Source organism: Acanthopagrus latus, unplaced genomic scaffold (assembly GCF_904848185.1).
Source record: "Acanthopagrus latus isolate v.2019 unplaced genomic scaffold, fAcaLat1.1, whole genome shotgun sequence".
Classification (NCBI taxonomy): domain Eukaryota; kingdom Metazoa; phylum Chordata; class Actinopteri; order Spariformes; family Sparidae; genus Acanthopagrus; species Acanthopagrus latus.
Genome location: NW_023504088.1, coordinates 55928 through 128016, shown reverse-complemented (window position 1 = coordinate 128016; position 72089 = coordinate 55928). Strand labels below are relative to the sequence as shown.

At 40.7% G+C, this 72089-nt stretch overlaps 2 protein-coding genes, 3 long non-coding RNA genes and 1 pseudogene across 7 annotated transcripts in view; 4 read left to right on the top strand and 2 right to left on the bottom strand.

The window, feature by feature from the left end:
• The first annotated feature begins 215 nt into the window (after positions 1-215).
• On the top strand, positions 216-6454 carry LOC119016383 (annotated as a pseudogene).
• Positions 6455-21377: 14923 nt separating this feature from the next.
• On the top strand, positions 21378-24692 carry LOC119016386. Of its 3 annotated transcripts, none has more exons than XM_037092164.1 (7): positions 21378-21504; positions 22193-22293; positions 22631-22777; positions 23222-23382; positions 23492-23622; positions 23764-23857; positions 24053-24692. In XM_037092164.1, exons 1-7 carry the CDS (start codon positions 21398-21400, stop codon positions 24218-24220), a joined length of 909 nt encoding a protein of 302 aa, XP_036948059.1. In that variant the 5' UTR covers positions 21378-21397; the 3' UTR covers positions 24221-24692. The 3 variants fall into 3 exon arrangements, with proteins under 3 accessions (XP_036948059.1, XP_036948058.1, XP_036948060.1); XM_037092163.1 differs by having other exon boundaries at positions 23492-23628; XM_037092165.1 differs by lacking the exon at positions 23764-23857 and having other exon boundaries at positions 23492-23628; positions 24053-24185.
• A 3712-nt stretch (positions 24693-28404) lies between these two features.
• LOC119016389 lies at positions 28405-31656 on the bottom strand. The gene is made up of 6 exons (XR_005074082.1): positions 31532-31656; positions 31268-31402; positions 31009-31077; positions 30709-30772; positions 30387-30513; positions 28405-28958 (listed from the first exon to the last, which is right to left on the bottom strand). It is a non-coding gene; the product is annotated as an uncharacterized LOC119016389 (long non-coding RNA).
• A 391-nt stretch (positions 31657-32047) lies between these two features.
• LOC119016382 (protein mono-ADP-ribosyltransferase PARP9-like) lies at positions 32048-33682 on the bottom strand. The gene is made up of 3 exons (XM_037092161.1): positions 33539-33682; positions 32915-33025; positions 32048-32809 (listed from the first exon to the last, which is right to left on the bottom strand). Exons 1-3 carry the CDS (start codon positions 33680-33682, stop codon positions 32048-32050), a joined length of 1017 nt encoding a protein of 338 aa, XP_036948056.1.
• A 24855-nt stretch (positions 33683-58537) lies between these two features.
• On the top strand, positions 58538-62928 carry LOC119016397. Its single transcript, XR_005074089.1, has 5 exons — positions 58538-59477; positions 59716-59766; positions 59970-60013; positions 62447-62610; positions 62695-62928. It is a non-coding gene; the product is annotated as an uncharacterized LOC119016397 (long non-coding RNA).
• An 8567-nt stretch (positions 62929-71495) lies between these two features.
• LOC119016396 overlaps positions 71496-72089 on the top strand; it is a 4497-nt gene continuing 3903 nt past the window's right edge. The window contains exon 1 of the long non-coding RNA XR_005074087.1: positions 71496-72023. This is a non-coding gene — a long non-coding RNA (uncharacterized LOC119016396). The remainder of the gene's footprint in view (positions 72024-72089) is intronic.

Genomic DNA, 72089 nt, shown 5'->3' with positions numbered 1-72089 from the left:
ATTTATTGACAGTTGCATTTTTTTGGACAGGCATCGACACAGTCACCTACACTGTCACTGTGCTCCGTAGAGCTCGTCTAACAGTTGTTCGCAGGTTGCAGTCCTGGCATCTCTGTGTGGAATAGTAGTGTTCAAGCCACGTCAAAATGAACATACATATACATGACTTGGATTGATGAGCAGGGTGATCGCAATGTTTTTCCTGGTTAGCGGACATGTCCGAGGACCCCTCTCCAGACGGGATTGTCAAACCACACCTCCCAAGACGATTCTCACCCGACTGGCCAATAAGAACGTGGCCCCGCCCATGACATTATTTTCACAGGGAGAGCAAAATCTTGACAGGAGAGCAAGAATTGCATCGGGAGCAAAGACTTAGGTTTTGAGGGAGAGAGAGAAGAAAATCATTTGAGAGAAACACTTTTTTTTTTGGAAAGAGAGAGAAAAAACAAATGTTTTTCACCCTGATAGCAAAAAAATATATATTGATAGTAAAAAGATTTTTTTTTCTCAGAAATATTTTAAAAATTTCAACAACTTTAACAAAACACCTGTAATTTCCAGGGGCCAACCATCTTGGATGTCCTCTTTCTGGTGCCAGTGATCAGTTGTTTACACGCATTATGCATTATTACAATATTGTCTGTCAGGCTTGGTTATGTTCTTTGGAAGACTGGAGTCAAAGTGGATTCTAGTCTCTCACAGCCAAATAGGTGCTGTAGGTCACTGATGATCCGTGAACGGAGAATGAGCTTGGGTGCGGCATCAGCTAATATATTTGACTCTGTCCTCTAGACACGGGGACACTACAGAGGCTTAGTATAATCAGTGTTTTGGGGGGGGACAGGCAAAAAAACTCTTGATGTGCAATTAGAGCATCTGGGACAAGAAACTGTGGCAGCAGATGTGTTGGGTTAGCTCTGGAGTATTTTTACTCCAGCACAGACACTGGTCTTTGGACCTTTATTGGTTCATAGCTTCAGCTGTGTTACAATGGAAACATCCCTCTCCACAGTCAAAGCTGATATGAGTAACCTTGCAAGAACAAGAAGAACAGTTTAAGGGAGTGAGTGATTTGGTGGGGCATTTCCTTTTCTGTTTGCCCACCATTCTGATTTCTGTTTGTGATCAATTTGCAGATGCAGTGGTACGATTGGAGCCATCATGACCTGCCCCCTGAGGTGTTGAAGACACGGTTGCAGTCCTCCTGGCGTCACGCTAAGACCCGTCTTCCAGGCCCAGCTCGGCGCCTTAAGTCGCACCAGGGTTATCCGACCGGGGACTGTTACACCTGGGCCGCTGCAGGTCCTACGGTAAGATGTTTGTTTATGTGGGCTGTCTGTCAGGGTATTTTTCTTAAATAACAAAGTGTTCCTCACAGATGGTACACAGTTTAACAGGTAACCCTTTTGGGAGGAGCATGACTGTCAGTTTGTGACTTTTGTAATTACATAATTATAGCCTAAAGATTTTCGCTTTAACAAAATACAACAAAAACAAATTTGTAAAAAACACACACTTTGCTAGGAATGATTGTATAAAGCCCTGCGCAGTTCTTGTGCTTTGGTCCTTTTAAAGTACTTCAGAGAGCCTTTCATTTGCGTTTTGTCTTCATAGTCTTGAAAATAATGCCTCTAATCCTGTCTCTCATTAAGCGAGGATTAAGCTCACAGTATCCTGGTGGTATTTAGTGACTTTAACCAGCTGTTTGTGATGACATACAACGTGTTTTTCTTTCAGGCTTTAAGATACACATGAAATGTTTTGGTGTCTGTAAAAACAGAGCTTGTATGAGTTTGGTTAGGTTAGGGAAGACTACAGACAGGCTCAGTGTGCCAAGGAGAAAGTGTGATGTAACACTGACTGGGGACAAAGACTGGTCTGGACTAGTGTCTGTTGTATCTTTACAGAAAAACAGTTACACTGCCTGCGGAGATTCTGACATTGGAGAACAATATTTCCTTGTTAATTAAGGTCTTATGCCTGTATTGCAGCTGCCTTGTCGGATACAGATTGATTTTTCAGAGCTGCTTAGGAACTATCTTTTCATTTACAGGTTTTAAACTAAAATAAGTCTTTTCTGGAGGTTGATATTGGATGCTGCTTTGACATGAAAAGAGGTCATTCTTGTACTCATTGCCCTAAATGACTTGGGGAGAATCCTTCCAAAGACCTTTGCTGTAAAATATATGTAGACTGAGGTCAACATGTACAGTGGTGGTGTAAATTAATACATCTGTAAATGTGTTGGTGTTCTTTAAAACAAAAATTGATGGCTGTTTTTAAATTTTGTTTTAGATCAATCCTTGAAAAAGAGGGACCAAGATCACTTTTCCGTGGCCTTGGGCCGAACCTCGTTGGCGTCGCCCCCTCAAGGTACAGTGAAAACAGTGCGCACATGTTTTAGTGGCTCAGTTGTGTCTATGTTGTCATTACCCAGAGCAGCTTTGCTTAATAAAGAGCTGGATCTATGTTGCAATCTCTGTGTTAATGATACCTTCCTGTTGGTGTACAGGTTATTGACAAAACACAAAGAAGTCTTTTTGTAGCCACAAACAACAGATGAACCAGTGGTCAGGAAGTAGGGAATGATAAGGATTTTTTATTTTTTTTTTTTTAATGGCTGGTAAATGAGTCGGCATTATGAAATCAGTCAACCTTTATTTACACCTGAGTAATCCTACTATATAAATAAAATATTTGGAAGTAGGATAAAAACAGTCATGGTAAAGCCGAAATAATGTGAATGGTAACACAGTACAGATATTTAGATAATAACAGCAACCAGCATTTGAATGTAACTAAATACATTTTTCATGTACTTGTACTGGAGTATTTTAATTTTCTGCTGCTTATATTTCCACTCCACTACATTTATTGGATACCTTTGGTTACTAGCTACTTTGCCATTTCAGATTACTGACTGTCGATAAGCAGGTAGATGGTGTTGTGGGCTGCTCTAAGAGATCGAAGGCAAAATATTTTCAAATGTATATTATTTGCAATCAGACAAAAAAATAAACCCTTCTGATTACCTTAGAAGATGCTAGATATTGATGCCTGTAATTGATCAGTCCATACTGAGACGGTCACAAAGTAAGGCAGACTGATGATTTCTCAGGCTACTAACCAAAGAGAACACAGGAGGAAGTTCTGTTTATATTTTTCATTGTAATGGTAGAAGGCATTTACTCACTGTATATACAGGAAGCTGTTGTCATTGCAACAACTTCTGGGCAGACCTCCCTAGCTTTACAGAGTATTGTGTGTCTGCTTTTATGTTTGTGTAGACCACAACATCTGTCAGTGTTAGCAGGCCTCCATATTTGTATTTAATTGACTATTTTCATTACATGAGACAAATAAGGCACTGTGTTTTGGAGGAGGTTTGAGTTTCAACAGCTGGGAAATAATTGATCTGAACCTTAACACAAGTCATCATGAAAGGTCAGTTTTATTTGGATTTAATGTCGATGTCATCTTGTTCCATTCTTGGTGTCAATAAACGATCAGTACTTTGCCCTGTTCCCTCAGGCTTCATTGTGGTGGAAGTCAATGTAAGATGAACAATACTAATGGTTTTCCCACCAAATGTTGAGCAGATGTTGAGACTGAAAAAGGTCACCAATTGCGTATAATTCCCCATGGTTAATGAGTAGCTGCAGCATGATCCTCTGCTCAGTCATTCCATTGCCCCTCTGTTTCACTGGCCAACTTGGACCGGCTCACATTCAGAGCAGCTCTGTCGGCATCTGTGATGCTTATTCAGCCCATTCTGGTGCAGTGACAGTTTGTTCCAAAAGCCAAATGGAGAGAGCTGGCAGCGGGGAAACAGACCGCTGGATACACTGTCAAAGGGCAACACCAGTCCAGACGGAATGATTTACATAATTGCCCAGCTGCTATAAAACCGCAGCCAGATTTATGCACTTTGTGTCAAAATCTTTACACCTGCCTCTGTAGAGTCCTCACCAGTCTGTTCTATGTGTTTCAGAGCCATTTACTTCGCTGCATACTCGAAATCCAAAGAGACGTTCAATGAGATGTTTGTCCCCAACAGTGGTCTGGTGCACATGTCCTCTGCTGGTGTTGCAGGTGAGCAAAAACAATCGAGTGCCCTGAAAAAAGATGAATTCCTATAATGTTCTGTCTAACCTGTGGATGAAATAACACAATGCCAACATGATCCTCTGTATAGTCTAAAAAAATGAACATTAAATCCTTTGTGAATATTATAATCATTTCGTATGAAGTAGAAGTATTTTTCAGATGCTGATCCTGCTGTAATTTCTTTCAGTGAATCTGAGTGGACAAGCACTTGAATCCAAATTCAGTATGCATTACATTGAGGGCATGAAATGGATCTTATGTCACTATAAAGTGTAAAACTGAATGTGCCTCCTCAGCTTTCATTACCAACTCTCTGATGAACCCCATCTGGATGGTGAAGACCAGGATGCAGCTGGAGAAAAAGTATGTGCACTCGTAATTTCACCTGCCCTCTGTGTACTTAGAGTTCGGTTGTAAAGGCAGACTTAATCAAAGTCAAAACTGGCCCCTCCTCCTTCCCTCAGCACTGATCCTTGCACCCTGTTATTGGCTCAGAGCTCCACACCCACTGCCAAAAGGTTGATGCTCAGACATGTCCAAAAAAACAGCGAATTATAACAAAGTTGTTATTTTTATAACGAAAAGGATTAGAAAATCCTACTCCTTCTGCCTTTAAGATCTGTATAAAACAAACTGACTTATTTTAGGGACTTGGCAGGTGAGAATGTCCACCACATACTGTGACCTTTTAGCTGATGCCCCCTTCACAGCACTGACCTTGGGTTATGCTGTCCGTGAGACTGAGCATGTAACCATGTAACCATAAATACACAGTGCTGACGCAGTGTCCTGTGTGCGGAGGAAGAGTCTATATTTACCTTAGCGAGTACAGGGCAGGAGTATCATGTGAGGTCACAGAAACAAGACTTTCCACCCCTGTGTTGGAAGAACACATCCTGCAGCAGCACAAAATGGTGGCTTTACAAATGAGCGCAACAAAAAGACTAGTTATTCATTCAAACCAATCAGGAAACTGCAGGATTTCATGTGGTTCTTTACAGGAATGACCGTTCACTATCGCTAGGACAATAAACAGAAAACAAACAGGTTCCAATTTTGGTCATTTAAAGAGGAAGCAGTGCTAGAAAAGTGCGGCTTTTCTCAAAAAATGTATATCAGATCAGGTGGGATTTTGTCACTAATGAGCCCAATTTGTTCGACCTTTCAGAGCCCGAGGAGAGAAGAAGATGAATGCACTGCAGTGTGCTCGCTATGTTTACAGAATGGAAGGGGTTCGAGGCTTCTATAGAGGCCTGACTGCAGCTTATGCTGGGATCTCGGAGACCATGATCTGCTTCCTCATGTACGAGACACTGAAGAAAAACCTCGCCAAGAACCAGTTCATCTCCCTGAATGGTGAAAGTGAGAAAAGACCTTCGGACTTCCTCAGTCTGATGTTGGCAGCTGCTGTTTCAAAGGGCTGTGCGTCCTGCATAGCCTACCCACACGGTGAACACTTGCCCATTTGTTAGTTTCTTGCAACAAAACAACCTTCTGTCAGGGAGAAGTATTTATTTAAATGAGTAATCCTTTCTTTCTCCTTTTCTTTTCTCCACAGAGGTCATTCGGACAAGGCTGCGTGAGGAGGGCAGCAAGTACAAGTATTTCTTCCAGACAGGGAAGTTAATAGCAGTGGAGGAAGGCTATGCAGCTTTTTATAGAGGACTCATTCCACAGCTAATTAGACAGATCCCTAACACAGCCATCGTCCTCTCCACGTATGAACTCATTGTCCACCTGCTGGGAGACTCCAAGTAGAGAAACGCTTCAAAGTCAGGATTTTCCTGACTAACGATGGACACCACAGAAAACCCATGACACACTGGGCAACAGACTTTTGAAAATGTAGCACATACATTGACTTAATGTGGTGCAACAGAGACTGCAGCATGGAACTGAAGCAGGTTTTACTGTCATCCAAAGAGCTAAACACATTATTTTATTCAAATCTTGTCGTTAGGAGTTTATCTCATTAATTTCATCTCATCTAATTTCATTTATCTTGTTTTTGTTATTTTATGACAGTGTTTGTTCTCTTTTATCAGTGGTAAATGTACCAACACACACAGATGACTGTGCAGGTTGCCTCATTTAGATAATGATGGGTTAGTGCTGTTCCTTGCAATGTAATGACCACACAGATCATTTTGAGATTTCTGTTTCACAATGTGCTGGTATTGAACATTTGAATTACAGAGAGGTTTATCATATTTTCATTAATACATATGATTACAGGCTTATCTGTTTGTTTCCTTTGTGAAAAAGAATGTCACCTTTTGCAATATAATGAGAACTCAGATGCTTATTTGACCAGTGGCTCAATAAAATGCATCAAGAAAAGACATCAGTGGGTGGTGGACATGAACACTAAAAGACGACTCTACTAAAAGAAGAATTAACCTTTACTGGTGTATATACATATATATACAATTAACAACAATATATTAATACAATATGGTAGGAGTGAAATGTAAAAAAAAAACAGCATTAAATAGATCAAGAACAAAAACCCAAAACAAACAAACAAACAAGAAGCCCATATGGGCACTCTCTGTCTCAATTTCAATTTTCAATTTCAATTTTCAATTTCAATTTCAACGAGCTTCATTGGCATGACTGTGGTTCACAATATTGCCAAAGCAGACAGGATTACAGATTATTTTGACAATAATGATATCAATGATAACGATGATGATAATAATGATAATAACAATAAAAGCAATAATAACAACAATAATAAACAGTATATCAGGTCCTCTCTGGGCAGCCGGGTCTGTCTGTGTCTGCTGCTCTCTAAGGCCCGGCTGTGGTCGCTGAGTCTGTACAGAGTCAGTGTTTTCCTCAGTCTCGGGTCAGTTGCAGAGCTCAGATGATCTGCCATGGAGTATTGTCTGTTTAGGGTCAAATAGCATTGGAGTTTGCTTTGGGTTTTGGTTGTTGATGTCCAATAGTTGATGTAATTGTCTTTTTCTTTTGCTATAATTTGGTTGGGCTGGATGGTGTGAGGGCGGTCTTGGTGCCCGGTGCTGTTGGAGCTCAGCCTGTGGACCAGCTGGCTGGACTCCCTTCTCTGCTCTCCTCTTGGCACTGTAGGGCTTTGTAGTGCTACCATACAATACAGCTGGTTCAATTATTGATTGAAATATTTTTATCCAAATTTTGACAGGTATGTCTATGTTTGAAGATTTCTTTATAGTCCAGAAAGCTCTTCTGCCTTTTTCTCTGAGATCTTTAATGGCCAGATTGAAATTTCCCGTCGATGTGATATTTAGTCCTAAACATGTGTAGCTGTCTGTGTTTTCTAAGTCCGTAGAGTCCAGGTGGAACCTGTGGGGATTTTTCTGACTCTTTCGTCGTTTCTGGAAGACCACGACTTTTGTCTTTTCCAGGTTTACAGTCAGGGCCCAGGTCTGACAGAACTTTTACAGGTGATCTAGTTGCTTTTGTAGCGCCTCCTTTGTCGGAGCGAGCAGTATTAGATCATCTGCCAACAGTAAACATTTGACTTCTGTGTCAGAGAGGGTGAGACCAGGGATCTCTGACTCTTCCAGGGATTTGGCCAGTTCATCTATATAAATGTTGAACAGGGTGGAGCTCAGACTGCAGCCCTGCTTCACTCCTCTACTTTGGGGGAAGAAGTCTGTTTCCCTAGTTCCAATTTTGACAGCACATTGGTTATTTATATACATTGTCTTAATAATATCATAGATTTTTCCTCCAATACCTTTTTCTAGTAATTTCAGAAACAGACCATGATGCCAAATTGAGTCGAATGCTTTCTTGAAATCTACAAAACGAGAAGATTGTGTTGTTGTTCTGGTGTACGTGTTTCTGGATGAGGGTGTGGAGGGTGTAGATGTGGCTCTGTGTTGTGGTCTAAAACCGATCTGACTAATGTATAAGGTGATTTTGCTGTGATCAGATAAGGGTGTGAGGGGCTGACAGTGAATGCTCTTACACTGAAGGGCTCCAGGTCTGTAATGCTGTAGTCCACAGTGCTGTTGCCAAGAGGAGAGCTGTGAGTGTAGAGACCAAAGGAGTCTCCTCGAAGCCGACCGTTGGCGATGTACAGACCCAGTGTACAACACAACTGCAGCAGTTGCTGCCCGTTTCTGTTGACTGTTTTGTCAAAGTTGTTCCTGTTTTGGTGTGAAGGAGAGGATGCTGATCTGGCCAGGTATGTGTTTGTCTCCCTGTGCATTGATCAGATTTGATTCTGTGCCTGTTCTGGGCAAAGGTCACCACAGATCAGCACGTTTCCTTGTGTCTGGTAGAAGCTGATTTCATCTTCAAGGACGGAGAAGCTGTTTTCATTATAATAAGGGGACTCTGATGGGGGGATATGGGCTGTACACATGAATATGTCTCTTTCTGTGGAGACCACCTCTTTTTTTATTTTGATCCAAATTGAAAAATCTCCTTTTTTGATTAATTCGATTGAGTGTGTGAGGTTCATCTTGTACCAGATCAACAGCCCTCCTGAATCTCTGCCTTGGCTTAGACTTTTCAGTTTGGTAGATGGGAAAATGATTTCTCTATATTCTAAAGGACAACCAGTGGGCATGTCTACTCTATTCCAAGTCTCCTGCAAAAAAAATATCTGCATTTTCTAACTCTTTCTTAAAGTCTGGGGTCCTGCTCTTAAGGCCAAGAGCAAAAGACCTCAGACCCTGGATATTCCAACATGAGATTACAAGAGATTTAGCTGTCATTGGTTTAAAACTCAACATGTCGCATTCTGTGTTAAAATGAGACCAACTTCCAGTCCCATTGTCAACGAAGAGATCAGTTTTAGAACATTTTAGACATCAGGAGTTTGGATCTAATAATATTATAAGCCTTTAACATGGATGAATAAATAAATAAGTAAATATGTACAATAATATATAATAATAATTTAAAAAAAATAAAATGATTGAATAATAATAATAAAATAAAATGGATAAGTAAATACTCTAGGGTTGTCTGCTGTGTTTGGCCTATCAGGTGGGAGCAGAGCAGGCTGAGCATGTGCTGGATGTCTCTCAGCTGGTTGTCTGGAGGTGTAGGGGTGGGGTTGGAGGTTGGAAGGGTAGGTGGGGGGTCTGCTGCTCTTCTCACCACCTGAGCATAGCTCAGTGGGCCGGGGCGTGGCTCCTGGGGATGGTGGCGGGTTGGGGCTCCTGGGGGCAGGAGGGGCTCTGGTCGGGTGTGAGGGCGTTCATAGCTGCCCTGGTGGGGTCATCGTGTAGGGGGATGAAGATGGTGAGGTCACTGTGGGGTTTGTCCAGGTGGTCTGGATTTGGGTATGATTTTGACTCCAGTCCAGTTTTGTTCCACACATCAAAAATATAACAAAGGTTTTTACCATCTTAAGAATATAGCCCAAGTCCGCCTGTTTCTCTCTCAGGCCAGCACGGAGGTGCTGATGCATGCTTTTATCTCTTGCTGTTTAGACTATTGTAATGCCCTGCTCTCTGGCCTTCCCAAAAAGAGCATTTCGAACTTACAATTATTACAAAACTCAGCTGCACGAGTGCTGACGAGGACCAGAGGGCGGGAGCACATTTCACTGGTTTTAAAGTCACTTCATTGGCTTCCCGTGCGTTTCAGGATAGATTTTAAGGTTCTTTTACTAGTTTTTAAATGTCTTAACGGTCTTGGGCCTTCTTATTTATCTGACCTGCTTTTAGTCTGTCAGCCCCCGCGGACCCTGAGGTCCTCCGGCACCGGCCCTTTAACCACCACAGGTTAGTTCAAAAAAGCACGGGGAGGCGGCTTTCAGTTGTTATGGGCCCCGACTGTGGAACAGCCTGCCGCAGAGCCTCAGGGTTGCAGAGACTGTAGAGGTTTTTAAAAAGAGGCTCAAGACCCACCTTTTTAACCAGGCTTTTAATTGAAATTTAAATTCTTTTTAATCCCTTTTATGCCGTGCTACTCAGAGCATGTTTTTGTCCTTCATGTTTTTACTCTCTGTGCTTTTTGCTTTATTCGACTGTTTTAGTCTGTCAGTTTTTAATCTCCAGTGTTTCCTCATGGGGGCCTGCCAGACTGGGAGTTGTCTCTGGTCTGGCCGTGGGGGGTGCTGTCCCATGGACAGCTCCGGCCTGGGTGACCAGAGGGCTCTGCACCTTGGTGTGGGGCCTCCTGTCTGCCCGGGTTGGGGTGGTCTCTGTATCTGTGCTCCCTGTGGCCCTGGACAGTGATCTCTCTCAGTGTGGTTGGCCCCCCAAAGGTAGCTTCCTCCACGTCTCAGGTCTCGCTGCCCAGCCATGTCTCTGTAGCGACAGCTAGTGTGTGTGTGGGTGTGAGTGTGTGTGTTTGTTTGTCTGCATGCATATGTGTGTGTGTGTATGTATTTGTGTATGTCTCTGTAGGGGTGGGAGTGTTTGGTTCTTTCAATTTTCTTCTTGTGATTTTATTTGCTGTTTCTCTTTTCCTGTTGTTTGTTTTTTTGTTTTTTGTTTTTTTTTTAATCTCTGTAAGGCACTTTGAACTGCATTCTTTGTATGAAAAGCACCATATAAATAAAGATTGATTTGATTTGATTGATTGATTGGTTTTATTACTGATCCCCGGTTGTTGTCTGAAAGCTCACTTCAGTATCTTGTCCGGAAAAAAATCGGAGACCGTGATTATCTCATTGCTACTCCGGAGTGGAGGCGTAGGAGTAGGCTGTGCCATGTCAATATGCTGAAACCTTGAGCGTGAAACCATGAGCGTGAAACGAGGCTTGGGCTGGTCTGTGTGTCAGCTAGTGCTGATCCTAACCCTAACCCTAACCCTGTCAAACCTATCACTCACTCTGCGGAGCTGTCCGGTGCTGATCCTGTCAAACCTATCACTCACTCTGCGGAGCTGTCCGGTGCTGATCCTGTCAAACCCATCACTCACTCTGCGGAGCTGTCCGGTGCTGATCCTGTCAAACCCATCACTCACTCTGCGGAGCTGTCCGGTGCTGATCCTGTCAAACCCATCACTCACTCTGCGGAGCTGTCCGGTGCTGATCCTGTCAAACCCATCACTCACTCTGCGGAGCTGTCCGGTGCTGATCCTGTCAAACCCATCACTCACTCTGCGGAGCTGTCCGGTGCTGATCCTGTCAAACCCATCACTCACTCTGCGGAGCTGTCCGGTGCTGATCCTGTCAAACCCATCACTCACTCTGCGGAGCTGTCCGGTGCTGATCCTGTCAAACCCATCACTCACTCTGCGGAGCTGTCCGGTGCTGATCCTGTCAAACCCATCACTCACTCTGCGGAGCTGTCCGGTGCTGATCCTGTCAAACCCATCACTCACTCTGCGGAGCTGTCCGGTGCTGATCCTGTCAAACCCATCACTCACTCTGCGGAGCTGTCCGGTGCTGATCCTGTCAAACCCATCACTCACTCTGCGGAGCTGTCCGGTGCTGATCCTGTCAAACCTATCACTCACTCTGCAGAGCTGTTCAGTGCTGACTGACTGAATCTAGTGTGGGTTCTGTAACCTCTGTGGGGAAGAGAAGGATGTTGTGTCTTTCTCTGCTGTGGTGATGCGGGGGAGGTTACAGAACTCAAAGATACTAAAGAAACTTGAGTCTCATTTGGCTCACCTGCCTGAAGCTCAGCGTGACGATATTGTCGAGGTGATTATGTCACATAAGCCACTGTTTTCTGATGTACCTTCACGCACATCAGTTTTACAACATGATATTGACGTAGGTGACTGTTTACCAACTAAGCAACACGCCTACTGTGTGAATCCTGATAAGTGGCACCGTCTCAGAAAAGAGGTTGAGTATTTGCTTGAGAACAGGATTGTGGAGCCCAGCTTGAGTTCGTGGAGTTCTCCCTGTTTACTGGTCGACAAGTCTGGTTCATAAAGTCAATAACGTGACAAAACCTGACTCTTATCCACTACCTAGGATGGATGACTGTATCGACAGAGTGGGTAACGCTTCTTACATGACAAAGCTTGATTTACCGAAGGGCTACTGGCAATTTCCGCTGACTGACCGTGCTAAGGAAATCTCAGCCTTTGTTATGCCTGATGATTTTTTGCAATACACAGTGATGGCCTTTGGGATGCCTAATGCTCCCACTACTTTTTAGAGGTTGGTTAACATCGTGCTGTCTGGTCTTTCTGGGTGTGAAGCTTATTTGGATGACCTGGTGATTTATTCACATTCCTGGCAGAGTCATGTGTGTGGCATGAAAGCAATATAGACCCCAATTGGAGAGCTGGGACTCTTACAATATAAAACAACTTTTTTTCTGTTTTGTTCTTTGGTTTGGTTGGAGCAACACAACAGATTTACCCAGACAACAGTTTGAGTATAAAAAATATATATATATTTATTACAATATCTTGTTTAATTTAAAAAAAGGTGTACACCCTTCACACACTTATTCACACATTCAACTTAAATAGTGGCCTCTTCAAGCACACACATTAAGGAGTCCAATAGATCGGCATACTCCACAGTCCACAAGGGGTTCCCCTAACACAAGTCCGTCTGGCGCCTGGCAGTGACTTCAATGCAGCCGGCGACCTGTCTATCACTCGCACACACCAACACAACACTCACACAAACAAAGAGAAAGCTGCCAGTATCTCCACAGTGGATAAAGAAACAAAACACAGCAACACAGCAATGAACACAGGAAAAAAACAAACAAACACAGCAATGCAGCGCTAAAAGATATGTTATGGTTAGTAGACAGTCTGGGGCAGCTTGTGAGTATCAATTGGCATCGCAACGATCCACACCTGTTATGCTCCAATCAGTTGGGCACGCAGCAGTGACAAAGAAGGGCCATTGCCCCGCGTTCCCAAATCATGACCATGACATCCCCCTACTCTTCTACATTGGCAGTCCCTGACAAAGAAATATCATAAAGGACTTAAATGTCTCTATATCTCCCTGGTCGCTGTCACCTATTGGCACTGTTTGACCTCCTGGGGGTCACATCATTACCTTGGTCATCTGGAGCGGGAGGGGCTACCCATGGCACATACATCACAGGTGGGGGTTCCCAAACAGGGGATACTGGCAGATCAGGATGTGCTGCAGGGGCACCTTGGGGTGGATTAATGCAAGGTTTAAGAGAATTTCTGTGCAGAACCCTCTTTTTCCTTGTGTGCTCGGATTTAACCCGATAGGTTAAACCCCCTTTATCCAACTGTTCCACCACCACATAGGGCTCTGGATCCCACTTGCCACAAAGCTTGCCCCTTCTCCCATCCCGCCTATTCCTACACCATACCCGTTCCCCAGGAACTGAAGGCAGTGCATTGGCCAACAGCGTCAGCTTATCTCTGTTGTCCAGGAGCAGCTTCTCTGTGTGCCTGTAAGCACGGGCTATCAGCAACTTAGCCTTGTGGTTGTTGTTCTGACACTCGCAGCACCCAAGCCTCCAATGACCTCTACAATCTCAGAGCCAGCCATAGCTAGAAAGGGCACCTGGGCCTCAGTGGCGACAGCCTTAGCCAGCAGGGTCTTCCCGCAGCCTGGAGGCCCGGGCAGCAATGCACCCTTGGGAAATTTGGCTCCCAGCTGGAGGTATCGTTCTGGATTTTTGAGGTAGTCAACAAATTCCTTTACTTCCATCTTCACCTCGTGCATGCCCGCTACATCTTTTAAACTCACACCTTTACTTTAGCTGATTAAAAGCACTGAAGCTGCCACCCATGCCTGCGAGTCGCAAAGACATACCAGAGAATGGCCATGCCAATAGCAGCCATTCCCAGAGCTTAGATTGCATTCCCGAAGAATTCAGTGTGTTTGTAAGACACCTGTATCCTGTCCTTGGCGTCAATATTCAGCTCTTCTTCAACAGCTCTCAGCTTCTCCTCAAATTTGTCAATGTTGGCGACCTGCATTCTGTATGTGAGTGCAAGCCAAGTGCAAGGTCCGCACATGCTTCCGGGACATCTGGTCATTCTGCTCTCGGCGCTTCTTCTCATCTTCATCTTCCTCTGGAGTTTTTCCCTTTGGTCCATTACCTTTATTTTTCTCTCGTTTAGACTGAGATGTACTGAAGAAGTTTGTTGCCCCTAATAGATTTGCAACACCGACAGGGTTCCTCAACAGGCTGTTCCTGATGAACTCTCTGCTGATTCCCACCATGACCGGATCCAAGTGTCTGTGGAGAAGACTCTGATTTAGTGAACGACCAATTATCGGCCACCGATATATCGGGGCCCGATAGACCGGCCCAATTTCTATCGGGGGTTCTATCGTATCGGTGAAATGTTGCGCCGATAGAAAAGAAAGTGTGACGATGACAAAAGCATGCGCTGGTGTACTGATTTATTTTGTCCAGTGAGGCGCGCTGAGCTCAGCCAGAGACTTTGGCTCAGCTCACATGTCAGTGAAGTCCCTCAGATGCTGACTGACAGCATGTTGTTTATTTATTTATTTATTGAAAGTTCTGCTACATTATTTATTATTTGTTTGTTATTTGTTATTATTATTTTTGTTTGTGTGCCAATCTGCTCTTTTTCTCAGCTTGACTGAAAAAGTTCAAATGTTAAATGTTAGGTTAGCAGGAGACAAGGCCACTATAGGGACTCAAATGGAGCCTGACTCATGTGTCCGATGGAGGAAGATATCTAAACACATACATCTCCAGAAAAGGATAGAGGGCTCATTTAGGTAAGTTTGGAGTATAAGATCCAAGTAGTGACAGTAAGGGAGATGAGCAGAGAGAAAGGCAAACTCCTTTTTTAGTTGATTGGACAGATGGACCCTCAACCCACTACAGTGACCAATTAGAAGTAGGCAGGTACCGCCCAAGGGACTTTAAGAAGGATCCCACGAGTAGAGAAGGGCGTGGCAATTTGGTAGATCTCATAAGATCGAGATAAGTTCGATAGGATTTCTGATAGAGCAGAGGGCGAAGCCGTTTAGCATTACCTTCGCTACAGATTTGAGAACTCCAGAGGGTAGCCACACACTGAATTTGGACGCTGGCTTGAAGAACTGTTTCAATAAAGATTGCGCTATCATTCCACCCAGCCTTGCCTCCGCAGAATTATTTTATCAACATACTATATGCCGACACCTTTGAGGAGGAGAGCCCAGAAACTACAGGTGGCGTTGTCAGCAAGATAGCTATTGAAAACTTGGAGACACGCCAGGGGTCTAGAGACTGACTTTCACCCCAATTGGCCAACAAGGTGAGCATTTTCACTCTAGGGGTCAAACTCAGGCCCTGGATGCTACTGTGTGTGTGTTTGTCAAGCTGAAAATTGCCAACATGGGGGAAAATGGGCAACAGGCGTTTAGTTAGTTGACACAGGTTCTGTCTAAATTATTAAATTAAAGAGAAAAAGGAGAAACTTTAGTGGTAGAGATTAGTGGACTACTCAGAAATACGGTGCTGATGGTGGCAGGCATTGTGCCAGTCTACATCCTCATAAGTCATGCGTGAGAGTAGTCACTGTTTCCTACGCGCTAAGTTGTCTCAAATAGAGAAGTGAAATAGAGACGAGATAAAAGAACAGAGAATAGTAGAATAGAGTATTAGAAAATAGAGAAGAATAGAGTATAAGAAGAAGATAAATAGAATAGAGAATATAGAATGAAGAAGATTATAAATAAGAGAAACAAAACTGCTGTGGCCGCAATGACTTAACTGATTGTAAATACAAAGCAAATAGTGATAGACACGGCACCAGCTTACACTGTCGTGAGACTTGCATGAGGTCGGCCTTCATTAGTGGCATGGTTCAGTTGTCTCAAATAATAGAAAAGAAGAGAAAAGACTGGCCAGGAAAAAAAGAAGACCACAAAGAAACATTTAAGAGAGAGCGAAATGTCAAATCAAACTTATGGTTGTGACAGTAAACAATTTGGCAAGTCCAGGGGTGCGTGTGACGCCCATGGACTCTACTATAAATGATGTGGTGTGGCACTTGGTGGGCTGTTAGAGGCGGTTTTCCGTATTCTGAGTCCAAAAACCGTGTCGCCGTATGTGTCATATATACGAGTTGTAATGAAATTCAGCTGAATAAGTGTCTGTGTTTGTGAGTAAGGAAAAAGAGGGGAACCAGCCTGGTGGTATGAAGCTTTTAGTGCTTACTGTGTCCTCTGAAGCTGAATGTGGGCAATGAGATGCAGCTAAAGTTGATGTGAAAGTGGATTTGTTCATAGAATTAATTCTACGTAATCTATATAAATGCACATTATTAGAATATATAATATATAATGCATATGTATTGTAATTGATAACGTGATAATAAAAGATATAATAATAGATAAATAAATTATAGGAATGTATGTGGGATTTTCCAACTAAATTGATGTGATGCAATTGAGGGGGTTGTACATTTACCCTACAACTGAGAAGGTGACAGTTTGAGTCTCACCACTATCACAATTTTTAAGTCAGGTCATTTAGTAAAACTTCTAAATTCAGTAGTATGCTTTATATATGTGTTTACCTTCAGCAAAGATGGTCACTGTAAATAGGTCTTAAAAGACCTGCCTGATGAAATATAGGTTAAATAGGAATGAAGTATGTAGACCTATACAGGGCTTCATATAGAGGGGATATTAATTGGTGTAAAGTGGCTGTATAATAAAAGGGAATGAGGGATTGGTGGTATGAAAAGGTACCTATCAATCAAGTTATTATCTATATGCATAACAAGCACTATTAATCACATGAGAGAAAAAGTAGAAAAATGATATCATGAACATAAGATTAAATACACATATACAATTTGTGTGTTACAATTAAGCATACCTTGCTGTTATCAAGCAGTGTATGGGTAGATGTCGTTTGATTGATTCTAATGTGGAGAAGTTCAATGCATACACTGAGTAGACCTTTGTGAATATATGGACAATTGTTTATTTGGTCGATTGATACAGCTGGTCAAAGTATAAAATAGTTCTTTTACTCACTGCAACTCCCAAAGGCTAGAGCGGGAAGCCCTGATGCGAAGGAAAGGAATTAATTTAATTAGAGATGATGTAATCTCATGGCCAAAATATTGGTAAAAAGGAATATGATGCAAAATCTGAAAACATAAACAATAACAGATCTTGTAGTGGGAGACTACCTTCCTTATCCGTCCAATTATTCCACTATCAGACCCTGTGACTCCGCTCAAAAGTTAAAGTCCAAATCTGAGGAGAAACGGCTCTGAGACTAAGTCCAAACCAGAGGCAAGACAGCTCAGAGACTAAGTCCAAATTAGAGACAAGACAGCTCAGAGACTAAGTCCAAATCAGAGGCGAGGCAGCAAGTCTTCAGTCCAAAAAGGTGTTTATTCCAAGAGAAAAGTTATAAATCCATGAGGTACCCGGGGCAACTGAGAAATCTCCCCAGATCACCCATTTTTATACCTGGGGTCAAGGTCACCAACGCCCACTTGGACCACCTCCATTCCTCATGATCACGCGAGACTGTCATCTTACTATTCTCATTTTTGTCTGTCTTCCTTAAAGCCTACAAAGTGTCTCACCCAGGCCCCTATCTGTGGCCTTGGGTGAGCTGTGGCTGCACCTGCTGCTCCCCCACTCCAGCCTTTTTATTATAAAGAGAGCATCAAACCTTGGTCTTTCATCAGGCTCAAATTCCCTGTTAACACAGAACTGCAAGGTGTATTCTCAAATCAATGTATATGCATGATCATGACCCTGTTTATATTTGCCACTACAATCTGAGAACAGGAGATAGCTAAAAATGCATGATTGGAGTTGTGTGATGAACATCAAAACACTGACATGACTGAGTATCTAAATATATTGGGGAATTTTGGGTTATCCAAAGGCCATTTAGTTATGACAGATATGTAGTAGAGTGCATATATTCTTTAACGGGGATGGAAACTAAATCATACATATTGATTTTGCACTAAAAACCACCTCCTCACAGCAAATGCTTGACTGGAAATTAATTAAGGGACAAAGTTACTCTGGGCCTGTCAATATTTTTCATTTAGGGCAAAGTGGTGGTTACCTGTTTGAATGTTGGCTGATAAAAAGTGTTAATTTATGTCTTCAGAATGTGTGTGTCCATAGAGTGGACAAGTGAGAAGAGTAAAGGAGGGCTGAGCAGCTGGTAGGTGAACATGCAGACACAGACCTGTGACCTGCAGCCTGTGTTGGTTTGTGTTGTTACTCCCTCTCCCACACTTACTTATAGAGTACCAACACAACTGTTTAAAGCCTCAATAATTTAAAAAATAAACGGGATCTGCATTAATGAAATAATGATGATATTAAGCTGTGTAATGTTTATATTACTTGGAGGATGATAAAGAAGTGACACTTTTGGCTTGCTCTATGGACGAAATAATAGTCTTCATTTGTGTTTTTCTTTTTCCTCTTTCTATACACCGGGGACACGAAAGGCCAAGAGGGAAGGCATAAACATTAAGGTTGAGGTCGACTGGGAGCCGGACAAGAGTCACCGGACACCTGTTACGTTTGTTGGTGTAATCCTCCTTTGTTACTCACACTAAATCTGTGAAGCTAGTGCGATTTTAGCCACAAACCCTTTAAGGATACACACAGATAGATCCCTTTGAGATAATCCCATGAAGAAGAAACACGCCACAAACACATTTCCATGCAAACACACACGCTCAAACAGTCATGTACGTTCAAAGCTACAACAATTGCATGCACACAAAGTTATTGCACATACATGGGTAGGGTAGGGTACAAGTAGAGCTTGGCAATTGACTGATCAGCTAGTAAATAATCGGTTGTTAATAGTGATTTTATTATCTGAGTATAGAGTTTCATTTAACCTAAAATGATTTAATATCTGATGTCTGAATTGGTTTATAATTGTAGAAGGACATAAACGGTGGAGAGATTGGCACAGACATCAGAGATAGTTTGTCGGTTCTAAGAGAGAACTGCACGACTTTCAGGTATTCCATTTTCCTTAATACTGTTTAAAAGTTTACGAGGGTCTATTGAGTGCAAGCTCTCTTTTTCAATAATGCCCTGAGTATAAATACATGAATACATATATAAAATATAATCATAAATCATGATTACATTCAGAATGCAGAACAGAACAATAGATATTTGGAAATATCCAAGGAGATAACATGATTGAGGTCAAGAGCAAACTACAAGTCATTTCACTTCTGACAGGCATTGACCTGGAAAGCAGTCTTTTTCAAGACGATTTTTATAGTGGGAATGTTTAAAATTTAGGACTCTCGTGAACGAATGTGCAAATTTCTAAATGAGATCAAATTGGGGAGATAGTTGTATACAATATGCAGCAAGGCATTTTAGATATAAAACATGCAATGCTGTTCCCTCCTTATGTGTAAAAATGGCCATCCAACTTTGTCGTGAAGGACCCAGTGATGTGTTCTAAACCCATCACCTGTAATAAAACAAAGCGCAGAATGATACCTGAACAAGGGGGGGGGGACCTGAACAAGTTGTTTTCTACATTTCAAAGCAAAGCAAGCTTGGTTATGATAAGTTAATAATCATTTATTCTTTAGTTCTTAGTTAGTTCAGTAACATAGCTATCTAGATGCTTGGATATCTGTAACTGGAAACTCTTTCATAAAAGGTCCCATTCAATATAGGGATACTACTGTTTATAAGAGTAGAAGCAGATGGAGCTAGCTATCTTGGAGTTGTTTGAAAACTAGGGATAGAAGGCTAATGTCATCTAAAGAAAATAGGGAGAAACTTCTGGAGGAATTGGGTACTTTAGGTGTGTGGCTCAATCTGGTTCAGATGAATGGGTGAATCACCAACCAGAACACACTCTGCTCAGCTCCAGTTGCATAATTATGGAACAACAAGAAGCAGCTATGAAAACAAACAAGGATTAATGTCTTGGCAAAGAATATGACATTGAAGGGGGCATCCCACACGTAACTCTGATGATAGACAAGGATTACAAACAGCACCATGTTGGAGAAATAATGGCAGAATAAGAAGATGCCACCTTTGTTCCAACAAAAGGAAACTCTGCCATTTGGGGAAGTAAAGACCAGAGATGCATAAACATGATAATCTCTGCCCAAGGAGTGGGACAATCACAGACAATACAACTGACACGTCAATCAATGTTCAGTGTCAAGTCAGATGCAGGTCACCTGAAAGAAGAAATGTCGCTACAGGTTCCAGGATGTTTGTGGTTACAACACACCACTGACATTGGCCTCATGAAATCAACCAAGCCCAGGGCCTGGCCTCCATGGAGGAACCAGTACTCACGGAAGGAGGAGGCAATTTAGTTGATGGAACCAAAAAGGGCTGCTACAAACATGTTGAGAAAAAGTCTTCTGAACAACACACTGTTGTTGCCTGTCAAGAAACCGGATGACCGAAATTCCTCCAAAAGCTATGTACTTGTGTGGAGCTTTCTGCAGCGTTCCCCTTAGTGTTGAATCCTAGAGATTGTTTGGTTTCACATATAGGAAAAAACATCACATATCATACATTATCTAATTTAGTAGAGTGAAAATTTAAAAAGAAAATCTGACTTAGAAGAGCATTTACAGGTCCAGATCATACTAAGAGACTGAAGAAAAGCTATATATATATATATATATATATATATATATATATATATATATATATATATATATATATATATATATATATATATATATATATATATACATATAGTAAAAATATACATGAGGGGTAAAACATAAGTAATTAAGTAAATGCAATAAATATAGCAATAGGCGAATGAATAACAGTAGCAAGCTGAGCTGCACTCGGGGGAGAATCTGAAGTCACTGTACAATGGACAATAACTGTCATTTGGACTTAAACCACATAGGCGCTGTAACTATTTTGTATAAAAGATCTCAAAGTTGAGCTGTGACTCACTAAGCAGCCTACTAGATCAATTTATTATTTGGGTGAATGAGCTTTTATTTTTCAAAAAGTGGAACAGGAGTTATCCTGCAATAATCCTTGAAAATTATGGTCGAAGAATTCCTTTGAATCATGGTACAAATGCCTTGAGCAGGTTGTGGCATAGAGACTATCACAGGTAATAGGAGTATGTCAATTTGGCAAGGGGCACCACAGTGCACAGCAAATGCCAAAGTGTTAAAATCCTGGAGTTTTGATGACCAGAGTAAAAAACCTTACACTTTGGTGTCAAATGAGCACAAAGTACACTCCTCAGGCTGAGCCAGAATCACTCTCAGGTGTTTTTTCCAAGTAGAGTGTCAGAGTAGAGTAATTGCAGTGTTTATTTTGCATTATTGGAGTCTATTTGTTGATTGAGTCTTTCCCGGCCGCATCACCATTTAGGTTTCGATTTTGTCATCAGTTCTCTGCGCCCTCTCATTGGTTGGCACGGTGGGTGTTATGTATCATGTCGGAGCAGTGCAGCAACGGACCTGCACCAGCCTGTCTCTCCCCCCATCCACAGCCTACGGATTATACATCTATGCAAAAGCTGCGTTGGACTGCAGGTGAGAAACTATAAAGTGAATAATGTCGAGAATATCAAATAATTCTTCACGTTTTGAGTCTCATAACTATCATTAATAATTGAAAACGCCAACATTACTTAAAGAGGCAATAAGGTGGCTTCAGTTTAGTTTAGCTAGCTTACTCTATTAGTTGTAAAGTCACTGTAAATGTTAAACTTTTTAGAATTTTAATTGCGGTCGTAACGCAAGCCATAGTGAAGCAGGTTATTCAACATGAGAAAAATACGATTTGCCTGTTAGCATTAGCTCTCTCCCGCTGAGCTAATATCACTGAAGCTACTTCAAAGCTTCCGACTCCCGCTCTAATGCATGTATGCTCCAGACCGAAAATATGTCGCTAGCACTGCACATATTTAACACCGGAGAAAAGTAGTGTCCGAATGAAGAGCGGGCTTGTCGGACTCATACACGACCGTCAGTGGGAGTAAGAGCGATAAGAGGACCGAAGACCGTGGCAGTGAGCAGGGTGACAGCATGTGCTCGGGTCGCAGTTAGCATAGCATAGCCCTTGAACCTCGTGTTGCCTGTACCTTTCTTCAGTGTTGGGTGTGTATTCTCCATCTCACCTGGCCTGACCGCGTCCAGTCATGAGGTAGAATTAAGTTGTGTACAAGGCCTGGTTTTGTACTTTTGTGTCCACTAATGCAATTCTATCTTTATGTTGTAGTCGTGGAAAACCTACAGCCATGCTGTTCAAGGTGCAGTATAAAGGAAAGAAGAAGTACATCAAACTACATGGAGCCTCTCACTCAGAATTTCTCAAGGAGGGTAAGCTAATGTCTATGCTGCAAGTAGCCTAAAGGTTGTACTGTATATTGTGTCACCAGGACATTCATAATTGAATAACCTGTCATTGGCTGTTGATGGAAGCAATGGACAGCCATTCTTAACTGAAAAAGATAAGCTCCCTACAGGTAAATAAACATCTAGTCAAACTAAGAGCTGTTAAGACATAGTATGTGTTCACTTTTATCCACTATACTACTGACACGTAATTTGTATTCTCAGGTCGTTGTGTTTTAGTTGCAAAAATCTCTTATTGTAACACTAAGTTACAATAAGAGATGTACCCAAGCTTAATTTATCCTTTTTTCTGTGTTCGAAGCTAAAAGGAAGTTCAGTATACCGGCTGAGAAGGACATATATTTGCTGGATGAGAGTGGAACAGAGGTTGATGAAGAGGTCTTTAGTGACATCCTGGAGGAAAAATCTGACATCCAGTGGACGATTGTTGACAATCTTTCTGTCTGTGGTAAGTGGTCGTTTGATCAAATTGTGCATTTCAGGCTTACACTATCAATATCTGATCATTGTAATTGGCTTTTAATCACACAATTAATAAGGTACTCACCAATTTTCCCTTTAAAATGTAATTTGATCATTTAGGCAGAATTTGTTTTTCATTACTTACAGAACCAATCCATTTACTTATGAAAATATCAACTGATAAGAATACAGACCTCGGCACTTAGTTGCCACCAAGAAGACTGTCTGTTGTAGCCTAAATTGCCTAAAATGTAGCGACATTAACCATCAAAACTGATTGTAGTCTGTTAATGGTATATGGCTGAAAGACACATGCACATTTTCACCATGTCTTTCCATGCCCTCACCTCTTCTTATTTGAAACTGTGAGTCAATTAATGAAATCAGATGTGAAATGTGTTTTTGAAAATGATGTGTTCCCTCTTTTCAGACTCTCCTGCATCATCATGCACAGACACCTTGTCACTATCATCACACTCGTCGGATAGTGATGCTTTTCTGATGTCTCCCAAAAGACAGCGCATCGATGATTGCATTCTGAGCCCCCCAAGAAGTCAGCATGTTGATGACAGTTCTTCACGAGCCAAAGAGGTGGTGTTTTTTGTATGTTCCTTCTCATTATGATGTATGTTTTTGACATCATATTTTTGTTGTGGGGTGTGATCTTATTTTTTCTTCTTATATTTTTCTTGTTTTCAAGCTTGTCGAGAGAGTTCTGGAACAAAAGCCTGGAGGGGACAAAATACTTGCAGAATATGCGACTAAAGGACAGATGAAGGACCGAACACGCCGTGAACTTGTCAACACCGTTGTTGCTGATATGTTGGAAAAGTATGGGTATGTAAAATGCTTCAAGGTGCATTATTTAGTTATAAAGGCACATTCATAGTATTTGATTGCAAACATGTTGTTCATGAAAAACATGTAATGGAGTTTCTTGCCATCAATGCAACCTATCCATTACACCCACAGAAGTGCTCCACCAAAGGACAAGAGGACACAATATGCATTGGGGATTGTAACACTGTTCCCTTCCCTAAGAGATCCCTACTCCAGAAAGGGCTATGTAAGTATTTTTTTACTGAGACGTTCCCCAACTCCTCAAATTATTAAGTTAAATTATTATGAGTAACAGGTGGTGTTGTACAGGCAGCAAGTGGGCAGTCAACATTCTTGAAATTGACAGCCAATGTTTTGATGCATTTTCCTTTTACTAGGTGTATAATCATGCTTAAATTTCTTTTATTTATTTTCAACTTAGGAGCATTTCTTTGATGCAGAGAGCAATGAGGGCTACATTGCATGGAAACTAAAAAACACACAGCGAGGACTCAGTTCTGGCAATAACAGTGGAGTCAAGAGAAGGACCTCTCAAACCACAGAGAGCAGCGGACTGGAGCTGGCGAAAGGTTTTAACTTTTATGTTTGATCTTTTACACATCTGTTTTTTTTTTTAAATCTCAGTGATGATATAAAAAAAATAATTTGTCAAGCTTATTTTGCACCATGGCTTCGTACCTTTGGCAGTGTTTGATGTTTGGTGTATGAACTAATTTATGGTTCAGTTTCAGATTACACCTGTTGACAGTACTGCAGCACCCGCTGAATGTCATGTTGTACATTAACAGGCTGAGTATATTGTTCTTTAAAGGACAGGTTCAGATTTTTGAAGGCTGTATCACCCAAAGTTACAGTATCTGTGTTTCAGCAGACAATGTTTCCTTGCTGAGCTGTAGTGGAGCACTAGTAATTCAAAGAGGGATTTTGTCAGGGAGTTTGTAGTGACAAAAAATAGTCAACAGTTTTTTGTTTACTGCCAAGGGATAATCTGACTGGTGTTTGTTTATTCTATGATGTAATGCATAGACTACTAAAATAAAACTGATGTCATTGTAATAAGAGCCGACTGTACACTTCCATAATGTTAAGACATTTGTTAATATGTTTATTATATTATAGTAAAGATAATGTTACGTTTTCAAGAAAAGAATGTGTGTATTATATATTCTCAAAGTGATCATAATTCACTTTAAAGGTGTTAAGTGTACACCAATTACAGAGTATATTCTCATTCCCAGAGTGTAAAATGATAAGCTCTGCAGAGTTCTATAAAACACTTACTCAGAGTATATCTTTTAGTCTCTTGGAGTTGTAGGTTTATACTGCAGGTGTTGAAAGCACTGGAATAGTGTCTAAAAGTACCAGTGAGGGAGTACTATTGCACACTGTAAGGGTTCAAATGTAACTCTTTATTTGGAGTATATAGTTTACACTTTTGACAGTGTTCACTGAACACCGAACTCTTGGACCTATATAGACACCGAAACTGGTGTTAAATGTACACTTAAGGAGTACAATATACACTGGGATTTTTGCTGTGTAGATTTTGTTGAGCATTTGACAACCCCAGAGGATGAAGAACCACAAGATGGTGTCAAGCAGCAAATGGGCAAGCACATGTTGCAAGGGGGGACATTAAGAGAAGGTTTTTGGGCACCATATTTGATTGAACAAATTGATCATGTCATAGACAGATGTACAATCTGTCTAAAAAACAATGTTAGGAGAGGGGTGATGGTCCCTCCTGGTTATATTCTGACTCCAAGAGTGAGCTAGTCAGGGACTTTGTTGATATGATAAAACCAATTGATGCTTAAACAGATACAGGCTAGTAGGTGTAGACAGAGTTTTGCAGTGGCCTGAGGTTTGTCCTACCAAGCGAGAGGATGCTCAGTCTGATGCCAAGTTCTTATGTTGGGAGGCCATAAGCCAATGGGGACTTCCAGATCACATGTTCTCAGATAATAGGAAGGAGTTGGTGGATGAAATGGTAAAATTGATTCTACAGAAAGTGGATGATTTAACATTGTTTAGGATTAGTTATCATTTCCTCCAAACCAAGACATTTGCAAAAAACAGTATTGTTAAAATTTGCCAACACACAGGTCTAAATTGGGCAGTGGCACTTCTGATTGCATTGATAATGTGCTGCTTAAGCATTACTTCTAACAATATTTGATAGTTTGATGCCCTTAAGCTAGAGTTTATTTCAGAAATATAAAAAATGCAATGTCCAGTCAAAATTAACATATAGATAATGTAAAGAAAAACATCCATTCAGCCTTGAAGCTGTGGAAGTCATTACTTCTGTTGTTCAGTCTTTCATAAACCAAGGTGCCATTGTTGAATTGCTAATCTTGCCATGTATCGACTTGTCTGAAAATAAATCAAAGGGGGGTGGAGTTCATTAAAACATACTAGGGTCATAAGCAAAGCTGGTCAGCATCCAGCAGATGATGTAATATTTATGTTAAAAAATTCTATCAGACAAGGTTTTCAGTTATTGATTTAACAAATGCATATTCTAGCATTTCTGGTCATCCTAACGTACAGTTCTAGGTTACTTTACTGAAGAGTGTGACAGGAAACAGGGTAAGAGTGACACGCAGCAAAGGGACCCGGGCTGGGAGTCAAACCCGGGTCAGCTGCAGAGCCTCGGCACATGGGTCGCGTGCTACCAACCGAGCTAAGCGGCGCCCCCAATGGTGAGTTTGGATGTGAACAGTGGTTGTGTACAAGTGTTCCTATACGGGGCATGGTTAAACTGAGACATTGCCTGTACTTTGTTTTCTGGCAGAAAACAGACCTAAAGTTTGGGAGGACAAGTTGCAACTTATTTCAAGTAAAATTTAAGGCGCTATTATACTCCGGAGGGTCGTGCATTGGGTTTCAATTACCGTATTTTTCGGACTATAAGTCGCACTTTTTTTCATGGTTTGGCTGGTCCTGCGACTTATACTCAGGTGCGACTTATATATTAAGATATACAGGTAATTTCTCATGTTCATGCTGACAGCCGCGGGGGGGCGCCCTAGGATAGTGTGCCATTATCTGCTACGCCTATTACTCCTGTACCACAGAAAAATTAAAATATAAAACATAAACCTATAAAGACAAGTGAGAAAGATTGAACAGAAAAAGAAATATGCCCCCAAAAAGAAAATCAGACTCAGCAGATTACAAGCTGCAAGTTGTAAAATATGCAGCTGAAAACGGTAATCGAGCAGCTGAAAGAAAGTTTGGAGTGAGCGAGAAACTTGTGAGGGACCGGCGAAAAGCGGAGGATACTCTAACGACAATGAAGAAAACCAAAAAAGCTAATCGCAGGCTAAAAGCTAGATGGCCACAGCTAGAGGAACAAGTTCACAGATGGGTGCTTGAACAATGTGCCGCTGGGAGAGGCTTGTCAACAGTTCAGTTACGCCTCCACGCCCAGGTGGTAGTTGCCAAGGAGATGAACATCAGTGACTTTGCGGGAGGTCCTTCTTGGTGTTACCGCTTCATGCAGCGCAGCCGCCTCTCTATCAGAGCACGGACATCGATGTCCCAAAAACTGCCAGCAGACTTCCAAGCCAAGATCGACAGCTTGATGATCAGGAGTGTTAAAATTAAAAAATTATTATAAAATATTCTAGAACTTAAAATGGAAAAATAAGAGGTGTATCTCAACCCCCCAGTGCAATACTATGATCCTGCACTGGTTTGGGGTCATTAGGTCACATGACCCGGAAGCTATTGAGCTAAAATGCTAAAATTGATATTTAAAAATTATTATAAAATATTCTAAAACTTAGAATGGAAAAATAAGAGGTGTATCTCAACCCCCCCAGTGGAGTACTATGATCCTGCACTGGTTTGGAATAAGTAGGTCACATGACCTTGAAGCTATTGAGCTAAAATGCTAAAATTGACATCAAAAAAATATTATAAAATATTCTAGAACTTAAAATGGAAAAACAAGAGGTGTATCTCAACCCCCCAGTGGAGTACTATGATCCTGGACTGGTGTGGGGTCATTAGGTCACATGACCCAGAAGCTATTGAGCTAAAATGCTAAAATTGATATTTAAAAATTATTATAAAATATTCTAAAACTTAAAATGGAAATATAAGAGGTGTATCTCAACCCCCCAGTGCAGTACTATGATCCTGCACTGGTTTGGGGTCATTTGGTCACATGACCTGGAAGCTATTGAGCTAAAATGCTAATGATATTAAAAAATTATTATAAAATATTTCAAAACTTAAAATGGAAAAATAAGAGGTGTATCACCACCCTCCAGTGGAGTACTATGATCCTGGGCTGGTTTGGGGTCATTAGGTCACATGACCCGGAAGCTATTGAGCTAAAATGCTAAAATTTACATTTTAAAAAACCATTAAAAAATATCAGAGGTTTAAACTACAATGTAAAGAAGTGTTTCAGAAACAGACAAGTCCCTTACAGAGAACAAGGTGATGGAAATATGTGATACTACAAACACACACATAATAGTATCTTGTAAATATTAGAAGTATATTTCACTCATACATCAGAAATCACCATTGAACATGTATAACAAACATTTTTTTTTTTTTTTTTAACAATGTAGACTTAAAATTAATGTGACCCTTGGCATTCGTTAACTGACACCTACTTTCTGACTGCACCATTGAGCATGTATAACAAACAATCCTTTTTTTTTTTCTTTTTTTTTTTTTAACAATGTAGACTTTATATCGTAAAAGAAAAATAATGTGACCTTTGGCTTTCCTTAACTGACACCTACTTTCTGACTGCAAATTGTTTGCCACAATAATTTGTATTAAGAGATTTATGTCCATTGCGTTACACTTTTACAATGTGTTTAATATGCTGTGTTAATCCTTTATAATCAAATAACAAAAAGCCATCATCTTGAAGTCAATGAAAGAAAGATATGTCTTCATCAGGTTTGCACTGCAGTATACCACAGCATTTTGTTTTCAAAATCTAGGGTCTCTATCTGTGTAGAGGACAATAGACTACAGTTCTGGACACCAAATATTACAGTGGAAGGGCACAGTTACACTTTTAATCCATTATTTTAGTCATAGTGTCAACATTTAGTATCTTTTTCATTTATAGTTTTTATGTATCTTGGGAAGTAAGGTAGCCCTTGACATTGGTTTTGGTGGCTTGGTGCTAAGTTTAGAAAATTCCAAGAAAATTCTTCTATAACTATACAATAAACCCCAATTGATAAATGTACAAGAAACAGTCACAAAAACTCACCCACCAGCTGGAGGCCCTGGTCCAGGGGGCTTTGAGGCAGAGCACATCACACAGTGGTTGTCCAGATCTAACACTGAAATAAAACACATTTCTGTTATAATTCACATATGTACACATTCCATAGTTTATTGGTGTAACCGGTTACACCAGTATAAACAAACAAATCAATGGGAATTCCAAACAAATTAATGGGAATGAATTGGTGGAATCCATTCCCATTAATTTCTTACATTCTACATTGATCTGTTACATTGGCTGCTGTGTTGCTCTCAATTTATATATAGCTTGTCAGCTGGATCATTAATAGTCATCAACTCAGATATGTTGAAGGAGTTTTCAAGTCTATTTAATAAATTTAACAATCAGTATTGTGAAGCTTTACTGAGGGAAAAAATACAGACATAAATAAATCTATACATTTACAAAATTAAAGTGATATAACTTCTGTTTCAGTTCCAGTTGACAATATAGACATTTGGTAAGAGTTCTTTTTGATTCTGTGATGGGAGTCTGAAATGTATGGTATATATAACTGTTTTTTTTTTTTCATAAAATCTTTTACACTTTTGACAAAAACAATATGAACTGTGTGGACTCTTTACAGAGGATGTAGTTCATTTGGTTGTGTATGATTGTATTTACTTTCACAACAAGATGAACTACTTAATGTGAATAAAAGAGAAAAATGACTTAAACCTGAATCATTCAGTACTGCCAGTGCAAACTTAGTCCTTTCCAAAGCCATCTCCTTCTTTGATGTGTCAAAGGACATGAGAGGCAATGCAGGATATGCCTTCATCATTGCCTTTGCCATCTACACCAGCATACAGAATTAAGCATGTCATCTTTGAAACACTGTTTTTGAATTATAAATCAATGCAAAGGCAAATATGAATTGATATGTTAAAAAATAAGTATAGTAGTACCTCAGACATGTAAATGCCAAACTACACGGGCTGTGACAACAATCATCCCTCAGCACAGTCATATTTACACCACTGAAAATACATTAAATTCAAGTGTGAACTTTAAGAACAGAACTATAGATTATGGAATATTAATTATATATTTTAATTGAAATGACATACTGAACATAGCTATATTTTTTGTAGCATTGTTCTACCGTGATACTTTGGACAATGAATCAAGACACTGAATTAAAAAGCACACAGAACATATGAGGCTAAAGGAAGGAAACGCAATGTAATTTTGGCTACAGCCACATATCAATGCACCATTTTCCCTACCCGCTGTGTTAAGTTTTGGAAATTACTTACTCTAATTCTGTGAATCTATGAATATTATTTTAATGGCTCAATCCATTTACCAAAGAGTTCTTATGACTCCAAATTGCCAGTGCTGTCTCACTTTATTGTTATGTTACATTTTCCAGTTAAGCACCAGAACTCTGACCCATTATGTTTGATAGAGAAACATAGAGATAGAAGTAAACATCACAAACACATACACACACACACACACACACACACACGGCCATTACCATGGTGACGATGACCCCGCAACTACACTTGTCACGTTGCACAGGATGGTCCATGACTCCTCCTCTCCATCTGACTCTTCCCCAGTCGTTCTTGCCATGGACAATCATGCGCATCCTCATGTAATCCCTATATAAAACACATGGTGTTATCAAAACACATGCAATATCGACATCAAAGTCAGGTTTACAAAATAATAAACTTCAAATCAATAAAACTGCATCAAGTAACTACTTCGCATTACTGTGTTGTTGTGACATGTGTTTTATACAATTAATAGCAACGTTTTCACAAAACAAAGGAGGAGTATATGAGACCAGATACCAAAGATGTCTTCTTTCAAAATTTCTCAGGGATTTGTTGGTTGTTCTATGTATACTGGTTGTTTCTGGCAAAGACAGAGAGAAAAAGAAAGCTAAACCTTGATGAGAAAAATGATGACCCTTTTGCAGCATGTGCAGACTCAGCTTGCTCTGATTTGTTAGCCACAGGATCCAACAGATATACTGTGCTTATGGCAGGAAGTACATACTAAAAAAGATTAATGTTATTTCAAAACAACATAATAAATATATACATAACACAAGAGGATTTCAGATCACCATTGAAGTAACAATCACTGACCAGTAACTTCCAGTGTACTCCACCAACATTTACAAAAGAAAGTATGGCTTCATAGTTGTTGAAGTCAGTCTGTAATGGAAATAAAAATAAATTAAATAATAGTCAATAACGTTTCTAGAGTTTTCTTTTTAAAGAAAAGCCACATTCGGAAAATTTGAGTTATTTTATTCTCTTATTCTAAAAATGCAAATCGGGTTTTCCTATTAAGATTTGGCTTTTTGAGGTCTGGACAGGATAAAGGAATGAAAACAACCATTACCCTCCGCAAACTGTGCTGTCTAACGCTTTCTCCTTTTCCAAACAGTATCACACCAGCTGTGTAATGGTTCAGTAAAAATAAGTCCTTTCCGAGGTTGAGCTGTTTGGCATACAGATGGAAGAGACTCTCCATAACCTAGTATGGAAGAAGAGAAAAGAAACACAGCTTTCAAACCTTGGAATACTTATTTCAGCATAAGTCAGCATAACTACTTCATGTGTGATATTTGAGTGTAATGTGGGTAACATTCAAACCATAAAATACCTCGCCTGTCAGCCATCGGTGAGGTCTCAGTGAACAGAGTTCACTGTGGTGCACAAGAAAACTGGAACCTTCCTGGTTGGCAGATGGTATCACTGCAACTACCACTTCTGTGTCCTTCCTTTTCCACAGTGTTTTTAGCTGGGAAAACAATTGTACAATTTCTTAGCTCTTCATATAATCCCATTAATATAAATAAAAATAATGAATGACGTGAAATAAAACTCCATATAATCAATATCTTGACCTTTGTAAATTTTAAATCACAGTTCATTCATTTCTAGCAAACAACTGAACAGGCTGTATCATGAAAAAAACATTTGAAAAGCGTAACACTTAACACCTGTAATACGATAACTTCCGCAGGTGTACCTATCACTAAATACATATTCAAAATATATGCAGAAATGAAATGTTCATCAGTCAATCACTGATTTAATTTTAGTTGGATATGCATTCAAAATGTGAGAATTCTCCTATGAGTCATAAAGTACCTGCTGTTCTTCATCCGTGATTGTCTTACTCTTCGGCAGAGACTGAGACTGTGGCTTCTGAAGTTGGTGATACTAATATCTCCAGGCAGGCCCTTTCCATTTCTTTGACAGATGGCTCATCGTTGTTTACAAGATGAACCACACGATGTTGAGTTTTGAGCTTCTTGTGATCATGGACCTCCTTTATTGTGGACACTATCCTGTCTGCACACAGTCCCAATGGAAAATTGAAAATCCCAGAGCTTATTGCTGGAATAGCAACAGACTGAATGTTAAGGTCTCTTACTTTCTGCAAGATGCTCTCTATGGCCTTTTTTAAAGTCCCCTTGCCTTTGGAGAGCATGGTTGGGGGTGGATTAATTGTGACTTTGGGGCCAACGGCATGAATGACATATCTGCATGGTAAATTACCAGCACTTGTGACTACCGCCTGGCCAGGTTTCAGTTTGCCACACTTACGAATATGCAGGTCACTCTCTTCAACAATATCTGGCCCTCCAGCTTTAACTAAAGCCAGTGCAAGCCCCCCAGAATGACTCAAGATCGTATTAGCAGCATTGACAACTGCGTCCACGTCAAACATAGTCAGATCTGCTTTCCACACACATACTGTGAGGTCTTCTGACAGTGTAACTGACAACCTCTTGTCTTGGTGGGTGTCCAGCATGGGTGGTGGTGGCGGTGCATCCTCCAACAAAGTGTCAACATCTGTTTTGTTGGTTGGTTCGTTGGTGTTTATGAACTTCTCCTGGACCTCAGTCTGGTTTGATGTCTTCGTCTTTAAAACCTGATAATCAAAATGTTACACTGAATCCCCATTTATATTTCATGTAACCACATAGTACAATACACTTTAAGCTGATGGTGATCACAAACAACATCTTGTTGTTACCTTCTGCTTTTCATGTTTCTTGAAATCAAAAGGCTTCTTCATTGGTGAGACATATACACCTCTCCTCCCCTGCTTCCTTTGTTTCCACCTTTCAACGGCAACCCTGTGGGTCTTGTTACATAAAACAGAGAGATGTATTGTTATTACTTGAGCAAGTTATGAATTTCGGATGTCTATTTTGGATTGTGGATGCATTACAACACTAGTAAATTTTGTGAATTGATCTGTTGACATCTCTTTTTTATAAACTTTTTAAAATTTTTATTTGCTGTTGTTTTGCTTGTCTTATGAATCACTGTGGTCTGTAATAGGAAGTATTATTCAATATGAAAAACCTATGATGTTCTGTGCTTTCATATAGTGACACAGACAGTGTGTTATTGATTAATAATATTGTATGAGATGTATTTTTAAATATGACATACTATTCAGTCCTAAAATTCTACAACAAAACAGCTTTTTGAAATTATGATAACACATGGAAAAATGAAGAAATTATACATCAGCTACTTTATTTATGTTTTTTTCCCCCCACTTCCTGCATTGACGACCATCAAAACTTAATACATACAGTTTTAAATCAAGTACATTGTCTGATTATATTATGATTCCTAAAATAAATACCTTGGTCTTGATTTTTAGAGAGTCTTGGTACTCTCGTAGAAGACCTTCATGCATCACCTTGTAGGTGTGCACAAAGTCATCCAATCTGGTCAGCCTTTTCTGTTGAAAACGGATCTTCTTGAGATCCCACTGACTTTTCTCCATGATTCCCTGGGTCTTGTTATCTTTAGTGTAATTCTGTTGAAGACATGTTGAGTTTAACATGAAGTCACATTAGTATTAAACTTATTGATTTATTGTGCCTACAAAGGTCAAGAAAATAGTTATTTTATTACAGTCTATGGTTAGCTGACAAATAAGCCCTGACAGAATGGCTAGAACCCTGATGCGAAGCTTATTACACAGCTTACTCCTGAATTAAATAATTTCAGACAAATTTTTCGATCCGATCTTGCCTCTCAAAAAACTGCCCTTGATGGTTGAACAATCTTCAGTCTGCACACATAGCGACAGCAATCAGCAGCAAGTTGATAGAAACTTTTATTTATAATTCACATTAAACTGGACATTGCCTCTGACACTGAAATGAGAAATGTGGGAGAATGGGACTTTTTTGTGTAGTTGAAAGTGAAGTCTGTGTTTTTCCTCATTCCGTTGCCCCGTGTTACAAAACTGTGAACACTTTTTTTGAAGTCAGGGTGCTTTCATGAAAAAACACCTGTGTCTGACCAAAAAATGGAGAACATGAGCTATTGATTATTATCCTAGCAGGACAATGCTGCCACCTACAGGCGTCAGATGGTCATAACACTTATGCAACACAATACATGACTGATCTTTATAAACATATAGGCACCTGACTTACCAAGTAAAAGTCCTGACCACAGAACTGACTGAGGCAGAAAGTGCTTCAGAAGCTTGGGGATAAAGGTGGGACAGTTGTAGTCATTTGGCTCTCCCTGTGTGTCCAGTGGTGCCTGCTGGATGACTTTCTTAAAGTGGTCATCGAAGGGTGTTGCGCTCGATTCAACCTGTGAGAGGCACAATTACATTCATGTCACACATGTAATTTGTTCATGTATTGTCGTATTTGGAGACAGCATCAGTCATTCCTTAGAACATTATTTTTCTGTGCTCCATGCAATTGTGTATACATGGCCTACATGGCTTGCAATGTCTATGCATCAATATTTCACCCTAACCCAAACAACAAATAGTCCATTCAATATCTATGACAGACCTAAAAGATCCAAAATTCAACAGAGAAAACATAAATTAACTCATTTTAGATTTTAAATTCCCAACGGGATAACCTACCACAGAGTCCTCCTCTGTTGTGTCAATGTCCTTAACGACTGGCGGTGCAGTTGAGGTGAGGAGTACTTGGAGGTTTTGAAAATATTTTTCAACATTTTCATGACTTGCTGGACTGGAGAAAACCACTTAGCACTCACTACAACTTCTTCCAGTTCTTTCAGCGTTGTAGCCTGAGTCATCAGCCCGAGCACATGCATGCAAAGGAGATAGTGTTTTCCAGCACTGTGGGAAAGATTTTTATAAATAAATATCAATATTAACAATACTGAATGATAATGGTAATAATCAAAATGAAATCATAAGAAGTAGAAGGCATCACTAACTGTTTCTTGCAGAGGTCCTTGGCATTTTTCATTAAGTGACTCAAGCACCGATGTAGTATTGGAAGATGAGCTGCATCACTCTTTGCTTGTCCTGTCACAATGTGATAATACTTTGTAAGTAGCTCTGTGAGGCTCAGGCCACACAAGTTTTGTGCAATGGCTTCCATTAAAACTGCTGAGCCATCACATAAGTACATCACAGTTCTTTTCCGAATTTTTGTCCCATGAAGTTTGACACAGTCTGTCATGAAGGATCCTAAAAAAAACGATACAGATGCTGTGGTGTGTTCTGCGGTCACAAATGTAGCAGCCGGCACCGGGGAGCATCCTTTCAGGGGATGTCTTACTATCAGTTCGTAAATGTAAAATGGTGAACTCTGTCCTTTGGCCTTTTTAACTACACTGCCAGTTGCGTCCAAATATACTATGTCACTTTTTGATCTTTGATGGAACAGATGGATTGTGTTTTTGGACCAGAGCGTCATTCCTTTTGGCTGCACCATTTCCCCCTTGAAAAAGACCAGAGCCCTAAGTGAAGATTCACTTTCCACCTTGACGTCAACCTGGACACCACACTCCTTGAAAAGCAGGTAAACACAGGGCAGTTTTTCTTGGATCCCTTTGTTTTGACAGAGTGCCGCTTGAATCCAAAAGAGCAGAATGGGTGCACACTTCTTATGCCCTTTGCTATTATGTTAGTCCAGTGTAAAGTTTTGAATTGCCTTTTTTGTTGTTTCCGTCTGAGTTTACTCCAATCATTGCGAGAAATTAAAAAAAAAACCAGGGCTTATCTGGCAACTTGTGAGTGAAGATGTGGTGTCTTTCAGCACTCTTTTTGACGATGTAGTGGAGGCACTGCTGGTATTCTGCAAGCAAGAAATGTCTTTTAAGAAATTGTTTCATAAAGAACATTTCATAACAAAACATTTCCAGCAGTCACTTTAAATTGTTTTAAAAAATAAAGCTTCTTTACAAAAAACACGTAACAGAAGTTAGTTTTTGTTAATGTCCAATCCACTGTACGACTGCACTTTACAAACAACATAATAAAATAGAAAGGATAATTATGTTCTAATAATTTTAAAAGATCTGGAATCATTTTGTGACAACATGTTAATCCATAGTAACTGCTTGTAAGATGATAATCGAAATAAACAAAGCTAATCACCGCATTTGAAATCTGTTAATCTGTAACATTTATCTTAAAAGGCATAGCTATAAAGTTTATGTACCTTCTGCTACGTATTTATTTTTCACCCCGAGTCGAGCCTAAATTGGTTTCAAGCGTTGCTTGTGTTACCAACTTTTCCACCAGAGCAACAGGGCTGGATGATTCTGTTTCAAGAGCCTGTATGTTAGATGGTTCAGTGTCGTCCTGTGCGTCTTCCCTTTCTTCTTCCCTTTCCAATGTGGTCTGGTCTAAATTCACCGGCAGAACTTCATCATCTTTGTCTTTGTCTGTTCTGTCAGGCATCTCAGGCTTTTCTGTCCCACTGACATCTCCTACACATAAACATTTTCGAAAAGTCATTAATCAAATTCTACTGATGGATACACCTAATCTTTACAATGAGGCAATAAAAATATAACTATCATTCAACCGCTTGATAAAACCATTTCAACATAAAAAAAAAAAAACATGGTGAAACATTTAACATTTCACTGTACTGAAGACCCTTATGACTGTAGTCCTAATCCTCAGCATCCTTTTGAGCCATTTTGTGTTCATTTAACTTTTTACAACAATTTTTTATGTTTTTATATTTTTCATGTTTTTTTCCCTTCTGATTTCCCAAAAGTGTAACTGCTGGTTCGGGCACGGACCAGATTAAACCTGTTGTGGCTGGTTTCGGACTGAAAGTATATACAAATGACTTTGGTCGGATCATGTCATGGGCTTCCTTTTTTTTTGGCCAGGTTCAATAATAAGATGCTAGTGAGTCAGTAACTTACCTTTAAGCACCTCTGTCTGCAGTCCTCTTCTGTCCTCGGTCCAGATGACCTTCAGCCATGTCATGAATTTCTTGCTAGTGGTTTTGAAGACATCTCTTGAGACTGCCAACCACTGCTCAGGTGTCACATTTTCTGAGAAATTATGTCTCACAAAGGCTTTCAACAGAGCATCCCTACCTCCACTCAAGTTCCAGATTTATTGACAATGAAGACTTGTTACCTCGCTCAAGCCCAGTTGGAGTCTTCTGGAAGTTCATCTGCATTAGCGCCATCTACTGGTTTACAACTAAGACTATCGATGATACTTGAAAAGTCCTTTTTTATATTGGTATCAATGCTGACTCAGCGTTCAGAACATACAATATGACAAGTAATATGGCATGATCATACACTGTTTTTTAACTGACTGTATTCATTTTTAATTGACTGCCAGCCATATTCAGCTCAGAGAGCCCCTCACTGCCACCTGTTTCAAGACATTTGACCCATCATTCAAGACCCACAGAATATTATGTTCTAGGACTATATAAACAACAAAACCACCACAAGAAAGATTAGACGTGAGATACACCTCTTTTTTTCCATTTTAACATTTAGAATATTTTATATTAATTTTTAAATAGCAATTTTAGCATTTTAGCTCAATAGCTTCCAGGTCATGTGACCTAATGACTCCAAACCAGTGCAGGATCATAGTACTGCACTGGGGGGTTAAGATACACCTCTTATTTTTCCATTTTAAGTTTTAGAATATTTTATAATATTTTTTTTTTATGTCAGTATTAGCATTTTAGCTCAATAGCTTCAAGGTCATGTGATCCAATGACTCAAAATTGGTGCAGAATCACAGTACTCAATTGCCTGGTTGAGATACACCTCTTTTTTATTCCATTTTAACATTTCTGACATTTTACATACATTGTTTAATGCAGTATTAGCATTTTAGCTCAACAGCTTCCAGGTCATGTGACCTAATGACTCCAAAACAGTGTAGGATCATAGTAACATACTGGCAGGTTGGGATACACCTGTTTTTATTCCATTTCAACACTCCTGATCATCAATTTTTTCAGTAGAGTCTGGGTCATGAGACATGATTCAAAACCACTACAGGATCACACTGACATGTCTCTTCATTGCCTTTCAAAAACCCACGTTTTATTCTGAAAACCGGAAGTCGACCTGACTTTCTCAACCTCAGCCGTCTATCTACCGTAAAGCCTGTAACACGAGAGCACTTGAAATGTTGGAGCGGCTGGCTTGACTTCGCAAAAGGGAGAGACGGCTGGCTTGACCGCAGTGAAAAACTGCGACTTATAGTCCAGTGCGACTTATGTATGTGTTTTTTCTTCTTCATTATGCATTTTTTGGCTGGTGCGACTTATACTCCGGAAACTTATAGTCCGAAAAATACGGTACATCCAGACAATCTTAGATGTTCAAAAAAACGATTGCCTCATTGAAGTTAACAGGCTATCGTTGTCCATGGAATAATAATTTGTGGAGATCTCCCAACTCATGTGTGACTTCACACATGGGGGAAACATTTGACCAAGACTGACGTTGACTGGGTTAGGGTTAGGGTTAGCATGTCACTCTACAATGATGCACAGTCCTTATTACATTAGTTCTGCTTCCTACAGGTCCGGATGGAGAACCGCATCCATGTTTGGAGGTGGTCAATACTGCGTCAAACCAACAAAGCATTATTTGACACACCCCTCATTAACCCTAACTCGATTTCTTTTCAGATGATTCTGCTGAAAAACATCTGACCAATGAGTCTCTATATGTCTCATAACCAATATGTAATAATATGTCTGCTCAGGGAACTGAAAATGTGGAAATAACTTGAGGTTTATCTTTCTAGAAACAGGGAAGGACATCACGGTTAAACACTAAATTTCAAGTGTCTTTAACGTCTACCTATCTGTGTAGTGGAATGCAAATATAACATTTATACAGGTTTGCTGACCCAGTGCAGCTCCAAAGGCAGTTGTTCTTACATCTGTCTCTTCAGGAACAAGAAATTGGAAGTACTGGAGCACCCAGGGAAGATGCTGGGAATGTCCTCACAGGCAATGATTAAGAAAGAAGATTCGGTGACACCAATTCATAACATGATTCAGAGGCAGCAGGATAGACTGTTTCTGGGAGTTTAAGCAAAATATAATGGAATAAAATGTTGTTTGATGTATGTTATTTAGTTTGTGGATGAAATAACAGATGGGTTGTTGATGACAAGAACCGAGAAAAGCAGTAACATTGTCTACAGCAGAAGTGTCCAAACTTTGAATGGGGATCAGTAAGATATTAATGCAAAATTATATATTGAATGTAAGAAATAAACTTGAAACATTTGAAATTTGGAAAATGTAGGATATTGAAGAAATTGGGGTTGTATAGTGGTTATAAAGCTCTAATTTTAGGTTAGATAAGTAGTAGATATGCCATACAAAGCAAGATAGAGGGAAGATCAATTGAGAGCCGTTTCTGACCAGGGGTTGGATTTTGGACATGCCTGATGTAGAACACACAGCAATAAGTGATGGATGTTGTACTCATAATACTGTATATGGTATCTGATTTTTGTTTTACAAAGATAGTGGTTAGTTTCTTTTCTCAGGATGACAGCGGAGAGATTTACCTGTCTGGAGACAGGACGGGGACAGGACAGGACTGAGAGAGAATTTATTGATTCAGAGTGTTACGGACAACAGGTCACCCCAAAATGGCAGCGCTGCAGAAGAAGAAGAGCAAGGATTCAGGTGATTTGATATGTTATATAGAATTAGAAAAATTTCTATGTTCTCATTTATATGTATCCATATGTCATGATGTGGGAATTGTTGTATTTGTTGTAATCCTGTGACAATTGCAAATCAACCAAGGAATGAGCAATAATCTTAATAATATAAATGTTTAATTAGGTTTTATCCTTTATACTATTGCACTGCGATATGTATACTTTTTACCAATAGTTGAAAATAGGACCTGTGAAAGGTTTGGAGTTCAATGGCTGATTGGCATATGCTCGTTTAATTAGAAAAGAAATGATAATTGGTATTGGTAAATTAAAAAGGAGTTTTCCCGCCTGGATTGGCTTGAAGGCATGGATGCTCCATAGTTGATTAGTAAGGTTTCCTATTTCTTTTTGATACTCCTTAGAAGGGGTAGATTGTTGGAATGGGATGCAACAGCTGATTTGTGGGATTCCCTTACAACTACACCTGAGAAGCCATGAGAAAAGATTTCGAGAGTTAGAGGTACTTTTCAGAGTTTGCTGAAAAGGAGTATACCTGAGGGGAGTGCTGCAGATGAGGCTAATAGTAGCCGAATTCGACCTAATTAGGATAAAAACAATGAGCTTATCCAGTCATAAAGTAACTTAAAATAAGGTGCTATAGTGCCTTAATGTGTTGCAGTCTTTATCGAGACCTAAAGGGCCTCGAAGGGGGAATTATGAGGTTTCAGAATTCTTTTATCAACATACTACCCGCCGACACCTTTGAGGAGGAGAGCCCAGAAACTACACTCATAAATGAGAGTTTCGTCTGGACAGTGTCTACAACAAAGCTCTACTGAGTTTTCTACAGAGGGCAGCACGATGCTGCAACAACAAAGCTGACATATTGTCACTTAATGAGTGCGTTAACTACACAATCGCAATGCCATAGCTATCGGTTTGCTATTAAGCTGAAATTGTGTGTTATGATGCCTGTTTACCTCTACCTCCGTTCAGCACTAGCTAGCTATGTTATTCAACTGTGCAGCCTGGCAAAGATGCTGTCTCGACATCAACACGGCTACTATCCACTTCCGGAGTTCCTTCTCACAGATATGCTCTACTATATATATATATATATATATATATATATATATATATATATATATATATATATATATATATATATATATATATATATATATATATATATATATACAGTTTGTTCCTAAAGTGTTAAAGTAAAGTAAGTAAGACTTCTCCAGAGGGCGTTCAAAGACTCCTCAGAACAGTTTTGAGCAATTGTACTTGAGTATTTGTTTTTTTTTTTTTTTTTTACACTTACTTACAACTTCTATATTCTAAAGTTTTCAGGTAAGTCACTGATGAGAGCTGCTCCAGGTGAAGCTCTGCTGGGATCAATGGGCCTCATTCACCAATAGCTTCTTAAGAATCTTCTTAGATTCTTTCTTAATCTTCGTAAAATCTTTGTAAGTGGGACTTACCAACAAATTTGTTCATAAGAAGGAGTGAGGCCCAATGTGAGCTCATCATGAACTCACAGGAACACAAAAGTTTGAAATTGCAAATAATATAGTTACTTTTCAAACAAACACCAACAGAATAAGCAAAAAAAAAAAAGAAAAAGAAAAAGATACAAACATACATCCAGTCCGTTACAACAGCAGCTGCACATCACAGGCCTGCTGTTACTCATGTCATTCATTCAGCTCTTTCTTCTTCAGGGCTGATAAACACTAAATATTCATTTCAGACTTTACCATGAATCAAAACACTGTTCACGCACAACAGGGTGTGTATACAGAACGAAGGATTGGATCAGTATCAAGAATTTAGTTTCTGTATGAATGCTTTGGCCTGTGTTTTAGAAAAACCTTTATTTTGAAAGGTCCAACCGGAAGCTCTCTCCTCACATCCGGGAGTGTTGACGTTGATGTTTAATGGTTAACTTCGAGCCATGACTGAACTCGAGAAGCAGGTGAGTGGCGCGTTATTAATCAATTATTATCTTAATGTTCATGTAGAAAAGTTAGTGTCTGAACTAGGGACGAGACAACCCACTGAATTTAAGCATATTACTGAGCGGAGGAAAAGAACTAACCAGGATTCCCCCAGTAGCAGCTAGCGAAGAGGGAAGAGCCCAGCAGGGATGTTTTAACCACAGAAAACCTGAACAAAGAGGCAAATCTGAGGACAACTACGTCTTCTGCTCCCGTTTTCAACATCTGTTGTAGCTACGGTCATAGACATAATATACGTAGACGCCTCATAGACTGACGCTGCCTATTGGAGCTGACGTATCAGTGTGGCCGCTATCTTGGATGGGTCTCCAAAGCGCCCCCCCATGGCAAGCCGTTTAACATTTAATAGCTAGACTGGATATGTATTGCAGATATCTGTAATTCAATTCTTCCCAGTCAAAAAGAACATTTCAGATATCCACAATGACATTCTTCCTAGGACAAATTACGTCACTTTTGCCATTCATGTGTATTGGGCTTTCATTTTCAGATATCCACAATTACATTCTGGATATCTAGAATAAACATTCAGGATATCTGCAATAGAATTCTTACTAGGATAAACCCCCATTACAGATATCTCATATCCAATTGTTACTAGTCCTTATTTTCATTTCAGATATCCAAAATGAAAAACTATTCCAGATATCCAGAATGTAATTTTGAATATCCAAAAATACATTGTGACATATCCACAATAAATATACAGATGTCCATAATTGCATTTTTACTAGTCATAATACAGATTGTGGATATCTGTGATGACATTTTTACTAGTCACAGTGTATTTTTGGATATTCAAAATTACATAGTTAGACATTTTGGATATCTGAAATGTTCTTTTTGACTAGGAAGAACTGAATTAAAGATATCGGCAATACATATCCAGTGTAACTATTAAATGTTAAAACGGCCACTTATACTTTTTAAGGATTTTTAGATATCTTAAATTTAGTTTTGACCAGTACAGTCAAAGTTGTAGATATCTTGAATTAACATTTCTACTAGTAAGAATGTTATTGTGAATATCTTTAATAACCATTCTGACTAGTGAGAATACAATTTTGACTAGGAGAAATGCTGTTATGGCTATCTAAAATGCAATTACAGAGAGGAGTGTGGTTCGATTAAATGTTAAAACAGCTTGCCATAACCCAAGACCCAACCAAGATGGCGGCGACGCGGGATTGTGTTCTAGCACGCTATGAGGCGTCTACGTATATTATGTCTATGGCTACTGTGACTACAGACACATTCGGCTGCTGGTCGCCAGTTAACATGGACCCGTGCTAATCCGAAACACCGGGTCTTCTCTGTTCAGGTTCCTGTTTGATTAAACGTGTTTCTCCCTGAGGGAGAGTTGCTCTTCCTGTGAACGTGTATCTCTAATAAACCTTTATTAAAAACACCTGCTTGTCTCTTCTCCCTGTTTGAGGAAACATGCATCACATAAAGGAACTATGGAACCCTTTTAAACACAAATAAGATTTTCCAAAAGAATATGTTCTTTCTCAGTTAAAACCATCTATATTGAAGTAAAATGAAATAACATGCCTGAATGATGGAATATAACTGGGTCTATCTTAGATTTTGAGCAGATAAAGAGGAGGACAATTTTCATAAATGTTGGTATTGTCCAGTTGTTGCATCTTTTGGGCAGCAAGCATGAATTGATTCAATTTTTGGTGTATAGAGACCATGGTCACACGTTGTCCTGGCCACCTTCTGTGTCCAACAGGTGTCTGTGCTGAGAGGCTATGCTGTCAGTCAAACAAGGGTTTGTCTGGTGTAGTGGATTGGTTATCATTCGACAGGCTGCTTTTTCCATCGATTAGTCTTAGTTTGAGTCCTACGTTTTATTTCATTTTTTCAGTTTCGTTTAAAAGGGTTCCATAGTTCAATGTGAAGAATGTTTACTCAAATTGACAGCAAAGACAAGTGCGTTTCCTAAAGGTTTTGTTTGTTTGTGTTATAAACTGTCACAGTACAGACACAGTGAACAGACACCGCAGTCACAAGTTGATCTGGCCTCCTACTGTGTCCAAGAGGTGGCTGTGTGTCTGCTGTGACTCAGGTGTTATCTGTTGAATTAAACTTAGTCTGACTGACATTTCAGCAGTGAGCTGTCTGTCTCTCTCTCAGTGGATGGTGGGTGCTGACTGTCAGGCAGTGTGGGAGGAGGACGGGCAGCTGTATCCGGCGAAGGTGGTGTCTCTGAATGGAGGGCGCTGCAGAGTCAGGTTCCATGGCCTCGGCGTGGAGGAGGAAGTGGAACTGAGCGCGCTCCAAAGTCCAGATGCTGCTGTGCAACCACAGAGACAAAACTCTCAGGTAGGTAACGTCACCTTTAAACTCACAAATACATCACGTGTTTGTCGTGCACACGGCTGTACGGGAGAAGACCAGGAGTCAAAAGCTCAGTCTGAAGAAATATTGAGAATGAATCTGTATCATTTACCTTTAAAAGATATTAAAATTCTGTCACTGTTTCTTTCTTTTGTCCCTTTTATGTAAAAGCAACACAGAAAATCATGTGAGAAGTAACTCAAGCTCTTCAGGGTGTCAGATATTTTGCCTTTGTTCTGTTTAAAGGTTGAAAACGATTACATTCTGTTTAAATTCGTCCCAACTGTTGAGAATCAGAGTTCTGTTCATGATGCAACCCGTGATCTTTGTTGTACAACTGAAGGTGAATTTACAAAACCTGTAGATGTTTTTAAAGTGACAGCAGTAAAGTCTGATCCGGTCTCTTGTGGTCTGTGTGTAGCAGAACTGGAGAGCTGGTTCTCGGTGTCAGGCCATTTCTTCAGGGAGCGGTCTGGTGTATCCGGCCGTGGTTCTGTGGGTCATAGGTCAGCGCTGCTGCGTTCGCTGCGACAGCTGTAACTATGAAGAGGAACTGGACGTCTGCAGCCTGCTGGGACGCCGCAAAGCCCGTCGGGCCAAGGTAAAGACCTTCTCCTCTACTGACTCACTGACTCATGTGACCTCATCAGAACCTGAATCAGACACATTGTTGACCAGCTGATTCACAGAAACTGAAGAGAACTAGAGAAGGCACGTTCTGAACAACTTGTGGTTGTGAATGCTCCATGTTGACCAGCTGAAGCCAAATGCAGATTGCTGACTGTGAAAACTTACTGTAATGTCCAGAATATCTAAACACTGTGAAATAATGTAGGATTTCAAACCTGTCATTAATGTGTTTGAGGATCTTGGTGGAGACCTTCTCCCAGATCAGCAGCAAATAATGGATGTCATCATCAACTGTAGCTTGACGACAAGCTCGACTGGGAGAGCTGCCGCTAGTATCACTAGCATTAGCATTAGGTGAAGCAGGCGACCCAATGGTTTTAAGCTTCTTTTTTGGCATTTTGTCACGAGAAATCAACTCACCAGATCGTACTGTGTTAGCAATGTTCCCCAGGCAGGTGAAATTAAGTATGAGACTAGTACGTCTACTCAATGTGATGCTCACTAACACCTCCCACTGATGACCTCATTTTAACCACCAACCTCTTCTTCATGTGTTGAATTGAACAGCGCGCCAGCAGACGGAGGCCGACCGTCATCAGTAACTCTGACTTGAAGAGGAAGAGGAGGAGGAGGGAGGAGAACCAGGAGGAAGGAGGAGCAGAGAGGAAGGAGGAGAACCAGGAGGAAGCAGGAGCAGAGAGGAAGGAGGAGAACCAGGAGGAAGGAGGAGCAGAGATGAAGGAGGAGAACCAGGAGGAAGGAGGAGCAGAGAGGAGGGAGGAGAACCAGGAGGAAGCAGGAGCAGAGAGGAAGGAGGAGAACCAGGAGGAAGCAGGAGCAGAGAGGAAGGAGGAGAACCAGGAGGAAGGAGGAGCAGAGAGGAAGGAGGAGAACCAGGAGGAAGGAGGAGCAGAGAGGAGGGAGGAGAACCAGGAGGAAGGAGGAGCAGAGAGGAGGGAGGAGAACCAGGAGGAAGGAGGAGCAGAGAGGAAGGAGGAGAACCAGGAGGAAGGAGGAGCAGAGAGGAGGGAGGAGAACCAGGAGGAAGGAGGAGCAGAGAGGAGGGAGGAGAACCAGGAGGAAGCAGGAGCAGAGAGGAAGGAGGAGAACCAGGAGGAAGCAGGAGCAGAGAGGAAGGAGGAGAACCAGGAGGAAGGAGGAGCAGAGAGGAAGGAGGAGAACCAGGAGGAAGGAGGAGCAGAGAGGAGGGAGGAGAACCAGGAGGAAGGAGGAGCAGAGAGGAGGGAGGAGAACCAGGAGGAAGGAGGAGCAGAGAGGAAGGAGGAGAACCAGGAGGAAGGAGGAGCAGAGAGGAGGGAGGAGAACCAGGAGGAAGGAGGAGCGGAATGAGGAGCTGAAAGGCTTTCATAGATAAAGTTTTTTGTTCACGTGTTTATGTGAAATTAAAGTTGGGACAGAATTCCGTCTCTGAAGTTAATACAGTAGTGAAACGTCTTCTTGAAGTGAAATTCTTTGACAGTCTGAAAACTTAGTAACTTGTTTGTCTTTCAGTTTTTTGCTTGGGAGCCAGAGAGAATTATGGGAAGAGACTAAGCTGTAACGTCCTTCATCCAAAGTAGCATTTGTACATTTTTTGTATCTTTAAAGACATTTATTTGTTGTTGGATGTTTCAGCAGTCTGTGTGTAGAAACACTGTTTACTTTGTGTTGACGCTGCTGACAAAAACAGCATCAACCAGCACCGAAACACAACATATGCTGGTCTTTCTAGTGACTGTTCACCACCAAGACCAGCATATGTTGTGTTTTGGTGCTGGTTTTAGAGCTGATCTCTGCAAGTGTTTTCAGCAGGGGAGAGTTTCAGGGTAGTTCAGTAAATCTGAACTTTCCTATTAGAAATGAAACAAACAAGTGTTTTATTAAATGGAAAGATGGATCCTAAAATCTGTTGTCCAACTTGTAAATAATTAAAGAATGAAGAAGTTTTCTCTCCTGGTTTTGTTTTTACTTCCTGTCAGTCGGAGGCCTCGTCCACTCAACACACCTGAGAATACAGATCACACACTGGGCATCTGCCTGTTGGTGTGAATAGGAAGCAGATTGTTCACTCTGGTCTGTTGCTTGATTAGAGAAAATCCTCTGAATGGGGCAGAAACATGTTGGACAAGAGACAAACGATCCACCATTGTTTCATAAATGTGTGTGTCTGTAGACATTGCAGACTGTGAGTGTTTCTCACTGCAGTTAGACGAGCCTAGAGACACTAGCGATACAGCCCAGTTGTGCTTTTTTTTTTTGGATTGTCAGGTTGGGGATTAAAAAGGGAAGGTGGACCCAAACGCAGTTACACAGGAGAAGCAAGGATAAAGGGAAACAAAAGGCGAGCTTTATTTTAACAAAAGCTGAATTTAAAAAAAAAAAAAAAAAAAAGACAAAAGGAGGGCAAGAAGCAAAAGTAGCAAAACAAAGTAGCAACAAAAACCAGCAAGACAAAGTACAAATCAAAAATCAAAGTTCAACTCAAACATAGAAAACTCAGACAGGAGTTCAAACAGGAGCATGAACAACCAAGGACAGAATACAAAGAGAAAACAATGACCAGACAGGGAGTAAAGGGAACACAGAGACCAAATAAACAGACACTGATTACAAGACGAGGAACAGGTGAGGAGAGAGGAGAGAGGAGGAAGGAAGCCAGGTGTGATAACGAAGGGGAGGAGCACAGAGGGGCAGACCAGGAGGGAACAAGGCTGACAGACAGAGGGCAGACCACAGGACTGACTTAAAGGACAGGAGACACAAGAGGGCATGGAAATACAAAACAAGAGACACAGGACAAGATACTGAGACATAAATCAAATACAAGAAACCAAAAACACCACTCAAACAGGAATCATGACATGGATAGTGTTTACAGATATGACTGCAAAAGAGGAGCTATTAACACTAGAGAAGGCAATTACTGAAGAACTTGTGGTTGTGAATGCTCCCTGTTGACCAGCTGAAGCCAAATGCAGATCGCTCGCTCTGAAAACTTTGAATAATGTCCACAATATATAAAAGCTGTTAAATAATGTACAATTTGTTGAAAAACTAAGGCCAAAGTGAATTGGTTGCTTTAATGCATTTGAAGTCACGTCTGAAGAGAATGAATGAAACGTTAAAAATACATAGAGTTTGAAGAGACGGTACAGTGAGAATGAGTCAAAGACTCTGAATCAGACTGAGAAATGCGTTGCAAGTAATACATTATTTCCATAAGCTTTAGCACTTCTGCCCTTTCCATTCCTGAGGCACCTTCACGTGAAAAGAGCTCCATCAGCTGTTGTCACTTATTTTCCAGAAAGTCTTTTGTCTCCTCAGGTGGAAGCTCAGGCTGCCATAGCATGCAGCCATAAGTGTCTGCAGGTCCTCGTTGTGGTTTCACCTGATTTACAGCCTTTGTTGTTCTGTGACGAGCGAGGGTGTTGTTTCTGTTCAGATGTTCTATGCATGTCTTTATTAGACACAGAAGAGATTCATACCCTGTCCCTACGGTTGTTGTTCCATCGTCCATTGTATCCATGAATGACTGGGGATATTGTTGTGCTATGTCCCTTGCAATGATAAGACACTGGGTTCTGCTTGGATTCACTTCAGTCTTCCGCATGTCATCAACAGCTATCTGCGGGTGAAGGCTTCTTTCCGTTCTGGATGGCTGTGTATATACCGGGAGGCACCTTGTCCCAGTTTACTATAAAAGTGTTGGGCCAGTTTGCTCTTGCGGGGGAGGGTGATGCTGGAGGAGAGGACATGGGACTGCTCGAACATGAAGAGCTTTGGGCACAGGCTGTGGAATAGGGAAAATATTAAACACCTCTTGTTTTCATTTTTCCATTGAGGATACATTGCGCTCTTTGACCTTTAACTACAGGATATTGGTACCCCACCAGGCCAGTGTATACGATAGCTTTTTTCAAGTACACAGGGGAAAAGGCAATACCATCAACAAAGGTCTAGATTTGGATCAACTTCATTGGTCTTTCAGTTTTACTCTGTTTTCCTCTGGGTTTTTTCAGAGTCAGGTTATAACCACTCAGGGAGAAGAGAACAAGAGCCCGATACCTGATGCACTCTATAGTGATGCAGCAGTACAGTAGGACACAAGCCTTTTACCACCAGTTACCAAAAATGGAAAAAGGTTTAACATCAACATCTTTGTTAGTGTGCCCTCTTCCAAGGTTGTGTCAGTTTATTTCATGGAGCTGCATTGTGATAGGCAGTGAGTGCACAGAGCTCAACCCGGAGAGACGATCAAATGTTGAATGACAACAACAAACTCTTTTCTCATTGAGAAAAGAACCATAATGAGGATATATGACAGCGAATTTGAAATGTCCCTTATTTGCCCCTTGCATTGTTAATGGTTTTCAGTCTATTTTGGACAGGAATTTCACATTTTGATCTTCTAAATCTAAAAGGGAAACTTTAGCACAGTTCTCCCCTAAAAATTCTGACACCACAGACAATACAGTGAAATGAAATCAGAATTACTGCTTCAGTCATATTTGGCCAATGTAGCACTTTTGTTCCTATTCTTTCTACCAGTTACTACTTGTTTTATTGTAGCCTACAACAGAGTTAGGAAGTCCCTATGATGAAGAACCTCATAAGAACCTCTATTGATGAAAAATGACATGCTCTGACTGAGTGTTTTACATACATTCAAACTAAAACTTACCCAAATTTTTATATAAATGATGCTGGAGAAGCCAAATCATCTGCTTTTGTCTGCATGTTTGTGGTCTAGTGTAAATACAGCAATATCATCTGGAGAAACCATCTTTGTGTTCATTGAGAAATTCTCAATGCCTGTTACTAACCCAACATCTTCCCTTTCCCATCATTGTATACTTTCTCTCCCCCCTTACTCTCTGTAGGTATTTGGAGCTGTAGCTTCTGGACCTGTACAAACCACCCTCTGCCCCATGGTCCTGCTCAACACCCTCTGTAATATTGTCATCATTGTTGTCATTTCATTAGTATCTTTGATATTGTCATTGTTTGTTATTTCCTTCATCTTGCATCTGGGAGAATTTGCTTTGCTACTCTCTCTCCCTTTATTTGGTGGGTCATGAGAAGATTAATGGGAGAGGGGAGAAGAAAATCTGTTCTTTAATCTTTGCTTTTTTAAAATTAATTATTCATTCTTGTACCTCTTTGGACCTTGACCTGTTATTTAATGGAAAGCATGTGAAAAGATACGAGAGGAAATCCTTCTTAAGTGGAGCTGCTAACGACTCATAGACAGACAGGGTTTTACATTGCAAAGATTAAGATCAACCACTTTAATCAAATAATCTGTAGTAATTTCTAAGCATATCAAATGTTATGTAAAATGTTAAAGTTTCATTTGAAGTAAAGATAAAGGAGTGAAAAGTACAATATTTCTCTCTGAAGGCGGGTGGAGTAGAAGTATAAAGTAGCATTTAAATGTAAATACTTACATGAAGTTCAAAGAAGGTCAACAAAATGAAGAAAAGTTTTGACATTGTGCCAAAGACATCTATGCTTCCCCACCGCTCAGCCATCACAAACTCCTTCTCTAGTGGTGCAGCCTGAACACCACCAACAGCTCTCTGAGCTTGCAGTCCAGGTAGAGAATATATTCTACAGAACCACTGATAATGAAGCTAACTAGCCCATGGCGAGGATTGAGTGGGATGAGAAACTTGTTCTTTTTGACCAGTGCTTTTATTGTCTTTTGATTACAGTACAAAAACACAAAACAGAACAAGGCACATCAATAAGTACAAAAATGCAGATACTAGTGGCATATTTTGCTGGTTCAGTAACTGACTGTTTCTCATCATGGCATATAAGGAAAAGAGAAGAATAACATAAAGGAGTGACAATTGTGTGCATGCACAGATGGACACAGATTGTACCCCACAAACAGAATGCTCCCGTATTTCATAATATTGATTTTAATAAGGAAAAAGACTAAATGAAATTAAGAGTATAGAAAATATATTAATAAGAATAAAAGCAGTAGACTACAAAGCTGTAATGAAATCGGCCCCTTCCAGAAATTCCAGAAATGAGCCCCAAATCTTAAGTGTTATATTTCCCTTTGATAACACATGTAAGTCACTGTAGGGCAAGGCACTGCAGCAGCCCCTCAACCCAGAATCGCTTGCTTGGTCTGTGAGCACACTTCCATCACAGTGCAATTTTATGTTTAGCTTCAAGAAGACAAAATCTTCCTACTGCTATTGCTAAATGTACAGCTTGCTGGGATAAAGATGGATATAATTATAATAATCGCTTTCCAAAATTCTTGGATGTGGGTGCATTCCCAGAGACAGTGAAACATGCTACCTTTATGGAAAGCTGGATTTGACACAGTATCTGGGGTAGAAGGGTAAATACGATGCAATAATTCTGGAGTGAAGTGTGTTCTCATCAGCCATTTGTACTGGAGGAGTTTAAACCTTGTATTTATTGTTTGTGCTTGGCATTGAAAACATATGTCCTGCCACTCTTCTACAGTGATTTCCTCATCAAGGTCTGAGCAACATGCTAATCTTTTATCCTCTGAAGATTCTTTTCCTGCAGCCATGATGATCTGATAAAACTTTGAACTTTGAACTGTTTTTTCTGAAGAATTCTGACAGGGAAGAATTATAGAGTTCTGTGTCTTTGTTATGAAGCTTCTTATCTGAAGACACTTGAAGAAATGTTCAGAGTCAATGCTAAGCGTTTGCTTGATCTCATTGAAACTTAAAAGATTATCATTCTCATACAGATCTAAAATGTTAGTGATCCATCTGTCTGCCCAGAACTTAAAACCAAGGTCATTAGTGCCTGGCGTGAAGTTTCTATTGTCCCAAATAGGTGAGAATTGGGACAGGGGAGCATTTTCCCCAAGATACTTTACTTGTGTTTCTAACAAAGTGGTTTGCAGTGTGCTTCTTCAAAATGGCTACATTTACAGAATAAAGGTAGAGGTGTAAGGGGATTTTTGAAGTTGTAATTTCCTGCATCCTTATCCACTGCAGTGGTGACTGATGTTCAAACCAATATGAGGCTGCTCTTCGTTGGGCAGCCCAGTAATATCCCTGGAGGAAAGGGAGCTTTAACCCACCTCTGTTATACGGTAAGTGTAACAGGGTCATGCACAGTCTTGAGCACCTACTGCTCCAAATGTAATTACAGAACATTTTTTTCATTGTAACAAAGAGCTTATAAGGGGGAGCAAGTGGGATTGTTTGAAACAGGTACAGGAAGCTTGGAAGAATATTCATCTTCAAGACATTAATAGATTTCCATCTATTAAGAGATTCCACTGCTGACTCGATCACAGGGTTATAGTTAGTTGGTATCATGGATTCTATTGTAGCTGTGATTTTAACTCCAAGATATGGAAAGCTGTCCTTAATATTCCTAAAAGGAGTGCTTAATGTTGGATTCAGTCTCTCAGACATTTTCAGAAAAGAATTGTAGACTTAGATGCATAAACCTTATAAACAGAGAAGCTGCCATATGTTCCAATTACAGTTAATAAAGTAGGGATAGATTGTTTCAAGTCTGTCAGAAATAGAACTACATCATCAGCAAATAGTCCTATTTTATTCTCAGTATTATCAATTTTGATACCAGCTATCTCACTGTTGCTTCTGATCGCAATCGCTAAGGGTTCAATGGCCAGGATGAAAAGAAGAGGAGATAAAGGGCATCCCTGTCTTGTACCTCTGGAAAGAGAGAACTGTTGTGATACCGTATAGTTGGTCATTACTGAAGCTGTTGAGTCATGATATAACATTTTTATCCAATTAAGGAAAGTAACCGCCTATTCCAAAATGGTTAAGCACTTCAGATAGGTATTCATGCTCAACTCTATCGAAGGCCTTTTCCACATCAAGTCCTATCACAGCCATGTCAGGTGTTTCTTTCTTGGCATATATAATATTCATCAGCCTATGGATATTATGCGATCCCTGTCTTTCTTCAATAAAGCCATTTTGCTCCAGAGCAACAGCAGTTGATAAGTGTCTCTCTAACCTCCTGGCTAAAACTTTTGCTATTATTTTCACATGATTGTTAATCAAAGAAAAGGGACGGTAGGATTCACACTTTGTGGAGGGCTGTTCTGGTTTTGATATTAAGGTTATAAGTGCATTCTGTAATGATGGTGGTAGCTCCCTCTTTTCAAGACATTCTTCACACATGTTCAATAAAGGAACCAACATCGTGCCCTTAAAGCTTTGATAGATTTCAATAGGTATACCGTCAGGCCCTGGTGCTTTCCCTCCTGTCATACTGTCTATGGCCTCTGATAGTTCACACGCTACAATTGGGGAGTTGAGCTCATTTTTTGTGCTTTCTGTCAGGACTGGTATTTCTATCTGATCCAGGAAGCTGTGGATCGTATGAGATGTGGCTGGAGTTTCTGATGTATACAATTTAGAATAGAATGTCTGAAAAGTACTGTTAATTTCTTGTGGATTAGTAATTGTTTTCCCTTCCTCTGACTTAATTTCCAAAATTGATCTTTCATTCTGTATTGATTTTAAACGCCAGGCCAGAAGTTTCCCTGGCTTCTCTCCCTGGTCACAGAACGTCTGTTTCACTTTCGTTATGCTATATAGTGCTTTATTTGTTGATAATTCCTTATATTGTGCTCTTAGAATGGCCAATCTCAATGTCTAATCTCTTTTGTAACGTTATGGTTGATTTCTGTCTCGAGTTCTTTAGTATCCTTTTCTAACTCTGTCAGTTTTGTTAGAGATACTGCTCGTATAACTGATCATTTGCCCTCGTGTATAGGCCTTAAATGCCTCCCACCTCGTAGATGCAGATGTTTGGGTAGTGTTCATTTAGAGTAAACATCAATATGGGCTCCAACAAATTTTAAGAACTCATTATCATGTAGCCATCGAGGGCTTAATCGCCATATGGTTGGGCCCTTGGTGGCTGCCTTTACAGTGTAATTGATTAGTAGTAGCGCATGATCTGAAATGACGATTCCTTTGTAGACAGAGTCGTTCACATTGGCTGTCATAGGCTTAGAAATGAGGAAGTAGTCGATGCGGGAGTAAATGTTATGGCTCTCCAGATATCACAGAGATTTAACTCACCCATAAAGTGTTGTATTGTCTTCCTACTCTGCATATGTGAGGTGCCCACACCTGATGACTTGTAGGATTGTAGGATTCAGCGTGCAGTTAAAGTCTCCTGCCATACAAATGTGACCATGTAGCATTGATAAAGTTAAAAACAAGCTATTATAAAACTGTATATCATCGCTGTTAGGACCATATAGACATACTAAATTAATGTCTTGATTTAATAAAGAACCCTGGACGATAACAAATCTGCCTGCAGTATCCTGTATGATATTAATGACCCTCAGTGGAACAGATGAGTGTACAAGTATTGCCACCCCTCTTGCATGAGAGGAGAATGGGGCAGATATGACTTGACCTTGCCACCTTCTTTTTTAAGGGGGTATATTCACTGGAAACTAAGTGGGTTTCTATCTGTGTTTTAGGCTGCTTCAACCTGGACACTACTTGTTTTAATTCCACTATCTTCCTCTTCCTTTATTTTAGTATATATATAGTAATATAGTAATAAACCATAGTAATAAATATAGTAATAAGCCAGGAAATAAGCCTGATCCTCTAGAGGGCAGTATCACAGCCAGTACTATGAGAAGAAAAAAACAAGAAAACCAAAGATAAGTCGGACGTGCTCTGACGGATTTCATATTCATGCGGATGAAAACTGCAATGTTAATATGTGAGCCTGTATGGTTAGTCTTTTGTTAGTAGCCTGCCTGACAGGCCAGCGTCTATGTTAACCTCCAAGCTCGTCATCGATCAGGCAAAGAGCTCACCAGGACTGTCTCCGGGAAATCAGCGTCGGATATCTTATCACTCAGCCAGAGTTCCCTGGTACTTGCTGCGTTTCAGCTGATGACTCTTTCTGCGCGTCGTGGTTGGTGTTCGCCTTCTTCATTTTTCGGATGAGTTCTTCAGCATGGGATGGGGAGGCGAAGTAGTGCCAGCTCTTGTTGTGTAGGATTCGCATTTTTGCCGGGAACATAAATCCATATTTCTCACACATTTGGCGCAGACTTTGTTTCACTCCCTCAAAAAGTTTCCTGTGTCTTTGGACTTCAGTGGAGAGATCCGGGAAAAACACGACACGGCCACCTTCGATTATGATTTCGTCTTTCAGACGCGCTGCTTTCATGACTCCATCTCTATCTCGATATGTCAGGAATTTCAGCAGAATAATCCGTGGCCGAATTCCATCCGACCCCCGCCGATCCTGGGTCAGCTCCGGCCTTTTCCCCAGTCTGTAGGCTTGCTCGATAATCAGCGGCTGTCCTGTTTCTGTGTCAAGTGCACTGGGAAGCCATGTCATCAAGAATGTACGGGCATCTCCATTCTCCGATCCTTCGGCTAATCCAACCAGCCTCAGACTGGAGCGGCGGCGTCGGTTTTCCAGCTCTTCCATCTGAGAGGTGAGTTTCTGGACTTTCCTCTGCGTGGTGTTGGCTAGAGCTGCTGGCGAAGTGATCCGGTCCGCCGCTGTTGGAAAAATCATTCCTCAGGGCTTGTATGGCCATTAACATCTGGCTCTCGTCGCGGTTAGCCTCAGCTTGAGTTAGCATGTCGCCAGGTGCCTGGTCCTCCACGTCCTCCTCCTGTAGGCTTTCAAAATCTGTCTTTTTGTCGTCTTTAGGAGGTCTGTTTCTCTGTCTGTCTGTTTTTTTTTTTTTTTTTTGACATCGTGCTGAATGTATCTTAGCAAATATTTTGGGTCGCAAATAGCTCAATTTGGATACTAAGAGATGGTAGAAATCAAGGACATTGGAACCGAGGGGACGGGGGGACGGGGTCCCGTCCCACATTTGTTCCACCCAAAACGTATACCATGCGGAAGAGAAAAATATTTTATTTTGAAATCTTCAACTCACTTGCTTTTATTATGAAATGGAACACAGCATCTTGTCAGCAGCCACCGGCCCTGGACAGGTCAGAAGTATTAAGATGAAAAGACAGCAGCAGCTCCGTTTAAAGACAGAGTCTACAATCCTGGAGAGCTAGCAAGATTTGAAAGTGGCGCCTCCTCTGAGTTCCACCCCCTCCCCCCCATCCCGTCAGTGCTCCGTCCACAGCAGTGGGACTCAGCAGGGAGAAGGAGACGACTTAGCTGACTCATTAACCATTCTCATGGCTAAAAACAACACAAAGAAGCTAACGTTAGCATTGGGCTAATACGAGCTACAAACAGCCCCTCACATGCCCCACTTGTCTCCACCACTCAAACGCTGCACCGATGTTGACTCGGGTCTGACTTCTTTCTTCATCCAGAGCCTTTTCTGTCGCAGCCTTGACGACGTCTCCAGTAGTCAGGTTCTTCTTGATCTGAGTCCATTTTTGACACAGTTGGAGCAGAGGCGAATACTCACGCACCCATGGCTTCCAGAACAGGTCAGCAAGATATTTCACCTGCTTCCATCTTCTGCATGGATATGAGTCCTGGTTGTTAAATAATCCTGGTGGCAGGATGGGCTGTTTCTTCATCAAAACCAAGTGCTCAATGGCTTCACGCAGTTCACACTCAGCACCAACAAAGTTTTTCCCGTTGTCTGAACGTATGATGCATACATACAAAGCGACGTACTGCATTCAGGCAGGAGTCGGTGTCTAATGTGTGTGCACTGCTCTGATAGTAAGGCAGGTAAACAGTACGCCATATCTTTTGACTGTGCAATGGCCTTGCTTAATGTCAACTGGCCCAAAGTAGTCTACGCCGACATTTGTAAAGGGTGGTTTGTCAGGTAAGAGTCTGTGTTCAGGCAGGTCTGCCATGTTCTGCTCTTGTGCCTTGCCTCTGACTTTTCTGCAGGTTACACATCTTGACAGAAACTGTCCAGTTTGCTGAGGGAATCCAGTATCTCTGACGCAGCTGCGAGAGCATATAGTTCCTCCCACAGTGTCCAATCTTTTCATGAATATCTTGCAGAATCAGTGTTGAGTTCTTTGGGATTCTGACTGGATGCTTTGCATGATCTGGCATTGCTGATGCACAGATATGGCCTCCTATCCCTATTACTCCATCTTGAATCCTTGGATCAAGCGTTGACAAATGACTACTCCTCTTCACATTTCTGCCTTTCTGTAGCATGAAGATTTCTTCTTGAAACTGTTGGCCTTGGATGAATTTGATCATCTCCTTCTCTGCTCTCATCAAGTCTTCCACAGTCGCTGCTGATTTGTCGTAGTGTTTCCTCTGGTCCACCGTCTTCCTTTCACCGTTGAAATCTGCTTGTGAATGTGTTTTCTGCTTCTTGCTACGTTGAAGAAGCAAGTCCTTAAGCCAGAGAAACCATGCCACTGCTCTTTTCAGCTGAAACCAGCTCGAGTAGTGATTGATCAACTTGTTAACAGGATTTGTAACTTCAGCTGCCTGAGTGAGATGCACCGTCGCTGAATGTCTCACCTCGCTGTCTTCTCCCTCAATTTTCACTTCATCAGGTCTATGCGGCCACTGACACTCTGGACCTTTAAGGAACGCTGGACCATGAAACCAGCTTTGGTTTCTCATGAACTTGGCAGGCATAAGCCCCCTGGATGCACAGTCAGCTGGATTAACTGAGGTGCTGACATATCTCCATTGCTGAGGCGTTGTTGTCTCTCTGATGGTGGCAATACGGATTGCAACAAAGGTCTTGAAGCGAAGTGACTTATTTTCAGTGCACTTCAACACAGTTGTGCTGTCAGTCCAAAATATTGAATCAAGCAAGTCCATCTGAAGTTCTCTTTTTAACAGCTTGTCCATATCCACAGCTACAACTGCTGCCGTCAACTCCATGCTTGGAATAGTGGTCTGTTTCAGTGGGGCAACACGTGATTTTCCCATCATGAAAGCACAATGAACGCGTCCATCTTTATTGTCAGCCTCAAGTAAGAAACTGTTCCGTAACCATTTTCACTTGCATCAGCAAAGTGATGAAGCTGTGCTGTAGCAACAAGTCCAAAATCCTCTGGTTTTACACATCTGTCAACACTCAGCTCTGACAGCTGATGTAGCTCTTGTAGCCACATATTCCATCTTCGGCCAAGCTGTGGTGGAATTTCATCATCCCATGCAAGCCCTTCCTTACACAGGTGTTGCATGAGCATCTTTGCCGGCATGATTGTTGGAGCATAGAAGCCCAGCAGATCATAGAACACAGAACTTGTCACAGACAATATTCCTGGTCTTGTAACTGGTTTGTCTTTCAGATTGATCCTGAACTTGAGTAAGTCAGACTCAACACACCACAGCACTCCTAAAGCCCGTTCCACAGGAAGTGAGTCGTGAATAAGATCCAGGTCTCTAACCTCTTTGGCTCTCTCACAATCTGGGACAGAAGCAAGCAACACCCGGCTGTCGCTAGTCCACTTTGTCAGGTGAAATCCTCCACTAGCACATAGTTTTGTAAGATTTTCACACAGGTCACTGGCCTGAGCCTCAGTGGTGACTGATTTTAGGCCGTCACCAACATAGAAATTCTTTAGCACTGTATCCACTGCCTCAGGTGATGCGTTACAGCGATTTTCTTCAGCTGTTTGTCGAAGAGCGAAGTTGGCGCAGCTGGGGGAAGAAGGAGCTCCGAAAAGTTGAACAATCATCTTGAATTCAGTACTGTCACGATTTAAGTCCCCTTTTGGCCACCACAGGAAACACAGCAGGTCAGTATCTTTATCAGGAACCTTCACTTGATAATGCATTGCCTCAGTATCAGCCATCATAGCAACTGGTTCCTGTCTGAAGCGAGTCAGTACTCCTAACAGAGAGCTAGTCAAGTTTGGCCCTTGCAAAAGCTGACCATTTAAAGAGGTAGCTGGCGGTGCAGCTTCTTCTTTTGTGGGTGGTATACCCCATGAAGAGGAATATACCACACTTTACCATCTTGGCAGTTCAGGTGTGTTGTTGGTACCGCCACTGCATATCTTTAATTAAGCATGTCATTCATGAAACTTGTGTATTCTTCATGAAACACAGGATTCCTCTTCAGCTTGCTCTTGAGGTTTAACACTCGCTGTATCAATGGTTGTTTGGCATTTGGACATTTGTTTTCTTCATGGGAAGATCTATGTAGAAATGTCCATCCATGACGCATGCAGAGCGTGACACAGAATCCATGAAGTGATGAGCCTCCTGCGACATCTCTGATTTATCATCACAGTTGCTTTCTGGAAAGTCATGATTATATTGCTGTATGAGTAGTTGTTCCACATTCTCAACAGAAATTCTGTTGACTACAGCACACAGCAGTGCACAGTGTGCTGTCATCCACTGTGGTGTCACTTGGCTCCTTGAGCGGTCCGTTCAAAATCCATCCAACAGCAGTTTTTACTGCATATGGTCCATTGTTCTGGCTATGGATCACTTTGCATGGCTCTAAAACGTTATGCTCTTTGGTTCCTATGAGAAGTTCCACTTCTTTATCAATGAAAGGCAACTTCACTTCACTCAGATACGGCCATTTGTCAACATCTTTTTGCAATGGAATGTTATCTTTTGAAACAGGGATGCATTTTTTGTGTGAAGACTTTGGATAACTCAGTGAAATTGCTGTTCTCAAGACCACTGACTTCTAAACGTGTGAGGATGTAACTTTGCACTCTCCTTTTGGAATTGATGGTGCTCACCATAAGGTTGGCCTTTCGACCTTGAACATTCAGCTGCTTTGCTAATGCTTCAGTACAAAACGATGCAGAGAATATTATTGAATATTATTGGTTTGTTGAAGTAGCAAATATTAGTTATTCAAAATATTCAATATACATGTACTTCTTACTAACATTTTAAATTTGACAGAATATAAGCACGTTGTGCTTAGAGCATAAGCTGTACTGCTCAGGATGAATGAATGTGTGTGTGCATTTCCCAAAGGGCTGAATGTGATGTTTGAAGACCAGCAGAGAACCTTACTGTGGAAAGCAGGTAGGGAAGAAATCACTGTCTGCACCTTGTTGCTGTGCATTTGTTCAGTTGCCAGGTCAAAGGAAATGGACACTGAGTTAGACTGTGATTAGCTCCTCAGGCTGTGTTGCTTCTTGAAGCAGTTTGGAGATAATGTATCATAACAGAAAAATTAAAATGGCTGTGACTGTAACTGTGTGCATCTGTATGTGTGTGTGGTCAAGGTTTCAAAGGAAGGTCGAAGCAGGAGACCAGCCGTGTGGTAGAGGTAAGATCTTTAGCCCGAGCCCGACCCGGCCCGAAATTCGGGTCGGGTCGGGCCTAAAATGTCAATCATTACGTTCGGGTCGGGTCGGGCTCGGGCTTCTCTCTCGCTGACTTTTTTTAAAATAAATATATATTTATAAAAATGTATACTAAAACGATGTGTGGATACTAAACTAAGGAATACTTGTTGTAAATAAATAATTTGGATAAAACAGAGAAGGCGGCGCTGTAAGGTAATTGCTATATAACTACTACTAAACAGGAGGCGCAGAGCAAGAGCACGCTTTGCGCACGGCTTTGCGGACATTTCGTGAACGTAAAATACTATGGGATAAATTGAAATTTCGGGTTTGCTTCGGGCTCGGGCCTGCAAATCAAGTTAATTGGTCGGGCTCGGGCTGGGTCGGGCTTTAATGCCTGCGGGCCTGGGTCGGGTCGGGCTGGATTTTTTAGGCCCGATCTTACCTCTAATCAGGTGTGTTTTGACCAGAGAAACCTGAACAAAGAGGCAGATCTGAGGACAGCTACGTCTTCTCTTCCCGTTTTCAACATGTGTTGTAGCTCCGGTGACCACAGACGCATTCGGCTGACGGTCGCCAGTTAACACAGCCCCGCGTTAATCCGAAACACCTGTTACCACACAGCGACCAGGAGAGGAGACGGAGGGGATTATTTATTTATTTATTGATTGATTGATTGATTGATTGATTGATTGATTGATTGATTGATTGATTGACATTTTCATGGTTAGCATCAACTCCGGGACCCTCGCTTTTTCGCCGAAATTGTACTACTTTCAACACATTACCGAGCCACGGAGCCGTTTTATTGTCTACTTGAGGTAATGTTGCTCTGTTGTGCTTTACATTGCATGTAGTTTGAATATAGTGTTAGCAACTGCTGCTAGGTTGCAAAATCGATAATAAATAAAAAAATTAATTTAAAAAAAAAATCACATTTCTAATAACTGCATTCCTTTTTAACTAACCAAGTGAGGGTGAGCTTCGTCATGTGAGTTTAGTCAAGTGTTTTACTCACAGTTACCGCTGGTAAGCTAGCAAAACCTTTGTGTTTTAGCGCCTAAGATCACTTCTTCGGCTCCCTGTATTTGGGCGTGTTTTAGTCAAAGTCAGGTTAAATTAGCCTAGCAGTTGATCCGTTTTTGTGGCGTTTTTACCCTACACCAGTTGATTTCTCAGGAACAAATACTGTGGGAATGTAAATTGTGCATTTTTTTCTAGTAACTTAAAAATACAGTTACTGAGACATTACAGACTTTTAACATGGGCAGTATTCGACAGTTTCACCTTTACCATGGCTCTACAACAGCTGCATGTGTATATTTAGTACTTTAAATTCATTAAAAGTACATTTGTCAAGAATACATGCAGGGAAAAGAAAGGTAGATGGTGACACGACTGATTTGACAGTAAAAAGGGCATTTCATTGCCCTGTTTGTGATTTTAAACAGCCATTTGCTGAGAGAGAAATGTTTATACATCTTAAGGGGCATTTGAGGAAAAAAGAAACCGTTCCCTGTCCATTCAGGGCCTGCACGTTTAAAACAAATGTGTACTCCACGTTCAATGCACGCAGATGCAGAGAACATTGAAATACCTGTGACTACGATGACATTATAGTGCAAAATGATGTAAATGTCTCCCAGGATAGTGACGTTGAACAGGATCCAGGTGAACTGACAGATGAAAATGAAACTACCCTTGTATCAGGAGGTGGCAATGAGAGGTTAGCAGAGCAGTTACAATTTAGTCTGGCTGCCTTTTTCTTAAAAATGCAAACTGTTCTCCATGTGTCACAGAGGGCAACACAGGAAATCATTGAACATGTTGATCAGCTGGTTTTACTGTCAGAACCTATTGTCAGGGAATCTGTAATAAAGATAATGGAAAAAAAATATTTGCCCCTTTACTGACACACTTGTGAGTGAGATAGTCCAGGCAGTGTCAGAGAGTAATGTGTTGCATAAGTCAGTTACAGCTGAAGCACCCCTTTCAACAGCCAACGGGAGGAAAACATATTATGAAGAAAAGTTTCCACTTATTAGGCCTGTTGAATACCCGATTGAGTCATCACAGCATACCTTTATGCATGTACCTATTCTCAGTACTTTGCAACAGTTATTTAAAAAAAACAGATGTACTTGAGAAAGTCAAAGAAGCCCCCTCTAAGTTGCCTGGACAGTATTTGTCACACTGTGATGGCTCCTACTACCAGGAAAACCAGCTTCTCTCAGAAGAGGGTCAGAAACTGGGCGATATGGAAGAAATCATTGATAAATCATATATCTGATGTCTTAGATATTTATGTCTTAAAAGTACAAGTTTTATACAACAATACCTGACTCAGTTTACAGTTGTGATTATTATCAAATCAAGGTAGTTTTGGGTGTTGGTGTGTTTGTTTCTCTGCGCAGCTCTACCACGAGTTCCATAGGATCACCAATGAAAACCTGCCATCTTCCTTTTTTCCCCCGCGTTGGATAAATACACATCACAGCTTCTAAAATTGTACAAAAAGAAGACGACTGGAAGGTTTGGAGAGAAGCTGCAGCATGTTGTGACAGCATACGAAGAACAGGTAAACACATTGTTATTACATTAACAACTTATGTGAACGGCTTACTTGAGCATCAGCTATTGTATCTATGTCTTTGTTCAAAAGGACAAGAACAACATCACTGCAGCCAGGACAGCAGCCCTTGCCAGCCTACCACCGTACCTGAAAGAGGATTCGTCAGACATATTCAAGACTTGCACGGTAATTCTTCATTCTCCTGCATCAAAACTTGAAACTGAAACATCACTGAACAGAGTTAATGGAAACTGCCTTATACGGTGTGCCTAATTGGCTTCCTGTTGAGCAGTTCCCTTGCTTAGATTATTTTTTATTGTGAAGAGCTGCAGAAATTTAAAATAATGAGTCATAATAATTTTATACTAGTGAAGTAACATTAGTACATTTAGTGCACAGTACATTATTTATCGCTGATATCTGGGCGTGTGTTTAAAATGTGCTTATACATACTGTTTATCTTTGTAGTGATTATTGGAGTGGATATTAAATTATCTACACCAGAAATAACGTTAATTTGTAGCTAGTGGACAACATTAAAGGAAAACCACATCAGTTCCCAAAGTGCACCCAAGACACAAAATCAGCAGAGAATAGTTAGCACTGTTTATGTCCTTTCACTCTTTAGGTCCGTGTTTTCATCAACCCTTTATGTTCCACCTTTTGTTGGACTAGGAACAAAATGTTTACAGTTGCACCATATTATTGTTGTTAGCAATCATCTTACCAGAAAAAGGCAGCTGCATTTAAGGTTGCAAGAATGAGTTCCATTGGGAACGTGTGTGATTCAGACTTGTGTGTGAGAGGCTTGTCCCTCAACACTGTTAACCAGAATTTCTCTCAGAAATAAATAATATAAATAAAAATATATAACATGAAAAAATCTAAGTTTGCATGTTTACAGTCGATTGTTTTATAATGCCCAGTGTTCAGTGTTACGTTCCAATGATCGGATTCAGAGAGGACTTGAAGGACAAATCAATTAAAATGTTCAGAAAAATCAAATTCTTGAATTTAGAGTCATAACAGAAAAAAACTGCCTTCCCTGATGCTCTTCCTTTTCACGTTGGCTCGTGCAGCCTGCTTTAGTGTTGTTGGCACCTTCAGGTTTGTGCTTATTTGCCATGAAAACATCTACTTAAAAAGCATAAAAACAAATTCTTTTCTTTTCTGAGTTGATCAATTTTCAGTGCATGAGCAAACAGCCGAAGGAAAAATCAAACTATTCATATCATTGCATTAAACCAGGTTTCATAGGGGGCCAATAGACTAGCGCTTATGTTGCGCCGTCACAGTTGCTTTGTGTTTGAATCCAACCCTCGGCCCTTTGCTGCATGTCACCCCCTTGGTTTAAAAAAAAAAAGTCATTTATTTTTGACGACCATCTTTTACTAAAAGGTTCTATGATTCCGGTGGGTTATCTGTTTGCTGCATGTATCTGGTGGTGTTCATTTGGTTTTTAAGAATACAAATTATCTCACTGATAATGTAAAACCTATATTTCAAAAATGGTTCACCTGGTATTAAAGGGTTAAGATTATCCACTTGATTAGCCTTACTTGATTAATACTTATTAACTGAAGTCATTTTGATTTCGCATAAAAGAAGTCCTTAATTGCTTCCATCATAGTTGTGTGAAGTTATCTCTGCTTTAAGTTGGGCAGTAAGAATGGTTTCATAGTAATTTACTTATTTGCCTGTTTCATTGTTTTTGTATATTAAAATCTGGTAGGGTTACACATGTATTAGTTTAGTTATTCTTAAATTCTTTCTTTCACATTCCAAATACATACTTCTTCCCCAGGACGAGTTTGAGGTGTCCCAGGAGGAAGCTGTGGCTTTGATGGCAGTGGTTGCTGAAGATGAGGTACTTACAGCAGTTCCTTTTTTTATATTCTTTTTATTGCCAAATGTACATTGAATAGAATACATGTCTCTCACAAAGCAATCATAGTTTTATATGTTTTTTGTGAAATGCAAAAAAGGAAAAATGTAAAACACACACAAAAGAAGAACAAAAAACAAAACAAACAAACAGTAACACTGCAGCATCATAAACATAGATTGGATTTGACAATATGGCAGACAGCCACACAGCTAGGGTACTGTGGCAAAACAGCAGCAAGAGAAAAAATTCCATATCACATGGCAGATAAAGGACCTGCTTACAGTCAGTATCATCACAGAGCTGGAATAATTCATATTGTAACATTAACCTCTCTCGAGTCCTTCAGGTATTTCAATACAGGTTCCCATACTTTATCAAAAATTACCTGTCTGCCTGCATTTTTATATCTAAGTTTCTCCATACATAGGGTCTCACTGAGCTCCCTCATCCACATTTCAATTGAAGGTACATTATCAGACTTCCAGTGTCTTAAGATAAGTCTTTTAGCCAAAATGGCACCGAAATATAGGGACTGTTGTACAGACTTTGTATCGTCAGAGTACTGAGTCGAGTCCCCCGCCATTCCCAGAATGGCCACCAAGGGGCAGGGTTCACACAACCTTTTAAACGCCTTTGAGTAAAAATCAAATATTGAAGACCAGAATGAGTGAAGACTGGGACACGTCCAAAATTGATGAGTAAGTGTTCCAACCTGATTCTTGCATTTGTTACACAATGCTGATACATTGGGATACATCTTGTTGACTTTTAGCTTTGAGTAATGTAATCTATGTATAATTTTGAACTGAATTAGTTTATGCCTAGCATTTATTGAGCAACGATGTATATTCAAAAGACACTTTTCCCAGTATTCTATAGAAAGGGGGACTCCCAGCTCAGACTCCCACCCAGACCTTTGTAGTTCTGTACTTGTTTCTATCTGACTGAAGAGTATTTGGTATAGGCTTGATACTGCTCCTTTTTTCCCTGGTGTAATTTTAATCTTTTCAAGTGCAGGGTGATGTGGAATTTCTGACAGCGTTGATACATGTTGCTTTATAAAATTTCTGACCTGCAGATAACGGAAAAAATGTGAGACTGGCAGGTTATGCTTAGCTTTCAGTTGTTCAAATGACATCTGATGCCCCCCCTGGTACAAATCGCTCAGGGACCTCACTCCCTTCTCTCTCCAACGAGCAAACACTGGGTCTCCAGCAGCAGGCTTAAAAGCATGGTTGACACAGATTGGCGTATCCCTGTACATATCTGGGGCCTTCAAATGTGATTTAATTTGATTCCAAATTTTTATTGAGTTGTGTATCATATAGTTACCTTTGTACACTGATTTGTTGATTTTGATGGGACTGTTCAATAGGGCTAGAAGTGAGGTCCCTTCACACCCTACTTGCTCTAAAGAAAGCCAGGCAGGGGGTGGATTGGTTGTATCTTCTGCGAGGTTCGAGCTCCTCCAGAAAGCCAGGATATTAAGATGTGCTGCCCAATAAAAACATTTGAAGTCTGGTAGGCCGAAACCTCCCTCTTGTTTTAATTTACAGAGGTGTTTTTTGTTTATGCGTGCCACTTTATTTTGCCAGAGGAAAGGGATCACTACTGAGTCCAATTTCCTGAAGTATGCTTGTGGAATGCAGGATGGTATTGATTGGAACATATATAAAAAGCGTGGGAGAGCTACCATTTTAATGGCATTTATTCTCCCGACAAGTGATAGCGGAAGGGTCTTCCAGAATTCAATATTCCTCTTCAGTTGGTTCATTTTTAAATTCCAATTTTCCTCGAGTAGCAGGCCCGGTTTCCTGGTGACACACACCCCCAGATACATGAGCCTGTCCTTAGCGATCTTAAAGGGAACAGAATTCAGCATAGTACTGTTATGATTTAAATGTACTGGCATTAATTCGCTTTTGTCCCAGTTTATTTGAAAGCCCGAAAGGGAGCCGAATTGATTGAATACCTCCATGATTGATGGGATGGACTCTTTTGGGTTAGACACATACAGTAATATGTCGTCCGCGTAGAGCGACAGATGGTGTTCTTGCCCTTTAATAGAGACAGGCGATATTTTGGGGTGTTGGCGTATTTTTGTAGCTAGCGTTTCTACAACCAAATCGAAAAGGTAGGGGGAGCTAGGGTCCCCCTGTCTAGTTCCGCGAAGTAGAGGGAATTCAGAGGAGACATCTTGGTTTGTAATAACACTTGCAGTTGGATAAGCATACAAAATCCGTATCCAATCTATAAATACCTTCCCAAAACCAAATGCGTTTAAAGTCTCATACATGTACGGCCACTCGACCTGGTCAAAGGCCTTCTGAGCATCAACTGATATCACAACTGTTTCGGTACTATGTTTAGTATACAGTATGTTGAATAAACGTCTTAAATTAAAATAAATATGCCTATTAGGAATAAAACCTGTTTGGTCAGGATGCACGATTGTATGAATTTGTGATTTTAAGCGGTTTGCCAGAATTTTGCTAATCAGTTTTGTTTCGTTTGGAATCAGTGACACTGGTCTGTATGATGAGGCTTCCAGTTCGTCTCTGCCCTTCTTTAAAATTAATGAAATGTTTGCTCTGTAAAGTGTTTGAGGTAATCTACCCTTTGCCGCAGCGTGCTGAAACATCCGCATTAGTAGCGGGGCTAATTCCTTGTAGAAACATTTATAAAATTCTATGGTGAACCCGTCTGGCCCAGGTGTTTTATTATTTGGAGATTCTTTAATTGCTTGTATAATCTCTTCAACAGAGATCTCCTTATCAAGCAGAGCTACCGCTTCAGGGCTAAGTTGAGGCAGGTTTAGTTGGGAAAGAAATGATTTAATTCTGTCAGTATCACGATTACCGCTTGACTTGTATAATTTTGAGTAGAATTCCATAAAATGTGTGTTTATTTCTTTAGGGTCTGTGAGAATAGTTCCTGAAACTGATCTTATTCTGTGTATAGCCTGCGAGGCTCGAATGTGCCTCAATTGGCGTGCAAGTAATTTCTGGGGTTTGTCACCTATCTCGAATTGCATCTGTTTAATTTTACTTAACTGCTTGTTGACCTGAGAGGATAAGATTGTATTATATTCTTGTCTCAGGGAAATTATTGAATTCAGGGTGTTGGGGTCTGATGAGACGCGGTATGAATTTTCTAAATCAGTAATGGACTCGTCCAGTTCTACTAATCTTTTTCCTGACTGTTTTTTCCTATTTGCCACATAAGAGATTATGCTGCCTCTGAGCACTGCTTTAATGGCCTCCCATAGTGTCGAGTCATCAACATCGCCTGTGTCATTTGTAGCTATAATTTCTGGCAACCTTTCTGACATAAATTTCAAGAAGCTTTTATCTCTTAAGATGGTGTTATCAAATCTCCAGGTGTGGGCACACCTACAATGTTTAAGTCTGATGTCAAGGGATACTGGAGCATGGTCACTTATCAAAATATTATGGTAATGTGAGGTAACGACATTGGGGATCAGTTTTGCGTCTACCAACATGAAGTCGATCCTTGAGTACGAATTATGTACTGGAGAAAAAAAAGAGTAAGCTCTAGTAGTGGGGTTGTGCAGTCTCCAAATATCCACAAGATTTAGGCTGTGCATTGTGTTTTTTAGCACCTCACTACCTTTACTAATTACTGGTGCCTTCTGTGACTGTTTGTCTAGAGAGGCATCAATTACACAGTTGAAACCCCCCATTATAATGTTTGTATCACCCACGTCTGGAATCCCACTCAAAACTGTTTGAAAAAAAAAAAGTTTGGACAGTAAATATTTATCAAGGTAACTGGAATACCGTTGAGTGTTCCTGATACAATTAAGAATCTACCATTGGGATCGCCGATTGTGCAACTGTGGACAAATGATATGTTTTTCTTAATAATAATAATGGCTACTCCTCTGGCTCTAGCCCCAAAGTTTGACTGAAATACCTCTGATCCCAAACCCATGCGTAGTTTTTGTTTGGCTGTGTTTTTAATATGTGTCTCCTGTAGGTAAATGACATCTGCTTTTAGGCTTTTCAAATGTGCCAGTATTTTCCCTCTCTTGACTGGATGATTCAAGCCTCTGATGTTCCAGCTCACAATTCTTGCAACATCACCATTATTTGAAGACATGTTGATAATACCTAATTATATGATAAGCATTGATTGCACCCAAGTGTGCTGTGAAGGTTCCGCCATTGTAGTACCAGAACATCTGAGATGCTGCATTAAAACATGAACAAAGATAGAACCAATCTATACCGAACAACCTCCGGGGCCCTCAGTCTCTTCTTCACTCCCCTCTGAGAGCGAACATCTCCTACATCTAACCTGCTAGGCTCATAACCGTCCATTATAACCTGAGCACATAACCGCCCCCTCCTTACCGCAAGAATGTAAACAAACTGTCCATGTGCGTCGGGACACCGTAGTTGGAGATAGAAGTGGTCTTGTAGGGATTCAGCTGTTCCCTGCGCCTTTAGCTGCTGCGCTTGTCTGCCGCGGGATTTTGTTGTCGTCTAGGAACCCCTCAGCCTCCTTCGGATTGATGAATAAGCGTCTGTCTGAGCCGACTGACGCCACAAGCGTCGCGGGGTATCTGAAGCCGCATCTCAGCTCCGCTGCTTTGCATCTGGCTCTGATGTTGTCAAATCGCTGCCGTTGCTTCATTACCGCTGGGCCCAGGTCCAGAAAAATGTATAGGCGTGCGCCCTCATACTGCAGGGGAAACTTCTGTGAAGAGAGTTTCAGGATGAGCTCCTTGACTGGATCATGGTGGATCCGTGCGATGATTTGGCGAGGAGGGCCGCCGGCTGCAGCTGCCCTGCCTCGGATCCTGTGCGCGCGGTCAACTTTGACTTGTTTGTTGCCAAAATTTTCTTCTCCTAGTAGCTTTGGGATGAGTTTAGCGACAAAGTCTGTGGGGTTACCTTTCTCAGTTCCCTCTTTGACTCCAATAATGCGAATGTTTTGCCTCCTGGAGCGTGAGACCAAATCGTCCAGTCTCTCACTGAGTGATTGGGCTGTGTCTTCCCATCTTGCACACTGGCCTTCCAAGGCTTTGATTCGGGACTCGTATTCGTTCAGCCCGTTTTCATTAGAAGTCACTCTTTCCTCAATATCTGCCATTGTTTGCCTCAGGTCCGCAAGAGATACTTGGAGTGTGTCAAACCTTTTGTCGACATTTTGACTCAGCTGATTAATGGCAAACATGATGTCTGTCGCAGTTGGCGTCTCACTCAGCGGCGTATCGTCTGTGTGCTCACCACTAGCTTCTTCCATGTGGTTGCCGCTAGCATTAGCCTCACTGTTAGCAGCGTCGACTTGTTGTTGCTGATTTTCGGCTCCTTTGCTTTTATTACTTCTCCCCATCGTTCCGTTAGGCGTCTCCGACTGTTTCTGTCTAGCTTTTAGAAGTTCTTCTCGACAAATTGTATTTTTAAATTGTTTAACTTATTTGAGGGAGCGGAGCCTCTCACGAATACGTCTATCTCATCTCGCGCCCCTAGCGGTTCCCCCGACAGCAGTTCCTTTTGACCCGCAGCATGTGTCCATCATCCTGGAAGGCCAGGTTGTGATGTCTACACGATCATGGACTGACTTACTTGTTGTTTTGTTTGGTTTGATTCATGCTCTGTATTTGAGCTATCCTGAAAAGCTAAGTGGCTTCTTTGAGTTCATCCAGGTTGTCCTCCTAAATCTTGATGAAGGGAGAAAGCAGCTCAAACCAAAGTTGCAGGCATTGAGAAATGAGCTGGAGTAAATGATCAAGATCTTTCTTGTGTTTTATTGTTCCTGATAATTAGTTCCTTAAAAAGAAAACAATCCCACACACTACTCTTGCTAAGTATCACCAATTTATTAGAGAAAAATCACAACCTTTTGGTCAAGGCTCAGAGGGACTGAAGCTTTGTGATTTTTTTTTTTTCTTTCTAATTGGTGAAACTTGGAAAGAGTGGTGTACAGGATGTTTTAGTGTCTGCTTGAGTCCCGCTGGCTGTACTATTGTTGTTGAGTCGTGTTTACATCATGTTTTGATGGACGGGACGGCCTGGAGTATAAAGCTGTTTCAGTCAAGGACCAGATAGAACAACAACATACTTACTGCTTAATTGGATGTCATGCAAGTGTCATTCAATCACGGTCATTCTGTGTCGATTTATGTGCAGTATGAAGCTACGAGCAATTTTGTCCTCTGCTTGTGCTTAATGGTGTTTTAATTATGGTGCGTTATAATTCATAACTCCTTCATGTGAGGGAGGAGTGCTGGAGGCTTCAGTGTGTCGGCGATGTCGGCAAACAGAAGTTTCAAGGCCCTTTTCAAGAGACTATGTTAAAGGGATATTCCTGTGTAAGTTTAATCCACGTTCTAACACACCTTGACACCGAGTACGATCCCCCTCGAGAGATAAAGCTAATGCAGCTTTAGCATCCTCAGAAACGACCTCACAACAACAATACACTGCAGTAAATGGGTCCAAGTGTAAACCGGCATCAAAAAGCCACAGTTAATGGTCAGAACAGCACCAAACTTCAGCAACATTATAAACAGGGTCCCAGCACATATTTTAAGGCATCAAACATTTGATACCGTTGCCGGCTTTGAGTGCAGTAGAGTCCCGCAGTAATGATATTCACTGAGCTGCGGATGTTTGGCTTTTTGATGGTGATTTATACTTGGATCCATTTACTGCAGTGTATTGTTGTTGTGCGGTCATTTCTGAGGATGCTAAAGCTACGTTAGCTAGCAAGCTTGAGGGGGATGGTACTCGGTGTCAAGGTGTGTTAGAACATGGATTAAACTTACACGGGAATATCCCTTTAAGTTGCTGTTAGAAAATATTGTGCCAGGGTGTTTGTTGTGTTTTATACTGCCCTAAAGAAATGGCATGTTTATGTGTGTGTGTGTGTGTGTGTGTGTGTGTGTGTCTATATCTATATATCTATCTATATCTATCTATTTCATGGAAATGTTTTGTAGTTTATGAATGTTCAGTTTAATAAACATTTTAAGTTGGATCAGAGATTTGTCAATTATATTGTGTTCATGTAACTTGATTGGTTTAAGGCAGTTGGTTTCCTCAAATGAATTTAGTAGACAAAATGTAATTTTAAGTTATCACAGCTAGAATGTAATAAGTTATTAAACTTGAGTAAAAAGAGTAGTGTTACTTAATTCACATACATTTAATGAACATGTTATATCAGTTGAATGAATTGCTGCATTTAAGTGCAAAAAGCTAAATCTTTACATTTCACTTCAGTAAATGGAATTAGTAATGCTAACTCATAATTTACATGTCACAATAACTTTATATATACAAGTTAACTTTACTTACATAAAATAATTGCTGGTACTTAATTTATTTGAGTTAGTAAACTTAAATAGTTCAAGGCAATCGGTTTCCTCAAACAGTTTAAGTTGAAGTAACTTGTAAGGTTTTACAGTGATAGTGGAATTACAAGGTCCAAAAGACTGAAACCATCCGGTACCCAGTGAAGGAAAAGAAGGAAAGGAGAGGAAGACGTGAAGAAGATACAGGTACAGTAACATCAATGTGATGAAGTGAATGAAATTCATAGTTTAATAATCGTAGTTACTGTTGTT

Coding starts and splice junctions, on each gene's coding strand:
- LOC119016386 (XM_037092163.1), top strand. CDS start 21,398: ATGTATCATGTCGGAGCAGTGCAGCAACGGACCTGCACCAGCCTGTCT. Junction 21,505..22,192: donor AAAGCTGCGTTGGACTGCAG/GTGAGAAACTAT, acceptor TTTATGTTGTAG/TCGTGGAAAACCTACAGCCA. Junction 22,778..23,221: donor TGACAATCTTTCTGTCTGTG/GTAAGTGGTCGT, acceptor CCCTCTTTTCAG/ACTCTCCTGCATCATCATGC.
- LOC119016382 (XM_037092161.1), bottom strand. CDS start 33,682: ATGGAGAAAAGTCAGTGGGATCTCAAGAAGATCCGTTTTCAACAGAAA. Junction 33,026..33,538: donor CTCTAAAAATCAAGACCAAG/GTATTTATTTTA, acceptor TTATGTAACAAG/ACCCACAGGGTTGCCGTTGA. Junction 32,810..32,914: donor AGAAACATGAAAAGCAGAAG/GTAACAACAAGA, acceptor TTTGATTATCAG/GTTTTAAAGACGAAGACATC.